Genomic DNA, 72089 nt, shown 5'->3' with positions numbered 1-72089 from the left:
CAAATTAATAAAATTGTACCGGTTTGAACCGGTGGGAATTTACTGTTAAAAAAAAAAAACAAAAAAAAAACCAGCCCTCTTATTTCTCCCTCTTTCCCCTCTTCTTTCTTTCTCTTTCCTTCTGATTGTTCTCTCTCTCTTCGCGCTCTCTATCTCTCTCTCCTAAACTGGATTCTCTCTCGTATCTCTCATCTCCGCCGTCCCGCCGTCCATTCCACCCTGCGGCGCCATCTCTATCTGTCCTTTATCCTAAACTGGATCGCTCTCCTTTTCTCCTTTTGATTTCACCATACACGGCAGCGCGTTTTCTTCACCGGCGGCGATGGTAACGGGTATATCTCTTCTCAAGTCCTCTGCTTCAGATCTTGGGTATTGGTATGTTTATACTTTCCTTTTTTTATTGTTAATTTGATTTATTTTTCAATTTCTAGGATTTTTGTTGTTTGTAAATGTTAGATTAATTTGCTTAGTGATGGAAATTTGGTTGCATGGATGTATAGGTTTGCATGATTGTATTGTGTACAATGTTGGAGGTGATTACTGTGCAAGATTTGGCTGCTCAGATTGATGTCAAATTGAAGCTCAAAACGATTTTTATCGAAGGAGTCCTTCACTGTTCGATCTGTTAAAATTAAAGCACTTAACCTGCTATTAGTGTCGATTCTCCCAATGGCCTTATCTCTCCAGTAAGTTTTTATATAATTTCTATTTATTTGTCCAGTTTAATTGATTAATTCATTGTGATATTTGAATTCATATTTGACAAGAATATCGCATTTAATGAATGATAGTTAAGTGTCTTTAATTAGAGGAATTGATGTTATTGTTTTGAATATAATGCATTGTTTTTTGCTACCAGATTTGTTACGAGATGAGTGATTTGTTACGAGTTTTGGATGGTTTGGTTGCATCATTGAACTAATTGGCACTTTATTTATAGCGTCCATTTGTGCTGCAATCTGTTGATTTACTTTTGGATGAACCAAAATCTAATGCTTGGAGAAAAACTAAAATTGTTTGTACGATTGGTCCTTCGACGAGTAGTCGTGAAATGATATGGAAACTAGCTGAGGAAGGAATGAATTGGTGTGATTAAATATGTCACATGGTGACCATGCTTCATATTAGAAAACCATTGATTTGGTTAGAGAATACAATGCTCACTTTGATGACAAGTTTATTTCTATAATTTTGGATACTAAGGCAATATACAATGCTCTTTATTTACTCATTAACCTGTTTCAATGCCAAATATTCGTTAGTTTTATTATTTATGCTCTTGTTTCTTGCCTGATTTTTGCTCTAATGAACTTCTGCTTTGAGGAATTCTAGCTGAACTCTTTTAATTTGAGACCTCTAGAGTTTGCATAATCTTCATGCTCTTCTATAATTTTCATGCTCTCTTTTTGCTTAGATATGAAAAAGTACTTGCATGGTTAGATCACTTATATGCTAGTGACCAGATTCAGTGAATTTGGTGTTGTTTTGCTGTCATATTTGCTTATAAACTTTTCATTTTTGTCATCTTTTTTTTTTTAATTTTTTTTTTGAGTTGTGCCTCAAAATTTTGTTATAACATTCATAGTTTCTGCATATTTCAAAAGATAGAAAGAAAGATGATTCTTGCAAAAATCTGTTTTTTTTTTTTTTTTTTTTTTAATGGAATACTAATAATAAGAAATTCAGAATAAAGAGGTCCTATTGGCTGTGGGAATTCATAAGGTTGGACAGTGAGATAAGGGTATGCATGTGTATGTCTAAAAGCCTTACACTTGACTTAGTTGGTAGTTTGAGATTACGTGTATCAGTATGTACCCCATGCACAATTTAGAGGGTGGATGTATTGGAGAGGTTTCGAATGATTCCTGTGATTGGAGAAGGGTTTGAGCCTGTTTATGTGTTGCTAACAGTGTGTATTGTTTTTGCTAACAATGTCAGGGAGATCACTCTCCTGCCTTGATCTCTGTCTCATCTAAGCAGAAACATAGTGGTACTAATTCTGTGTATATTTTGGGGTTTAATGCTGAGCGATAGTTGTTCAATAATGTCATTTAAAATTTGTTTGATGGCTTATGACCGAATTGAATTGTTGAATTCTAATGGTATATTGTCTTTTTAAGTCTAATACAAAGTACATTTTCGCCTTGATTTCTCCTTTCCGTAAAAATGATTATTTATGATTATAAGCAGACTTTCCGGCAGTGTACCAAACTAAGATTTTTATTATATTGAAATTTTAACATTTAGTTTTTAATAAAGCTCTCTGCTGTCTCAGGCTTGATCAGGGTGATTTCCTTGCTAATTAAGGGGTTCAAGCTGCGATTTTGACAAATTTGAAGATGCTAATGCAGGTGAACTCCGTAACGTAATGATTTCCTTGCTAATTAAGGGGTTAGTCTCATCTTCTTATTTGTGGACTTCAGAGCCTGTTTGTATCATATTGCTCATATCTAATTATATAGGCTCCCCACTATAGACTGTTTTTTATGGTAAGCTTCGAGACTTACAAAAAAATGAGTTCATATCTTTTTCTATTCTTTAGTTATGTGCTAACTTATATATATGCATAGCTTTGATATCAAGTTGTGGAAAGGCCAAAGGGTTATATTTGGTCTCAAATAACGTCTTTATCACTATATATCTCAGACATTCAGTATACTAGAACATGGAGTTCTGTTCCTTTAATTAAAATGTAGAGATAAAAGGGATAATGAAACTGATAAGTTTGGCAATAATGTTCTGAACAGATTCATTCATGCTCAACTATGGAGTAACAAAGGAAAGTATGCATTAGGTGTATCAATGAATTGAAACTTTGTGTCACATTCTTGAGTCCAGTCCGGAGTTTGACACTCATTTCTAAAATTATAAGCATTATAGCTTTAACATTGCTTTATGTACCTGAGTTTGACTAATTTGGTGTTAGACTTGTTTATGTCTCCCAAAGGTCCAGTTATGCATGTCTTTGAAACCATTGTATTTGATAGGTCAGGTGCTGTAATACCAGGGTAAAAGCTCTTTTATTTAATCTTTTCTGCTAACATTTACACTAAATGAGCTAGTGTGATAGCTGCAAATTTGTTGGACTAGCTGTAAGATGTCATGTTTTTTATGACCCAGTTGATAACATGCTTATTAGTCTACTGAATGCCATTGCATTTGTTTGCAATCAAACTATCAGGTGCACCTAATCAATGTTCCAGATCTTTCATCACAAAGCCCATTGACAATATCAGGAAGATACAGTGGGAAGTTTCCTGAAGTTTTCAAAGCAAGAGGCATTATTGCTGACATGACATGCTATGAGTTGGATCTAAATGTTTACAAGTCAAAGGCAATCCCTCTTGATAAAGTAAGATGTCATCCCTGTTTTATTTCTCTGGATTTTGAGTCTGTTGGAGGTTTTGCGTTGCCATTTTTTGTACATGTCATATGTGTCAATTAGCATTGTGGGATTGTTGGAACCTGGCTAACCATTAATGCAACTTAGATGATATATCTGTTTGATATTTCATTGAATACTGCTAACCATTAATGCACCTATATTCTTTTCACCTTACATTTGCTAAATTGAAACTAATTGTATTGACTTATAATCATATTGTTTCAGTTGAGGCTGTTTTTGTGATTGTGGACCGACACACAAGTCTTGAAAAAGAGATAGCTTATGTCTTGTTCAAAACAAGGGTATATGCCTTATTCTCTGTCTGTGAAACCACTACAGCTTCTGCCTCGCAAGGCTGCTACTGCTGCTCTGCAGCTACTGGCTCGCAAGGCTGCTGCCTCGCATCACAGCTGTTGCATGCTTCTATGCTCTTGCTGTTCTTCTGGTCTACACTACTGCTTCTATGCTCCTGCAGATGCTGCTGCTATGCTCTACGCCACTGCTGCCAATCTGCTCTACGCTACTGTTGTAATATTATTACAGTCGGTCTATTACAATATAAAACTATATTCTTTTTTTTTTTTTTTTTGAATTAAAATTGTAATGTTACAGCTTTATATTAATAAAAATTATAAGTTTATATATATGTAAGTGTTTATATATCAATATAAGTAAAAAAATGCAAAAATAAAAAATCATTTTTTTTTGGGGCATAAAGGGCACCAGTTCTGAACCGAACTGGTGCTATAAACTTTATTATTAGCACCGGTTCTGAACTGAACCGGTGCTAATAACTGTGTTATTTCCACCGGATGTGAACCAGTGGCAAAAACTCTCACTTTTTGGCATCCCTAACATGAACACCGGTTCAAAACCGGTGCTATTGGGGGGTTTTGAACTGGTGCTCTTTTACGTTTTTCTACTAGTGGAAGAAGGGCTTTTCTCTTTTGCATGATTAACCAATATATTCTCACTAGTGGTAGAATTAATGAGGGTCAAGCAATTATATTAACTATTTTGGAGCAGATTGAATCTGGAATAAATCCAATGCCATTAATTGTTGGAGAAACTATGCTTAGTCTTGATGAATTGAAGAGAAATCCAAAAGCACCTTTTCGGGGCTCTCCAATTTTATTACAAGTAGAAAAATAATATTTTTAATTACAGAAATAAAAAACATATTTTTGTATAGTAATATTAATTTATTTGCATTGAATTTTTACTGATGTGGCTAATGGAGAGACTAGAATTAATTAGTCCTCTTGACAATGTTGAAAAATATACTCCGAATTGCTTTGTGAGCCGAAACAAACGCTTCTCTAAGATGGGGCACCATTGATGGAATAAAAGGCTTTGTGTCACGGTCCGGGAGTTTGGACCCCGAAACGTGCGGCGCGCTCTAGCCTTTTGGCGGCAAGAACGCTAGCCTTGAGCGGAAGAGGGGCTTGTGAGCACAAAGCAACACAAGCGGGCAATAGAATCTCAGGAGGACTCACGTCTATCTGGGCGACGGAGTGCGGGTGGTCGGGGCTTGTGACGGCCGATACTTCAAAGCGGGCACAAGCGGGTCCGAACCACGAGTCCTTAGCGCATCAAGTTGGGTTGGAGGGGAGCTAATATGCAAGTAAGACACAATATCTATAAAGGTCTAACAACAAACAAGCATAAAAGCCAGGCAACACTTGGTAGAAGGTTTTAAGATTTCATTAATCATTCGCCCTCTAAAGAGCTTTAAATGACATACAAGGAGAATCCCTAGTGAACACTGATCTGACAGTAACACAATAATGGGACCTCAAGCTAAGAAAACAAACCTAAACTCTAGGAAAGCACTTAAATGGAATCTAATACATCAAAAGGAGTTGGATTCTAACACTTTGTCTCTTGCAATTTTGCTATCAAGTGGGTCATCCCTTGGTGGAAAATAGAGACGATGGTTGGTGTCAACAAGCAACCTTTCTGCCGTCTTCCAAGCTTAACCAAAATGACTTTTTATTATCCCTGTAGGGTAAAAAGACAGTACGGCCTACTTCAAACAATTCCTTCTGGGGATCTTCGGTCATCCCTATGAATTCCCTATTTCACAAGAAGTAGAGAAGTTTGATGCATATTGGAGCGCTAGACCTTTATGAGAAGTGATTACCCAAAAGGTTCCCCCTTCTTTGCCCAATGATGTAAAGATCTAGGTGGCTTCTTAAGAAACCTTCAAAGGACATGAAGAAAAATCAGAGTAAAACCAATGTGAAGAATCGTCTGGGTGACAAGGTGATTTGTTAAGGAACGCTTGCGTGAAAAGATTGAATTCAAAACACCTATGATGCCTAAGAAGAAAGACTCTACAAAGGATAAAGGGAAAAGAAAAGCTGACACTCCAGAGAAGAAGGTTTGGATAGAGAAGAAACATGGAGTCCTAGCTAAGGGAGAAACCATTTACTCTAAAATTGAATGTAGGTCCTATAAAGGATGCCTACTAGCTAAAGTCATGGACGATGAAGAGGATGCAGATAAAAATTGGAAAAGAGAAAAGAAAGAGAAGAAAGATTGAAGCATTGCTTAACTTCCAATTTATTAGACTTAGTTTTAAATTTAAAGTTAATGTGTTTTATTAAGCTCTTATTTAAATTCCATCAATAATGTAATTTTTTTTATTAATGAAGTTTCATCCTTTTAATTAAATCAACTTCTATAAATTTAACTTATTAAAGAAATAAAAACAGAAAATTTTATTTTCAAGAATTTTTTCGAGTACAAAAGTCGAAATTTTTCCGAAAAACACCGAAATTTACCCAGGTACTTCTAGAAAAGCGGCGCCGCCATTTCGAGGCTGTCACCGGCCATTGCCATCTGGCGTCCGGCGACATGTACTGTCGCCTTGCGCTGCAGTGTGTCGGTGGGCTACAAACTTCTTTTTGTGACGCTACTGTTCCGTTGAATTTCTGTCGATTTTCTTTTTATTTCTAGGATGCGAGGTTTGCGAGAATTAAAGTGGCCGCACCCGTAAAGGGTTGCCTACGTACCCTTTCTTAAGGAATCAGGCCAAACGTAGCTCTCTTGAGTATCCTACTCAAGTAATTATGGGTAGTATTTTTTAAGTTGGTCAAGATTTGTCATGTTTGAGAACTCATTGCCATCCATATCAGTTAGTTTTGCTGCACCTCTTGATAGGATTGTTTTGACAATATAGGGTCCGGACCAACTAGGCCTAAATTTGCCTCTTGGATCCAAAACATTTTTCCTTAATGCTTTTATCACCAAGTCTCCTACTTTGATGTTTCTTGTCTTGACCTTCTTATTAAAATGCCTATCCATACGAGTTTGATAGCATTGGGTATGATGTAGAGCTTCTAGTCGCTTTTCATCAAGTAGAATTAGCTCTTCATACCTTGTTCTAGTCCATTCGACTTCATCGAGTTTACTTTCGAATGCAATGCGTAGAGAGGGTATCTCTAGCTCTACAGGTTGTACGACATCCATTCCATAAACCAAGGAGAATGGCGTATTTCCTGTTGATGTGCGAATTGACGTGTGATAGCCCCAAAGTGCGATATGGAGTTTGTTAGGCCAATCCTTGTAATTCTCTGTCATTTTCTCGATAATAGTCTTTAGATTTTTATTAGCTGCCTCAACTACTCCATTTGCTTGAGGTCTATAAGGGGAAGAATGATGGTGTTGAATGCCATATTTTGTAATAACTCTTCACATTCAGCTTGAAAGTGAGTTTCATTGTCACTTATCATTTCATGTGGACCCCGTATCTACAAATGATATTTCTTTAGATAAAGAGTGCTACATGTTTTGCAGTGAGTTTAGCATATGATTGTGCTTCAACCCACTTTGTGAAGTAATCAATTGCTACTAGGATGTATTCGTGACCTCCTGTCTTAAGAGGGGTAATTTTGCCAATAATATCAATTCCCCATGTAGAGAATGGACATGGTGAAGTGTAGGTGTAAAGTAGAGATGGAGGAACATGTTGTAAATTAGCATAAATTTGGCATTTAGGGCATATTTTTACATATTTATGACAATCCTTATTCATGGTAGTCCAATAGTACCCTTCTCGCATTATCTTTTGGACTAGCATTTTTCCATTAACATGGGTTCCAAAAATGCCTTCGTGGACTATCCTCATAGCTCTTTGGGCATCCTTTTTTCCTACACATAAGAGAGCATGGCCCTTAGGTACCCTTTTATGTAACTCGTTGTCTATGAGTACGTATTGGGAAGCTAAGAGTCTTAATGCTCGTTTTGCTCTTTTGTCAGCATGAAGAGGATATTCTCCTTTGGTGACGTAATTAAGTATATCTGTATACCACGGTTCTTCTTCTTCCTCATCTTCATCTTAGACCACTTCATCATCATCTATGGCTTGAATATAAGTCGGTTTGTGCCTTTTTTCTATAGTTAGAGGCATTTGCTCGATTTCCGTAGGAATCCTAACCATTAAGGCTAGTCTTGCCAAAGCATCAGCAAATTGGTTTTCCTCTCTAGGTAGATAAGTGTATTCCACCTTTTCTAACTAATTAGTGAGAGTTTCCAGATAAGTCTGGTAAGGGGCTAGGCTTTCACTCCTTACTTTGCATCTTTTAGAAATCTGATTGATAATCAATGAAGAATCTCCGAATATTCGTAATTTCTTTACTCCCAATGCTAAAGTTGTTTCAAGGCCTACCACGCATGCTTCGTATTCAGCAGCGTTGCTGGTAACGTCGAAATCTAGATTTATGGAGATTGGAACGTGCTCTTCTTTAGGTGATACTAATAATACTCCAACGCCACATCCCTTTTGGTCTGAGGCTCCATCGAAGTATAAAGTCCAAGTATCATCTTCCGTGACCATCAAGACTTTGTCTGGAAATTCATTGTCATGTATTGGCGTTGAATCTTCTATTGGAAAATCGGTAAGAAATCCGAGACCACAGATCCTTTGATAGCCTTTTGAGGCATGAATCTCACATTGAACTGGGTTAAGTTGACTATCCACCTTGATATGCGCCGAGTGTAGACTTCTCAAATAGATACTTAAGTGGATCCATTCGGGAAACTACAAAGACTGTATTCACGAGCATGTAATGTCTTAGCTTGGTTGTGGCCCACACCAATGCGAGGCACAATTTTTCAAGCGGTGTGTAGCGTATTTCATACTCGAGCATCTTTTTGCTTAGATAGTAGATTGCATTTTCTTTACCTTCTACTTCTTGTGCAAACATAGCTCCCATTGTCTCTTCGGTGATTGTTAAGTACAACCTAAGAGGTATTCCTGGAAGTACTGGTGCTAATACGGAAGGATTTGCGAGATAGGCTTTGATCTTTTCAAAGGATTTTTGACACTCATCATCCCATATTACTGGTACATTCTTTTTGAGCTTCTTGAATATAGATTATCATATCGTTGTTAATTTCGATATGAACCTACTTATATATTACAACCGGCCAATAAACCCTCGAATTTGTTTCTCGGTTTTGGGCGGTGGCATTGACATGATCGCCTTGATCTTGGTTGGGTCTATCTCTATTGCTCTAGAGCTTATGACATATCCCAAGAGCTTGCTTGAGGTGACTCCAAAAGCACACTTTGATGGATTAAACCTCATGTTGTATTTTCTTAGCCTTTCGAAGAATTTTCTCAAAGCTATTTGATGTCCTGGGCAATCTTTTAACTTCACAAATCATGTCGTCCACATATACCCCAACCTCTTTGTGCATCATGTCATGGAGTAAGGCAGTCGCTGCTCGTTGGTAAGTAGCACCCGCGTTTTTCAACCCGAATGGCATTACTGTGTAACAGTCAGTACCCCATGGTGTTATGAATGTTGTTTTTCCATGTTTTCTTCTGCCATGAGAATTTGATTGTACCTCGCGTATCCATCCATAAACGAGAGAAGTGCATGATTTTCTGTATTATCTACCAAAATATCGATGTGTGGTAAAGGGAAGTCGTCCTTTGGACTTGCCTTATTTAAGTCTCGATAGTCGACATACATTCTTACCCTTCCATCCTTCTTTGGAACTGGGACCACGTTGGCTACCCATTCGGGGTATTTGGATACCCTGATAAAACCTAAAGTTATTTATTTTTGAACTTCTTCTTTTATTTTAAGAGCTACGTCGGGTTTCATTCGACGCAACTTTTGTTTTACAAGTTTCATTCCTGAAATTAGTGGTATAGTGTGTTGAGCTATTTCTCTATTAATACCTGGCATATCTTCATATGACCAACCAAATACATCAATGAATTCTTTAAGTAGGTTAACTAAATCGGTTCTTTCTTGTTCATTAAGTGTTATTCCGATTTTAACTTCTCTTTTAATGGTTGAATCATTTGATATATCAACCGTCTCAGTTTCCTTGATTATCGGTGTTTTCTTTTCAAGTGTTTCCATTGCTTTAATAATTTCTTAGTCATTTTCATTGTCAGTGAAGCAATGCTTGTCATCTTGAGTTAATGAAAAACACGAGGAGTAAGTAGAAGAAGACATATAATTGAACTCTGAAATCATTACATCAAAAAGGGAAATGTCCTCAGGGACTTGATTACTAACTATCCTAGGAGTAGAAATAGAAGAAGGAGGGGATGCTATTACTAAAGACTTGGACGACTCTACAGGAAAAGACTCTGACGACTCTTCAAACGTCGGTCCTTGCCCTGTCGTTATGGAGATTTTCCTTCCACTTGAAGTAGTCACCTTGAATGTCTTGAGCCACCCTTGTACTAATCCTTCTGCTGGGGTGATGAGCTTTGAAGGGTCAAAGTTCTAGCTTTGTAGGACCGTTTGGATGAGCGAGGAGTTATCCTCTATGTATCTCGGCTCATCTTTTTCTCGCCCAAATAGTAATCCCATGACGTTAAAGTCAAAGCATGGGGGTGCTTTCTCCTTATGAACAGGAGTTGGGATCTCATCTAGAAAGTAGTAATCTAAGAAGATCTCAAACCCCGGTTGCCTTATGCCGTTTACAACAAAAGGTTTGGGAAATTCATAGCATAGATAGCCCTCTCCTTCTTTTATGAATTGTCCATTGAGAGTAAGAGGATACTGATCCATTAGGATTGCTTTCTTTTGGATGCGAGCGTTCCTACGCGCCTTAGATCTTTCCTGGGCTTGCTTAAGATCTTCGCGAGTCGGTTCGAAACCAAGTCTGAAAGTATCTAATTTAGGGAGGCCAGGTAATTCCAGCTGTTTTGCTATTCCTTTCTTCTTTCCTAGAGTCATTCCAAGAAAGTGTCCTTATCTTTTGAGGATAGCATTTACTATCATATTGGAGTGGGGGTCGTGACAGAGAGGGGTCCTTTCATCCTCTTCGATTAAGGAGACATCTTCATTAAAGCCCCACAAGTCTTCGTCATCTTCATCGTGCTCCACATTAATAATTGGATTTTCAACAGCTTTAATCCTCATGGGTGAAGCATCAATTGTGATGGGGATTCCTCCAACTATGGCTTTTACCTGTTGGTGAAGAGATTAAGGGACGGCCTTGAGGTCATGGAGCCAAGGGCGTCCCAACAATAAGTTGAACGAAGCCTTAATATCTACCACTTTGAAGGTAGTGGCATGTTTTATTGCTCCCGCCGTTACATTCATAGTAATCTTACCAAGAGCTTGGCGACGAGTATTGTCATAAGCTCTTATTCCTTTTGTTGACGGGGTTAAGTCTTCATCCCTTACGCCTAACATCCTCGCAATTCTGAGTGGACAGACATTAATTGCCGATCCATTGTCTACAAGGGTCATTGGGACGTTCATTCTCTTGCAGACTACTGTGAGGTTTAATGCCTTGTAATGCTTGTCACCTTCTGGAGGTAAATCTTTATCAGAAAAGGTGATCGAGTTGATAGGACTAGGGAGATCACTCGTAAGGAAGTTATCCAACCCCTCAGGAGTGGTGTTAGAATCTATCCCTAGAGTTGATAGGACTAGGGAGATCACTCGAAAGGAAGTTATCCAACCCCTCAGGAGTGGTGTTAGAATCTATCCCTATCTTGTCCAAGGTATTCATCACTGCCAACCTATGTTCTCGAGACGTAGCTAGAAGTCGCCATACGTTCATCTCGACCTTGGTCTTTTTGAATTGCTTGACAATGTCATTGTCTTCTATGATAGGTACGGGAACTTGTTGCACAGTTAGAATAGGTTGTGTAGAGACGAGAGGTTGCATTCTCCCAGATCTTGTGAGGACGTCTATAGGTGAATCCTCTTCATCCCAGAAATCACCTACTGAGTAAGACACAAAAAGTGGAGGTTTTTCCATGTCTTTTAGGTAGACGTCTTCTTCATCGCTGTCCCAAACCCCATTGATGCTTATGTCTTCTTCTTGTGGGATTTGAACTAGCTCTTTATCATCAATCATCTTTTGAATTAAATCTTTAAATTTAAAACAGCTTTCAATAGTGTAGACACCCATTTGTGTCTCCCCAAAACCAAACCCGGTGATGAGTACCTTTCACGTCGAATCATAATCGAATGAAGCGAAAGTGTGGAAAGTCTAGTGTTGCGGAAAGTTTTAATTTCTTTTCTCTTCTCTCTGTTTTTCGAAAACTTATTTTAAGAAAACAGCCAATCCAGTTTGGTTGGTCCATGATATGGGTCCAATAGTAGTTTAGTTGGATGGGGCTTGACAAGAGCTTTTCAACGATATATTACAAGTCCAATTCCGATGAATATTGAGGAAGTTATGGCCAATTTACTAAACTGGGCCCGGTTTGAGCTTTATTTGCGGCCCAATGATCTATGGGAGGGCCTAATATGATTTATCATTCCTAATGCAATTAGGAATAGTTTTAGTCTTCTAGATTCTTCTAGAAGGTTCTTTTCATTCCTAATTCAATTAGCATTGATAAATTGACTTTTGTTGACTTTTCAGAGTTTTAATTAAAATCAAAGAGCATTTTTGAGGGAAAGATACGATTTTATCCTCCAGTACGGCAAATTTATCTAATTTTCGAAAACGTGTCAAAAACAGGCTTGGCGCCTGAATCCAGGCATTGGCGCCTGGAGCTAGGCCTGGCGCCTGGCGCTAGTGTTGGCGCCTGGCGCCAGTTAGCCAGCGTTGGCGCCAGCTCTGTTTTAGTTGCGCTAGGACTGTTCTGTTAATTTATCTTTTTGGCTGATTTTCTCTATAAATAACGTATTAAAAACTCCATTTTCATTCACCAATTCTCATCAACAATCAGTTTTAATTAATATTCACCTACAATCAGTTTTCATTCGCTAATTCTCATCAAGATTTCCTTAATCAATTCATCTTTCTTTCTTTCTCTCTTTCTAAACTTGCTTTCAAATACAAAATTCCGCATTTGCAATATCTAGAAACACCTTGCCATATTCGAAGTTGCCTTCGCCCTAGACGTGAAAAGGTTAATTTCTGAGGGTTTGGTCCCAAATCTCTCTTTCAATTATTTAATTTAATGTTTGTTTATTATTTTCCTTGAAGTTACTAACGCGTGTATTTTGTTATTAGAAAGAGGTACGAGGCATCAAAGTAAGTACTTTTAATGGTTTTCATTGATTTATTGATGTAGAAATCATGTTTATATTGTTATTATGATATTCCTAATATCATGTCTAGGGTAATTTTAATATTAAATATGATTGTTACGATGCCTCCTATGTTATTCCTAATATTTATGATTAATAGTATCATGTTAGGGCTAAATATTTGATTTTTATTGCTTAGTGACATGCTAGGGTTTGTTATTAATCTTGTTAGTATCATGCCTAGGATCTTGCTTTTATTATGCTTTAACATGATTTATGATTATTTTTATAATTGTTTTTATTATGATTATAATTTTATTGTCATGATTATTATTATAATTATTATTAATATGATGATTATTTTAATTATAATTGGTTATAATAATTGTTCATTATTATTTATTATGTTGCTTGATATTTATTATCTATTGCTTGATCACACCTTTTTTGCATGTTTAAAGGGAATTTGATACTTGTAATCACGCTTAATAAGATAATTAATAATCTTGTTTAAGGTTAATGTGATTATGATTTCAAGTGATCGCCAATAATAGTTTTATTTGTGCATTAATATTCAACCAACATAGATTAAACAGGTTTAGGGTTAATCCTATTGATTGCATGTTAGTCAGAAAGCGCACATGAATACGATTAGAATAAAGTAGAGGCCTATTATTAGGGCAGGTTCAATCTCTTTTAGGTTGGATTTGTACCTTCATCCCCGAACCCTTATTTGGTTCTAGACCTTATGGAGTTGACGATCTCTTGGATCGTTAAGGGGTGTAACCTTCACCCTGTGAACGGTTTACAAGTTCCTAAAACTTGTTGGTGACTCTTTTGCTCTATCTTCTTCCCTTTGGATGTCACCGTACTTTAGTGTATGATCACAGTGGGGTTCAAGCTAGGGTTAATGCTTGAAAATATTCCCTACAAATAGTATGTCCCCTTGATTGATAGTATTGACAATAGATACAGTCCGTCCTCTTTGGTCTCAGTTAGAGAGGTTTGACCTTACCATTCTCGGAGAGCATTTGGAACATTTTAGCATATGAAGTCCCAATTGGAGTATTGTGTTTATTACTCTTCTTGGGTCTGCCAATTACTTGTAGAGGAAATGTTTTCTTCTTCGTGGGTGGAATTTCATTATACTTTTTCTAAAGCTCTTCCCCTTGTTTCTTTGCAAATTCAAGAGCCTCACATAGTAAGTTTGTTCCTTCCCACATGGACCATATAAGCATTCGCACATCTTCCTTGCTTGCTGGTTCTGGAAAATCATCCACGACATCGAAAAAGATCTCCTCCTCTTCTTCGATAGCATGAAATTCCTCAATAAGTTTGATGAGGGACGAGGGATCATCATTATTTTCTTCATCAGAGATGGCCAAGGCATGGAAGAGATGTGCATTGTCGATGCTTGGCTTCTTACTGGAAGGGGCAATGGTAGTTTATTGTTATCAATTAAATCTTGGATATCTTCTTTAAGCTTCCAACAATTCTCAGTGAGATGGCCCCTACCTTGATGATATTTAAAGTGTGCATTGGGGTTCCAATTAGCTGTCCTCTTTTCGACTGGTGGGTCCCCAAATGGTCTAATAGGAGTTATAAGACCTTTTGCATTCAGTCGATCGAATGCGGTGTCATAACTCATACCAATAGGAGTAAAGTTTCTCCTAAATGGTTTCTTTTTTCCTTGGCTTTTCATAGCAAGGACTTCACTCAAATTAAAGGTGCTAACATTGTTTGAGTGGGTGGTTTTGGAAGAAGAATGATTGTCGTTCTTCTTGCCTTTTCAGCCACTGTTGGAGTTGTTATTAGTAGCTTTTAGTTTAGCAAGGTCGTCCTCAATGTTAGTCCCAATATCATAGACGACCTTGAAGGTGTGTAGAATGTTCTGATATTTCAGATGCTTGGAATACTTTTCTTGAAGGTTCTTAATGAACAACCTCACAGATTCTTTTTCGATTGGTACTTCAATATCCTAGCAGAGGTTTCTCTCCATTTATTGAAGAAAAAAGTGAAACCTTCATTCTCTTTCTGTTTCAGTATTTCAAGTTCCCTATAATCAGTTTCAACTTGAATATTGCACTTGTACCTATCAATGAAAGCGTTTACTATTGTCTCCCAAGTAGAGGTTTTCTCTTTGTCAAGGGAGAAAAACCATTGTTGGCAAACAGTTTCAAGAGATATGGAAAATAGAGACGGAAATACTTTCTTATCAATACCCTTAATACTCATTATTGTTTTAAAAGCTCTTAAATGAAAATAAGGGTTGTCAGTTGCCTTGAATTTTGGGATGTCGTTGGCATTGAACTTCTGCGGAAGAAGCTCCTTGTCCACCGAGACCCCTTGTGAGCTAATGCCCTAAACTTGTAGTCACTAGATAGCTTGCTCAAGCTTTCTTGCATAAGATCCATTTGTTGTTGCTTCACAGGGTCATTAATTTGAAGGGTTACAGCCTTCAACACTTCAGTTATGTCAGTCACTTGATTCCTAAGTTCATTGACTTCTTCCTGAGTTTCCATTATCTTCTTAGCTTTCCTTTTTCGAGCGATTGGTTTGTCAAAAAATTTTACTTGAATGAAAAGGTTGTCTTTTATTAAACTCCCTTCCTTTCTTGACCACACGCTGTAAATTAAAACATTTATTTTAATGACTTGACTCAAATTGACTTTGACTTTACGGGTTTATAAAGAAAAGGAAAAAAAAAAAAAAGCAAAAATAGGGTGTATATTTTAGGGAATCAAGTATATGGTTCAAACAAGTGGTTTAATTGAAGGATTAATATCCGACTTACCCATTTAAAAAATGACGGAAAAAAATGACACGTGCATACAAGACTTAACCTTTTTAAAAAAATGACGGAAAACACCCGCATACAAGACTCTCTTAGACATGGTCAAAGTGAACATACATATTAGTGTGTGCTTTATATGTGAGTGCAAGTGACATGCTTTGACTCTTGCGTAAGACCATAGGACTTAGTGTCTAGACTCAATTAAGGACTTAACGAAGGTACCAAAATAATCGAATTGATTAGCAAACTATTTAATTAGACTCATAGTGATGACTCGAGCAAAATACCGAACTGTCGTCAAGGCAAAAGGACTATCGCCGCACTCTGTAGTGCAGCGCCAGACGACAGAGCTGTCGCCAGGCGTTGCACAACAAAATGTGGCGCTGCAGTCCAAATCGTGGCGCCATTGCTGGAGCGTTAATCTGGGACTGCTTTCGGTATTATTACTCTACGGGACACGTTTAAAGTCGTACTAAGTCAATTCCGATTAAATTATTAGACTTTAATTACTCAAATTAATTATTTAATTTATTAATTAATTAATTAGACAAAGTCCTTTTAGTCATTAATCAGTTTATTTATTCTTAAACACAAGTCAAACAAACGATTAGGAAAAACACTTAGAGTATGCACAACAAATAATGCACAATTAGGCAAGTATGCACAATATGATGCAATGAGTTCGCAACCTAACCATGGCTTTAATTCTCTAAAGTTCGGGATATGGGTTAGTCAAAGAGGGTCCATGGTTAATTGTTCGGATGCACCGCGCGGAAGCCTTACCTTTTGAAGGGTTGGCGCGAGTGGATGGGACACCGCGAGTTAAAAACTCGCTTCCATGGTTTGGTGAATTCAACATTATCGTATGTACCCTTTGTTGCACAGAGCGTTTAATCAGGTAGATGGAGCATGAATTCCCAGAGGGTTATGTCCATATGTACAACACATATGGGTTTCAGAAAAGTGAGAAAAACTCAATCAGGAAGTAGGATCGAGCAAACAATGCTAAAAACTGGTCAAAATTAGAATCATAGTTCTAGCTCGGTATTGGAAGAACTTGGGGCCAGCGAATAGAGGTCGTCGCCGCAATTTGGTTCTGTCGCCTGGCGACAGAGTCAAATCATCGGCGACAGACTCTATTTTCTGGACGCCAGTTCCTACATGCCTCAGCAGCTTTCTACGCTCGATAAAATTTTCCAGTTTCGCGCAACATTATTTCAATCCTAGTTGTGAAAGATATTCCTCAAATTCCCTACGTGTAAAAATCCTATGTTTAACTCATTACGGATGGTCTTTCCAATGAGATTTTTTTTATGCATATGACAATAATGTTAATCAAAATTACGCACATGAAATACTTAGAACTTTTCGAGTCTCATCCACTCATTCTAAATCAATGCCGAAATAAATTTCAGGAATTAAAATAGAAATCCTCCCCAGTGGAGTCGCCAAAAACTGTGGGGAATATTTAAAGCATTACCCCAACTTGAACCCCATTGTGATCATACACTAAAATACGGTAGCATCCAAAGGGAAGGAAGCTAAAACAAAAGAGTCGCCAACAAGTTTTAGGAACTTGTAAACCGTTCACAGGGTGAAGGTTTCACCCCCTTAACGATCCAGGAGATCGTTAACTCCAATAGGTCTGGAACCATGACTGGAAGTTCGAGGATGAAGGTACAAATCCAACCTAAAAGAGATTGAACCTGCCCTAATAATAGGCCTCTACTTTATTCTTCTCGTATTCATGTGCGCTTTCTGACTAACATGCAATCAATAGGATTAACCGACCCTAAACATGTTTAATCTATGTTGGTTGCATATTAATGCACAAATAAAACTATTATTGGCGATCACTTGAATTATAATCAAATTAACCCTAAACAAGATTATTAATTATCTTATTAAGCATGATTACAAGTACCAATTCCCTTTAAACATGCATAAAAGGTGTGATCAAGCAATAACAATAAATAAGCATCAAGCAACATCATAATCATCATAATAATAATCATTAATGATAACAATTATAATCATAATCATGTTAAAGCATAATAATAGCAAGATCTTGGCATGATACTAACAAGATAAATAAAAACCCTAGCATGTCACTAAACATTAAAGATCAAAACTTTAGCCCTAACATGATACTAACATGAATATTTAGGAAGAGAATAGGAAGCATCGCAGGAATCACAATTGTCATATTTGATATTAGAAATTTTAGTTGTTACCCTAATCATGATACTAGGAAGATAAAAACACCCTAACATAACACTAGGAATCATAATAACAACCTAGACATGATTTCTATATCATAATAACAATGCAAACAATTAAAGTAGTTACTTGGATGCCTCGTACCTCTTTCTAATAACAAATTACACGCGTTAGTAACTTCAAGTAAAATAAAACAAACAATTAAATTAAATAATTGAAATAGAGATTTGTGACCAAACCCTCATAAATTAAAACCTTTCACGTCTAGGGCGAAGGCAACTTCGAACTTGGCTAGGTGTGTCTAGATCTTGTGAATGCGAAATTTTGTGTGCAAAAGGCTAGTTTAGAAGAAAGAGAGAGAATAACAAGATATTCTTGATGAGAGTTGGTGAGAAGAGAACTAGAGAGTTGTTGATGATTGAAAACAAAGGTTTTAGGAGGCTATTTATAGAGAAAATCAGCCGGATACGATAGAAAACGAATCAGAGTTTCGAAAAGAATAAAACACGACTATAGTGCCAAACACGCGCCAGACGCCAGGTCTGTTGCCACGCGGCAGAGCTGTTGTATGGCGCTAGAAATAATTTTCCACCCGTTTTCTTATTTTGATAAAATTTAAGCGTACGAGACGGTAAAATCGTATTTTCCTCAAAAACACTTCTTTTATTCTGATTAAAACTCTTAAAAGTCAATTTATCAATGCTAATTAAATTAGGATTCAAAAGAACCTTATAAAATATTCCAGAAGACTATAATCAATCCTAATCGCATTAGGAATGATAAATCATAATAGGCCCTCCTCTAGATCATTGGGCCGCATACAAATATCAAACCGGGCCTAGTTCAGCAATTTGGCCATAACTTCCTCATTATTCATCAAAATTGGGCTTATAATATATTGTTGGAAAGCTATTTTCAAACCCGACCCAACTACACTATTATTGGACCCTTTCCATGGACCAAACCAAACTGGATTGGTTGTTTTCTTAAAATAGGTTTTCAAAAACAGAGAGAAAAAAAAGAAATAAAACTAACAGCAACACTAGACTTTCCACACTTTCACTTCATTTGATTATGATTCGACGTGAAAGGTACTCATCACTAGGTTTGGTTTTGGGGAGACACAAATGGGTGTCTACAACTGACGAGCCATGGCAATGTATGCAAATGGCTTTTCAGCTGAACGAAGGCTTCTTCATCCTCCTCTGTGAACTCGAACATTTTTTTCTTCTTGATCGTTTGAAAAAAGTATCGGCACTTCCCCGGATCTTGACAAGAATCAGCCGAGGGCGGCTAAATAGCCCGTCAACCTTCGCACTTCCTTAATTGTCCTCGGCGACTTCATGTCCAAGACGACTTGACTTTTCTAAGGGTTGGCCTCAATTCCTCGATGGTTAATAAAAAAACCGAGAAATTTGCCGGACTAAACACCAAAGACAATTTCTTTGGATTTATCATCATCTTATGACGCGTGAGTTCAGTAAACGTTTCTCGAAGATCCTTTAAATGGTTGGCCAACTCCTTTGACTTAGCAATCATGTCATTAATGTATGCCTCCATATTCAGGCTGACCTGATCTTTGAAAACAGTATTCACAAGTCTCTGAAAGGTAGCAGGGGCGTTTTTGAGGCCGAATGGCATAACTTTATTACTATAAGCCCCTGCTCGGTCACAAATGCGGTTTTCTCTTGGTCTTCTTTCCATAATGGGATCTGGTGGAATCTGGAGTATGCTTCCATAAAACTTATGAGAGCAATCTTAGGCAAGGGAAAGCTATCCTTCGGACATCCCTTGTTGAGATCAGTATAGTCCACGCACATCCTCCAAGTTCCATTCGGCTTTTTCACCAACACAACATTGGCTACCCAGTCTGGATAGTAGCAATGCCGAATGAAACCAGTGTCCCGCAGCTTTTTTTACTTCAGCTGCGGCCGCCTAATTACTTTCCTCCACATGATTCCGCTTTTTCTATCGGACGGGCTTAATAAGTGGATTTACAGCAAGCTTGTGCACGGCCAAGTCTAGGCTGATACCTGGCATTTCACTTACTTCAAAGGCAAATACATCCTTGAATTCTCTTTATAAGATGATTAAGTCATCTCCAAGCAAACCCGCAGCTATAGTGCCGACCTTGTCTGTCTGATCTGGTTTATCGGGGTCCAACACTACATCCTAATGATCGCCGGCCGGCTAGGGTCTCAATTTTTCTTGCCGACCGACGGTCATTAACTGCTATGCCTAGTCGACCATGGTCTGCTTACGCTTTTGGCCGACATGGTATGCTTGGAGTGGGGGTTCTTCCCCTTTTGGCTCGAACAACTTTCCCTATCCGTGGGTTGTTGGCTTCACAATCAGCTAATTATAATCTTTTTCCACTTTCTGACTTCGTAATTGAACCAATCTTCCCGTCCGACCTCTCGAACTTTAATAAAATCATATGAGGGACGATCACAGCTTTTGCAGCATTCAGGGTGGGACGACCGAGTATGAAATTGTAGCCAGTTAACTCTTTTACCACCAAGAAACAAGTGACCAAATCCTTTCCTTCCCCTTTCTGTCCAAATCGGACGGGCAAGTCTATCTGTCCGACTAGGTGAATGATGTTTCCCCCAAATCCCAATAAGGGGTGAGTGATGTCTTTGAGAGCATTTTCTGGGAACTTCAGATTTTTTTAGTGCGGCTAAACTGATAATATCGGACGAGCTGCCCGTATCTATTAGAATCCGGCCGACCTTTAGATTGTCTATCTTCATGATGAACACCATGGGATCGTTATGCAAGACCTTGACCTCCCCTCGGCCAGCCTCACTGACCGTCACCTCTGGGAAGGGTTCAACTTTGACCCCTTCGACATGCATCACTTTGCTGAACTTCCAAGCATTCTGCTTGATACCCTTCATGGTAGGGCTGCCTGCGGTAAAGCCGACTGATATCACGGCGACCAAACCAGAATTAGTATTGTTTCAATCATCTTCCTTTTCAGTTTGCTTTTGCATTTTCTTCTCAGAGTTGTTGTCTATCTAAGTGTAGGTAAACTTTGAATTCAAAACATATGAGTTCAGCATGCCCCTCTCGGCCAGCTTATCCAACAATCGCTTCAAATTGATGCTATCGTTCGTGTCATGTCCCACGTCCTTGTGGTAATGACAATACTTGTTCTTGTTGCGATACTAAGCCGAGCCTCTCATCGGCTAGGGCTTCTCCAACTCAAACTTATCCTTAATTTCCATCAAGATTTAGTAACAGTTTTTGGTGAACTCGTACCGTGGCTCGTATGCCTTAACCTTCTTTGATTTTGGCTGTTGATCATCCGCCACCCAGACTTCTTTTTGCTTGTTTCCTTCCTTTTTCTTCCCGGTCGAGTCTTGCTGAGAAGATGGCTTCTTCTCAGCTCCCTTGGCCGGCTGTTCTACCTTGGTGAGCGAACAAAATCAGCTGCTTCTATATAGGCCTCGGTTTCCCGCACAACGCCTATGTATGTCCAAACCTTTTTTTTTACCAGATCAAACTTAAAACCATTATGCCTTAATCCCCGGAGACATTCTGAGTATGCCATTTCATCCGGAAGATTCTTAATCTGGGATTTTTCTTGGTTAAATCTCTAGACGTACGAACGCAAGCCCTCATTCTTTCCTTGGACAATTGTAGCCAAGTTAAGACTGGTCTTTCTTGGGGGAATGTTGAATGAAATGTTTCCAAAAAACAACATACTTAGAGTAGTGAAGCAATTGATGCACCCAGCTGGCAGGCTGTTGAATCAGTCCTCCGCCACGCCCTTGAGGGTGGACGGGAAGCACCTACACCAAGTGGTATCATCAACACATTGCACGTACATCAGGTTTATGTATGAAATGACGTGCTCCTCTAGGTTACTTGAGCCATCATAGGCACCCACGAGTACACTCTTTCCCTTTACAAGCTGAGGAGAGCTAAGAATCTCTTGAGAGAACGGAGGCGGCTTGTCTCCAAGATTAAGCAGACGCATTTTCCAATCAATGGTTTAAGGTTGTTCGGCCGGTCCGCCCAGGTATGGCACTTGGTCGAACGGCTGGCCGAACTGTCCATACTGTTGGAGGACATTAGGATTGTGCGGCAGAAAAGTATTAAAATTCCGAGGAATCTGATATTATACTGGTTGAATTGGTTGAACTGGAATGGGAGTTAGAGTACGAGCACGTTTGGCTCCTGCTGATCCTGGCCGTGTTGGTATGTTGGGAAAGAGAGTGATTGAAGAGTTCATCCGGCATTGCGGGAGTAGAAACGTGTCCGACTGAGCGGCCCGTTCCCGCCACTTGTGCCAGATGTACTCCCTGGCATCCCTCCAGCGTCAAGATGGCTCAGGATCCTCCCTTTGAGGTTGTCTTGTTTGTCACCTAGCCGACTGCGTTCTCTCAAGGGGTATTCCTAGCATCTTTAGCGTTTGTTGCCTTACTCTAATTTCTTCTTTGAGTGCCATCCTCCACCCTTCTGGACGGTTGTCTGGAGGTGGACGTCCTCTTTTCTTCCAACTCCTTTCGAAGCTTATTCAGAGCGACCTTTAGGGAGGCAGTAGTAACTGGTAGATCCTCAACCTCATGGAATGTGGCGATCAGAAGATCATTACAATTGATTGTTTTGGCTATATTCTCTATAAGGTTGTCCTGACCAGGGCAAGGGCCAGGGCCGGCATTAGGTGTGTGACCGTCTATTGCCATTACGAACGAGTATCCCCACGACGGCCAAATGTTTAACTTGCGGTAGTAATTGACAATTTTTCCAATTTTTTAACTAGAAAATGACATGTGTCACTTTTGATCTCTTTTTTTAGTACCTGTATATAGTTATTAATTTTAATTAATGAAATATTTTTGCTATTCAAAAAAAGTATATAGTTATTAATTGATAGGTTATTGATTGATGATTTTTCCAGTAATAATTTCGAATTAAAGTGAATCATTATTTTACTGATTTTCCAGCTTAGAGAAACTTTTCCAGAAAAAGAAGAAAGAAGCAAAGGACATCCTTCTTCCTTCCCTACTATTTGACCCTAAAAATGAAGATCAAAGTCAGAGAAAAGGATTTGGGCCATATTCAAACTTTCCTACAAATTCAATTCAATCACTAACTAGGTAAATAATCGTTGTCTTCAATTCTTTCATTGTTGTAACTTTTTCAAGTTTTCTTTTGATTTTTATTTATTTAGTTTTAGATTGGAAAACTCAAATTAATTTTTTAGATTTGGGGATTTTAGTTGAATCCACTGAAATCCCATTTGATACGCTACTGTAAATTTGAAGAAATTTTGTCAATATTTTGTGTTTGTTGAATTTGTGGTTATGAGGAAGAATGTGAATCCTCATTCAAGCAGGTTTTTTAGTGATAAGAAATGGATTATACCATTTTTCGCGAGTTTACTCGTATCGATTACTCTATTATTAGCTAGTATATTTGGAATGTATTCGCCGAATATTGATGAGGATGTATCACGATTTGATGGTATGGAAGTTGGTAAGAAGTCTGAGGAGTGGACTGATTATTTTGTTGAAGATAATATAAGGAGATCATTAGCATTGAGTGGGAATTCAAAAAATGAACCACCTCGATTCGCTTATCTTATATCCGGTACTAAAGGTGATAGTCAGAGAATCATGAGAGTATTGCAAGCTGTTTACCATCCGCGAAATCAGTATATTTTGCATATGGATTTTGAAGCTCCACCTAGGGAAAGATTAGATTTGACAATGTCTGTTAAAAGTGATCCTACATTCCATCAAGTGGAGAATGTTCGAGTGATGGATAAATCAAATTTGGTGACGTATAAAGGACCAACAATGATTGCTTGCACTCTGCAAGCTATAGCCATTTTGCTAAGGGGAAGTTTGTACTGGGATTGGTTTATTAACCTCAGCGCCTCAGATTATCCTCTAATGACGCAAGATGGTTAGTTCCACAAACTTTGCCGTTACAGTTTTCTTATGGTCTTTACTCTGCAATGTCGTTTAAGAAGGCTTTATGCTCTTTTCTCATTTCTTGTTTTGTGACCCATGTGTTATTTCTCTTCACAACGTGTGACATGTTTTATACGGTTTGAATTTTAGCTTTGTTAGATGTAAAAGCTCATTGATGCGATTAATCTGAAGGAAGAAGGTGAATTGGCTTACTGTAGAGCCTCATAGTGGTTGATCTGATGTTATTTTAATTATTATTATTTTTTTTTTCACTTGAATTGGGAGAAGAAAACCATAAGAAAAGTTGATGGATCTATACCTTGTTGATCTTTCATGTTTCTGGCTTTGTGAATGGGCTGTATATAAGTTGTTTATCGATACCAAATTGTGGCAATGAGTCAGTTTCGTTAACACAACCATCTTTCAAGAATTGTGCCTAGCCAAATGAAGTATACTTGCACCTTCATGGCCTCAATTAGTTATTAGTATAACTTAGCTCCTCTAGCATGTTGAGTTTGAATACTGACAAGTGTATAGGATTAAAACCTATTATATATTGGAAAATCATTATAGATATATGTAATTTGTTAAATAAATTAGGCTTTAGGCTAGTTTATGACTATTTTGAATAATCACTTTTGGTTCATGTAGCCGACCCCACTATGGGATTAAGGCTTTGATTGATTAATTGAATATAAAACAAATAACAATAGAAAGTAGAACTTTTGTTATGGGATGGAGGGTACATATTGATAGGTATCTCAAGGAGTCAAGGATGTCTAGTATAAATGAGCAGGCATTTCCTTTAAATCGTCATGTGTAGAAATAGCAATGATCTGTAAGGTCTATGATGCCATCACCTTTATTCTATTATTGTCAGATCTTAGCGCTTACTGCATAAAAGTCCTAAAAAAAATGCTTGGTGTTGTATAAATCTCATGGTAGTCTTGTGAGAAACTGAGGAATGGAAAACCCAAAAATACCATCACTGCTACCTTACAGGCCTTTTGGTTCCTAAAAAAGCCTTTACTTTATCCTATTCTATTGTTTTGTAGCCATTGGTAGGATTTATAATTTTATGCATTCTCTTTACATGGATTATTGATCTCAATCTAGATGTTAGAATATAAGTTAGCTATTTCGAATGTTATCTACTATCAATCCCAGCTTGATTATTTATATAAAAATATATGTAAAATTTAACTAATGCACAATTTTATATGGGATTACAGTGTAGTAGTTGATCTTCGGTTCAGGGATAGGCTGTGTGTTAGGGGACCTTCCAGTGTTGCCAACAATAGAGTTTTGACTGGTTATTATTAGTAGTTAGAAGTGGGGAAAATTTATACAATATGCTTGTATAATTTGATCACATCTTACTTAATGCTCCATAAAAGTGACGTCTGTCATGGTGTATTTGTTTAGGATCTTGCTTACAGCTTACCCAGGCTCTATTCAAACTGTTGCTTTTATCCTACAAGATTATTAGTAAAAGTAAACTTTGAAGAAAGAACATAGCATGGATGTAAATCTGCCTTCCATACCACAAATCCTGATCGTTTTTACAAATGTCTAGTATAGTACTTTTTCTTTCAGTTATGCTCTAGCTCATGTGTTGTCTGGCTTAATGAATATTCCTAATATATGCCTACAAGTTTCAGGAAGTAATGTGTTGCGAGGTTTAGGATATTTATTTCAGCTTTGGTACTTGTCAGTTAGTATCGGGTCTTTACTCTAAATTTTATCTTGTCTGGAACGTCAATCATTCGATTAATTCCTTCATCTATTTTCCTCTGTGTTTCGAGAGTTAATGATATGGTGGTGACCCTGGCTCTACTATTCTTGCATTTATTACAGCTGTATGCTTGATAATATAGACACCTAATATGCTTGATAATTTGGATTATTTGTTTTTCATATTAACCTTATCTGCTAAATTTACAGTTTTCAACACAAAGCGTATAATGTCATCTTATTTTTCGTCACACAGATATGCTTCATGTTTTCTCCAACTTGTCACGGAATCTGAACTTTATTGAGCATATGCAGATGGTAAATGGGTGGAAACTGTGAGTATGCTTCTACTGCAGACCTAAATTAGAAACTAATCTTTACTTGTATCCTAATTCATTTTGCTTCTACAGGAGCCAGAGGGCGAGGCCTATTGTTGTAGATCCTGGCCTCTACTTGTCCAAAAAGTCTGATCTTCTTATGACTACCCAACGCCGATCACTTCCTACTGCTTTTAAGTTATTTACTGGTATGTCTAATCAGATTTCTGCATTTTCTTTATACTTTTGCTTCATGTGTACACTTTGTAAACTGTTTTTCAGCTTTTTAACTTAGAAGGACCTTTTGAGATCAGAATCATGGATAATGACTGTTCTGAAACTGCATCTAGATTGCTAGATAATGTTGTGACTATATGCACATATCTCAAAGGATGATATGTATTAAAATACTTATAGTTAGAACTTAGTTATAGTAAAGCTGATCTGGACTGGATCACCCATACGAAATAGCTTGAAACCACGCTTGTTTACCAGTCTATCATGTGAAGCAAATTATTACCGGAAACCCGTAGCAAAACAGATGGAACGGAATTGATCAAGACATAGCTAGATGTGATTCCTACCCATGTTTTAAATTATTATATATTGCTTTGAACATATTTTGATGCAAATAAAAAACAATATGTGAACCAAATCCAATAACGCCCCAAGCATAGGAGGCTTAAAAATCTTTGACTGAATTAAGCCCGCACACTAATCTGACTATATATATTACTCCCTCCGTTTTTTTATCGGCTAGAGATGAGATTGCGCGGAGTCTTAGATGGTTTAATAAAATTAGCTTATGGTCCCGTGCAATGCACGATTAAAAAAAATGTATTTCAACAATTTTTTATAAATTGTTTGCTCTTATAAATGATATGACAAAGGTCAATATTCATTAAAAAAATGCTTCGTACTACATAGTAAACTTTAGGTTGTACATACCCATATGATATATAGAGTATAAAAAATTAATGCATTTCTTTTTTAATAATAATATTTTGCTTAAATTTTCTATATATATATATATATAGGTAAAGTTGGAAAATATTATACAAGTAGTGAATTAAAAATTTTCTAAGATAGTTTGAAAAAAAAAAGTAAATAAAAAATTGGCAGGAATTTATTTAATCAAATGTTGCCACGTGTCATTTTTTATTTGCCTTTAGTATATAGTTATTGATAAGATGTTAGTAGGGTAGATAAGGTTATTATTTTATTGAAAAGTAAAGTAGTGTGAGAGGGAGTAGGGACCTTTGAAAGAGTGATAAATGATAAAGTAAAAAAGAGTGGGGACATTAGTGGGTAAAGATATTAAATTGTAAGAGATTTCCAAAAATAGAACTCTAGTTTATAAAAAAAAAATGGACGAAATAGTAACTCTAGCTTATTAAAAAAAAAAACCGAGGGAGTATGTAATAAATTTGCAGCTTTTTCCGCTAACAACGCACTTAGTAATTTCCAATCAAGCCGGCACAAATTTTGCATCGGTAAAAATTCATACTTTTTGCCCAAAGAGTGTAATAAAATATTATCACAAAATGCAAAACAAATCCTAAATCCACTAGAAAAGTGAAAAACAAATTGTAACTCGATTAGGTTCCATACTATTAATTAATAAAGTAAACTTACTAAACATAGGGAAAAGCATGAAAATCGAAACAAGCACATGTAAAAACATGATAGCCAAAAGCTAAGCTAAATTCAAATTAAGTAGAGGAGAGTGTTTAAAACTATATGACAGAGGGCTTATTTATATAAATGGAGATTCCTAAGCATAGTCAAGATCATGGGTGACATTTCATAGTATCAATCGACCCCAAATAGTCATTCAAATTTTACCATGGATTTGTATTGAAAGGATGCCCTCACTTCCACTCTTTTTGGAGTGTTGTTTCCTTGGTGAATAGGAGTGATATTAATTACTGAACGCAATATGGCACTACAACCACTTAGATCAAAGCCAAAGAAGCTATAAAAACTACCACAAGAAAACTGCCAACAAAAATGATACACGAAAAGTCCTCCAAGCATCCTAAACCTAGGCATCATAGTGTACAACCATCTTTGAACCCATTCTTTTGACCACCATCATTAAACTTATGATTGGAAGGGACATAACCATTGTGTTTGATGAAAAATCAATGGAAAAAGAAGGCTGTCATTTGACACTCCAATCTTTACTAAGCTGTGGAATAGCGTCATGGATATTCCTAATGTGAACCTAGAAAAAGAGTAGACGATTCAAGCTTAATAATCTGACTACATTGCTTGGTCAACTTTAGAAGCTTCATATATCTGGGAGGAATTAGCAATATAGCTCAAATTTTTTATATAGAATAAGTGGTTCCTCATCACATATTGGAGGTGAAAAGGAATAGTTCATCATCAATAACTGACTTCTGCCTATATCAATATGCAATGCACCCTTACCCTTCACCCGTGACAGTGGTGTATCAAAGAAGACACAAACGAGGGCAGCAACTTACCAACAACAAAAGCAAGACAGAAGCACAGCAGGGGAGGGGAGTGAACCGTTGAGGAGCAGCAAAAAACAGAGGAGACAAACATCTTTAACATTTGGTTGTATTAGACAGAAATAGTAAAATGCCAAACTAGTAGTACTTGTATTAATTAAGGCTTGATTGCCATTTTTATGTTTGTGGTAGGAGTATAAATAGGAGAAGCATAGGAAGTAAAGGGTATCCAGAAAATTGTATTAGAACTTGGAGAGTCATGGCCTAAAGCCATGTTTATCATTCGAAGCCCTTGAGCTAATCAATCACAAAGTCCGTCCTTCTACTTGATCTTGTTAAATACACGTATTCCGTTGCAATTGGTATCAGAGCAGGCATGCCGCCGACACCTCTGACCGTGACGCCGGAGCGGGTGGCGGCGCTCGAAGAAAGAATGGAAGAAATCGTTGACAAACTCGGGGAGGGTGAAAATTCCCTGCAACAAGCGTTGCTGAAAAGACAGGATGAGTCCATTGATAAGGTGAGACAATCAATGGAGGGTAAAATGGATCGTTTTAGGCAGGACATCACCCAACAACTATCCATGACGACGAGCAGACATGACAGGGCACTGGACGAGATCCGCAACGCTCTCAAGGCGTTGGGAAAGCAGCCCACCCAACCCTTTGCGGGTAACGAAGAAGTGGAGCAACCAGTGAATCGCAGCGGCTTCAACGACTCACCACCACTAAACCGTGGGTTCAACGAAACACCCCTCGGAGCAGGAGCCTTCAATGGTTTTCGGTTAGGGAATTGGGAACCCGGAGCTGGGGGTCAGTACCACCAGCACGAAGAGAACCACGAGAGACGAGGAAGTTGGAAATTTAGGAAACTTGATATGCCGATCTTCGATGGGTCCGATCCAGACGGATGGATACTGCGAAGTGAATAGTACTTTCAGTTCTACCATCTCACGGAGGTGGAGAAGTTACAAGCCGCGGTGGTAGCTATGGACGGGGATGCCCTGAAGTGGTACCAATGGGAAAGCCGGCGCCGACCACTTGGTGGTTGGGATGACTTGAAAGGGCGCGTGTTAATTCAGTTCAGGCCGGTGAACGCTGGAACGTTGCACGAGCAATGGTTGGCATTGCACCAAACCACCACCGTCGTCGAGTATAGGAGGGTGTTCATAGAGAAGGCGTCACCATTGATGGACGTGCCTGAAAGCTTAATGAAAGGCCAGTTCATAAACGGCCTTAAGGAAGATATAAGGATGGAGATCCGATTACTTAACCCGTTAACCCTTGGAGACGCCATGGATCTAGCGATTCGGGTTGAAGAAAGGAACCGGGTCAACAGTGCCAGGAAGGCGGGTGGAGCTTTCACCAAACCCGGACCTTACTCGTATTTTAATCGGAGCCCCACTTCAACCCTATTAGGAGTTGGACCAGCCCAACCAAACACAACCAATACCCAAACACACAACTCAACCCAATTCCCATACAGCCCAATTCGTAACCCCCCTCAAAGCGGCCCACCTCACACAACCCAAACACCACAGTCGTCTGTAGCCTCAGCAAGTAGCCCAGTTCGTTCGTTTCAGACCCGTAACACCACCACCACCCGATTCAACGGTGACGTACGGCGGCTGACGGAGAGAGAAATCGCCGACAAGAAGGCGCGTGGCCTGTGTTTCCGGTGCGACGGTCGATGGACCGGCCCCACCCATGTTTGCTCCGCTAAGGGTTTAAGCGTATTGTTGGTGGAGGATGATGAATCTGACGAAGCAGGGGAGCTGGTGGCGTTAGAAGCGCCGGAGGAGGAGGCGGAGGAAATTCCGACTTCCGTCTCCATAAATTCGATTGTGGGTCTCACAAATCCGAAGACTATGAAGCTGACCAGGGTGATTAAGGGGACTCCGGTGATCGTCATGATTGATCCCGGAGCCACACATAACTTTATTTCCGTGGGAACGGTGGAAAAGTTGGGAATTCCGGTCACCGGCACAAACTCATTTGGTGTGTCGTTAGGCAATGGAGCGGCGGTTAAGGGTCGAGGAACTTGCCAAGGGGTTCACGTGAAGCTTGGAGAAGGATTCGAAGTGGAGGAGGATTTTCTACCCCTTCAATTGGGCAACTCTGATTTGATCATGGGTGTGCAGTGGCTAGAGAAATTAGGGGAGGTGGTGACGAACTGGAAACTCCAGCGAATGAGCTTTAAGGTCGACGGCAGAGAGGTGGTCCTTCATGGGGATCCGAGTCTGGCTCGTACAGGAATCACTTTGTAAGCTATGTTGAGGACGTTGAAGAAGGAGAGTGGGGGTCTGTTAGTGGAAATGAACAATATAGAGGAAGGAGGAAAGGAGCAGAATGTGGATCAAGCACCCGCATTTTTGAGAACAGTGTTGGACGAATACCAAGGAGTGTTTGTTGAGCCCAATGGGCTGCCCCCAAGCCGTGGACATGAACACTCAATCATTCTCAAGGAAGGAAGCGATCCCGTAAGTGTTCGGCCGTATAGGTATCCTCCATTTCAGAAAAACGAGATTGAAAAGCTCATCGGGGAAATGCTTGCGGCGGGAATCATTAAACCTTCGACTAGCCCTTTTTCGAGCCCCGTTCTTTTGGTCAAGAAGAAAGACGGATCATGGAGGTTTTGTGTGGACTATCGGGCCTTAAACAAGGAGACCGTGCCCGATAAATATCCGATACCGGTGATCGATGAATTGCTTGATGAATTGCATGGGGCTCGGATATTTTCGAAGTTGGACCTCAAGTGAGACCGGAAGACACCCATAAGACCGCTTTCCGCACTCATGAGGGACACTACGAATTCCTTGTCATGCCCTTCGGTCTTACTAATGCACCGACTACCTTCCAATCCTCGATGAATGATGTCTGTCGGCCCTTCCTACGTAAGTTTGTACTTGTCTTTTTTGATGATATATTAGTTTATAGTAGTAATGATCAAGATCATGTGATGCATCTCAAATTAGTGCTTGCTTACTCTTAAGAAACATGTCTTGTTTGCTAACTATAAAAAATGCGAGTTTGGCAAAAATAAGGTGGCATATTTGGGCCACATTATTTCCAGTGAGGGGGTAGCAGTTGACCAAGAGAAGGTGGGCTCTATGCTAAAGTGGCCCATTCCTAAATCCTTGAAGGATTTAAGAGGCTTCTTAGGCCTCAAAGGGTACTACCGAAAGTTTATCCGTCAGTATGCTCATCTCGCACGGCCACTCACGGAGCAGCTCAAAAAGGATAATTTCGGGTGGTCGGAGGCAGCAGACATTTCATTACGGGCTCTCAAAGAAGCTATGGTCACGGCTCCGGTTCTCACGATGCCGGATTTCACTAAAACATTCATTGTGGAGTCCGATGCGTCGGGTTTTGGGTTGGGAGCAGTTTTGATGCAAGAAGGGAAACCCGTAGCATTTTTCAGCAAGGTTTTGGGACCTAGAGGGCAAGGTAAGTCAATCTACGAGAAGGAACTCATGGCCGTTTGCTTGGCGGTGGAAAAATGGAAGCATTATTTATTGGGGAGGCGTTTTGTGATTAGGAGTGACCAACAAAGCCTCAAGTACATAACCCAACAAAGGGAAATCGGAATGGAGTATCAAAAATGGGTTCGGAAATTAATTGGGTTCGATTTCGAATTGCAATATAAACCCAGGGTGGCCAATAGGGTGGCGGACGCCTTATCGCGACGGGGGAAGGACGAAGAGTATGGAGAGCTTGGAGCGTTGATCACCACGCAAAGGGTCAACTGGGAGGTGTTGAGGGCTGAGATCGCAGGAGACAAGGAAATCCAAGGGCTGAAAACAGAGGTAGAGAAGGGAAATGGAGCCCGAGGCTATATAGTAGAGAACGACCGACTGCTATACAAGGGTCGTGTAGTGCTGCCGCGTGGTTCTAGCTTGAAGCAAGCTCTTTTTCAGCTTTATCACGACTCTCCCGAAGGTGGTCACACGGGTGAAACCAAGACTTATTTAAAAATTGGGGCTTATTGGTTTTGGGCTGGTTTGAGAAAAGAGGTGGCTGCATATGTGAGGAGTTGAGCAATCTGTCAGCGAAACAAGCAATCACAGCAAACACCGGCGGGGTTGCTCCAACCCTTACCGATTCCGGAGAGAATTTGGGAGGATATAAGTATGGATTTCATCGAGGGCTTGCCCAAATCGAAGGGAATTGATACGATCCTAGTGGTAGTGGATAGGTTATCCAAGTACGCTCATTTTATTGGGCTCAAACACCCATTCACGGCGTACAAGGTGGTAGAGATTTTTGTTAAGGAGATAGTGAGGCTACACGGAGTTCCAGCGAGCATTGTCTCAGACCGAGATCAAATTTTTCTTAGCATATTCTGGCGTGAATTATTTCGGATGCAGGGGACCGATCTTAAGAAGAGCACTTCATACCATCCTCAAACGGATGGGCAATCCGAGGTGGTCAACAAGAGGTTGGAAACGTATCTCCGCTGCTTCGCGGGTGAACAACCCAAGTCGTGGGCTTCATGGCTGCCTTGGGCCGAGTATTCTTATAACACCACTCCTCAATCTTCCACGCAATTCACTCCCTTCATGGCGGTTTATGGTAGAGCCCCCCCTAAACTACTCAAGGCTGAAGGAGGACACACGGCTGTTGGGACCGTAGATGAGTTATTGCGAGAAAGGGATTTGGTGCTTGATGAATTAAAGAGTAATTTGTTACGGTCACAACACATCATGAAGAAACATGCGGATTTGAAACGAAGGGATGAAGAGTTTCAAGTCGGAGATTTTGTGTTCCTTAAGTTACAGCCTTATCGACAGAAATCGTTAGCAAAAAGACCGTTTGAGAAGTTGGCGGCTCGCTTTTATGGGCCCTATGAGGTGGTGCAACGCGTGGGGAAGGTGGCCTATAAACTTAATTTACCTGATCATTGCCGCATCCACCCAGTTTTCCATGTGTCTCAACTGAAACGCGCCATTGGGGATGTTCCTAATTCTCCCACGATACCTCAGCAACTTACTCCGGAGTTGGAGCTTGTGGTTGAGCCCGAGGATGTGCTGGAGGTGCGACAGAAGAAAGGGGCCAGTGGTAGGCTGGAGGTGTTAATCAAATGGCTGGGAGTTCCGGGTTTTGAGTCTACTTGGGAGGATGCCGAGACGATCAAGGAGCGATTTCCCACTTTCCACCTTGAGGACAAGGTGGCACTTTTGGGGGGCGGTATTGCAATGCACCCTTACCCTTCACCCGTGACAGTGGTGTATCAAAGAAGACACAAACGAGGGCAGCAACTTACCAACAGCAAAAGCAAGACAGAAGCAGAGCAGGGGAGGGGAGGGGAGTGAACCGTTGAGGAGCAGCAAAAAACAGAGGAGACAAACAGCTTTAACATTTGGTTGTATTAGACGGAAATAGTAAAATGCCAAACTAGTAGTACTTGTATTAATTAAGGCTTGATTGCCATTTTATGTTTGTGGTAGGAGTATAAATAGGAGAAGCATAGGAAGTAAAGGGTATCCAGAAAATTGTATTAGAACTTTGGAGAGTCATGGCCTAAAGCCATGTTTATCATTCGAAGCCCTTGAGCTAATCAATCACAAAGTCCGTCCTTCTACTTGATCTTGTTAAATACACGTATTCCGTTGCACAATATCTCTTCCTTTTCATCCCAAGAGATCTTTCCATCTAGCTTTGATCTCTCAAATATCTTTTAGGGTCATCACATGATACATTCAAATTTTTTAGGACATTCAGTCATCAGGTGACTGTACCCCTTGACTGTATATCCTATCTGCTCTTATATCTTATTTGGCCTGCCCTTCCTTGAAAAACTCCAAATTTTCAGTGTGCTCTTACCTTGTATGTGACTTATACAGCTAGTCAAGGCTCAAGAATTTTCCCAATGTACTCTTTTGTATCTTGTTACCTCTCCTTGGCTTCGTTAGGTTTTATTTTGGAGGCTAGAGAGTTAAGGGGTAATGTATAGGTGTGGAAACATGTTTATGAAAGAAAGCTTTATCTGAAATAACTGGACAGTGAAAAGCTGAAGAATTATGAATTTATTTGGAAGTCTGAATCAATGTTCATGACTGAGAATTCAATCAAAAACCTGTGTTTAAATCTGATGTGATTGAGTTATTTCAATGACTCAAATGCTTCATGTCCTATTATGAGAGTATGGGAGACTTGTGAGCCCCTTTGGAGAAAATTTGGAAAAGTGGATTGGGTTGTCATATCTCATATATGTTTGGTTTATCATATATATTGGTAAAAGTCAGAAATTGAAAATACCTGAACCAAACTTAAATAAATCAATGCTCCTTAATGGTTTATTGAATCAATTGCTATTGTTTAGGGTCAAAATAAGTGAAAAATGAAGTTAGTGTTTAACTGAAATAAACTGCAATCTGATTTTGCCCAACCTGTATGCTTCATCATTTTATACACATAATCAGAGACATGTCTTTGGTTTCCCTTCAACCCTTTCGCATCTCATTGTATATCATTTTATTTATCTATCTACTGATATGAGCTGTGGTGGTAGTTGGCTCAATGGAATTGCCTGATTGACTGTTTGATCTTTTGAGCAAAGTTTCTTAGGTAGCTGTTTCATGGGAACAAAGTAGGGGGGGGGGGGGGGTGAAAAAAAGCAATTGACTGTTTTCACTTTCTTACTCGTTGCAGGTTCAGCCTGGGTAGTTGTGACTCGATCTTTTGTGGAATATTGTATATGGGGATGGGACAATTTCCCTAGAACAGTTTTAATGTATTTCACTAATTTTATGTCTTCTCCTGAAAGTTATTTTCATACTGTAATTTGTAACAATGAGGATTTCCGTAGTACGGCAATAGGTCATGATCTTCATTATATTGCATGGGACAATCCACCAAAACAACACCCTCGCATTTTGTCCATGAAGGACTTTGATAAGATGGTAAAAAGCGGTGCACTATTTGCCCGCAAATTTGCTAGAAATGACCCTGTTTTGGACAAGATTGATAAAGAGCTTTTAGGTCGCGCAAACAGATTTCCCCCTGGTGCATGGTGTGTTGGAAACTCTTCTGGCGGGGCTGACCCCTGCTCATTGCGGGGTAACTATTCTGATTTTAAGCCAGGCCCTGGTGCTGCAAGGCTTCAGGAGCTTATGAACACATTAACGTCTGATGAATTTCAGAGTAAGCAATGTTCTTCAAAGTAATGAAGGCATTCTCTGTAAAGTTTTTGTAATTTGTATCATATACATTCCAGAAGAATTCTGGTTGAGTTAGCAACAAAGGTATACAAGATCATCTTTTTTCTTGGAATAGCTTTGTCAGTTTTTTACTTTACTTTTTAGCAGTTTTTTGTCATCAACGGTTTTCTCAAAGAGAAATCCCTTTTAAGTTTTATGTTTTATAATAAACTAATGATCTTTATTGCTTGTTTTTTAAGTAAGACTAAGTTAGGTTCCGTGCCATGCATGGTAATTTGAAATAACTGCTTTCCAAATTATCACTATATCAAATATGACTTTCGTACTACATTAGAACATTTGATTTGATTTAGAACACCTAAGGAAAGGTTTAGAATATCAGATTTATAAATTAGAACACACGAGTAAAAATTTAGAACATAAAAAATATTCTTACATAAGAAAAATTCTCACGAGAGCCTCTCTCTCTCTCTCTCTCTCTCTCTCTCTCTCTCTATATATATATATATATATATATATATATATATATATATATTCTTGTTGAAAGAATTCGTATGCTATATTCATATCAATTGAATGCTAAAGAACAACAATAAAATTAGTTGGAGAAAATAACATTATGAATAATCAACTTGTGTCTTTTTTGGCAAGTATTATTGAAGTATATTCATAAATTATTCAAATAAATAACAAAAGTATCATTTGTTGATTTGATATTTGTATTTCATTGTCTAAGTTTGTAGCTTTTATTACATAATTAAGAATAAATCTTGTTGTAATTAACGTACATAGTACATAAAATGTGTTTCCTAAAAAAAAACTCAATTTGTCATAAATTATATATGAGTTTTTTTTTTTTTTTTTTTTTTTTTTTTTTTTTTTTTTTTGTTGTTGTAGTTGTCAATATGTTGTTTTATGGAAACATTAAATCTTGGAAAATTTTATTCAATAATCCGACATTTGAGTGGTCTCTCTTTTTTTTTTATTTTTTTTTTAATTTTTATTAATCTGACCTTTTGATTATTCCACAATAATCCAAGCTTTATAAGGTCTTTAGGTATTTTTTTTTATTTCCAATTTTTTTAACTAAAAAAAATGAATATCAGCCTTCCTTCCCCTATTGACACCGATAACCCCCATGAACGACCACTTCCTTCCCGTTCGCCCTGACCCCCCTTTTCCAGCCACTCTCTCCCCTTTCTCCCTGACCTCCCTTTTTCGGCCATTCCCTACTCTATTCCCCTTCCCCTCTATTTCACTTGCCGCTCCGGCCAGCCCTCCCCCAGCCACGCCACACCCTACAAAAACAAAAATTCCAAATTAATACTAAGAATTTTAAATCAAAACCCATGGAGTATAAATTAAAACTTAGAATTTCAAATCCCATAGTAAGATCGATTGATTTTTTGCTGAAAACATAGAGTTCTTGAGGAAGTTTCATTCTTGATCTTGCAAATCCCTAATCAAATTGGTTGGGGGGGGGGGGTAAATTCTAGGGTTTTGAAGATCTAAGATTTCTTGCAAATGGATGGAAATTGAAACAGAGAAAGATAGAAAGAAAGAAAGAAGGATCTGCGGGGAGAGAGAATTTGGGAAAAAATCGGTAGTGGGATGGGGGTTCGCGATAGTTGCGGTGATGGGTTAGGGTTTATGGGTTCAAGGGTCTTGTTTCAGGGTTTGGGTGTCGTGTTTCAGGTGGTGGCTGGTTGGTTGGCGTTTTTGGGTTTGTGGGTCGGGTTTTTGGGTTCGGGTGTCGTGTTTCTAGGTTTTGACTTGGGTGGTGGCTAGTGGGGTGGCTTGCTGGTGTAGGTGGAGGTGTTGAGCGGAAGTCTGGTCGGAAATTGGAGCCTTTCATGGATGTGTGGAAGGGAGGAAGAAGATGAAGAGGAAATGGAAATAAAGGGAATAAAAGTTCTTTTTTTAAAAAAAAAATAACTTTTTTTAATTTTAAAAATATTTTTAGACAAATTAAAATGTGACTTATTACTGTAGGTTAAGTGATATCTTGACCTAATAAAATAGAACACCCCCAAAACTATGATTATTGTAAAATAATTTTAAGGTTGGATTAATAAAAAAAAATAAAAAATCGCTCAAAGATTGGATTATTAGAATCAAATTTTCCTTAACTCTTCTATTATACTTTTTATGTAATTAGTACCTTAAATATGTAAAAGATTTGTTTTTTAAATTGATTTTTTTTTCCAAAAAGAAAAAAAAGGACACACCATAAGATGACATGTGTCATTACTGGTGTGTCTTTTAGTATATATATAATTATTGATGATTGATGTCCAATTCTAAGCCGATGAGGTCATGTTTTATGGCAGAGTTTATTTCCTTAACGCGACGGAGGTTGTTTCCTTGTTCGTTGCAAATGCTCTATAGTAACTTTTTTCTTGAGGGTATGGGCGGCTTGGGTCTTCGAAGCGTGTCCTTGTTAAACTCGGCTTTATTGGCAAAACAATGTTGGCGTATCCATCAGCACCCCCAGCTTTTAGTTTCGAGAGATCTACGGTCCAAGTATCCTTTCCTTGGTTCGCTTCGCCCTGGGGGCGTTTCCAGGTCATAGTGGGGATGTCGGGGTCTCTTGGAGGGTATGTCTGCTTTATCTACTGGGTTAGCTTGGAAAGTAGGTTCTGGGTCTAAGGTTCGTATTTTGGAGGATAATTGGGTTCCAGGTGGCCTAATTACCTTCAAGGCTTCGCTTGGTTAGTCGTCCTTGCCGACTCATGTTTCTTCTATTATTAATCCACGTTCTAACGCACGGGATACATCCTCGGTTCACTGGCTGTTTGATTCCTCTTCTGCGCAGAGGATCCTTTCCTTGGAACGACCTTCCAGTGTTATGGATGATTTTGTCTACTGGAAATTTACAAAGGATGGGAATTTTTCCACTAAGACTGCGTACGCCTCGCTGGTCCGTCAATCTATAGTTTCTGTGGGTAGCGCTCCAGCTCCTGATATTTGGTGGAAGCAGTTTTGAGGAATTCGCTTGCTCCCCAAGTTTAAAACTTTTGTCTGGAAGTTGTTGCATGATGCTTTGCCTCTCACAAACCATCTTTATCAGAGGGGGATACCTATTTCTCCTGTCTGTGTTTTTTGTCATTACAATTGCGAGTCTAATTCCCACTTGTTTAGGGATTCCGAGTTTGTCTCCGATCTTTTGGTGAATGGTCCCCTGCTCCTTTCTCGGGCTTCGATGCAGGACAAACCTTTTAAACCTTGGTTCACTGATATGGTTGCAAACTTCAGAAAAGTCAAGAATTGGCCTAGTTTATCCTATTTTATTTCCTTCATGTGGGCTATTTGGATCTCGCGTAATCATAAGGTCTTTTGTCATGCTGTGACTTCCCCTTCTATGATTTTGCACCTTGCCGCAGAATGGGTCTCTCGGGGGGAGGAGGCATTGGCCCTCTCCGAGTTTGCAGCCTCGCCAGTCGCTCCTGTTTGGTTTCTTCTTTGTCTCTTATGATAGGATGGATTCGGGGGCATGATTCTCAGGTTCTGGATTGTTGCCTTTTACTTGATGGTGCCTGGAACTGTAATGATTATACTGTGGGGGCAGGTTAGGTCTTTCGAGATCTTCAGTCGGAACAAGTGTTGGGGGGCGGCTTAAGGGCCACTAGAGCGGCCTCAGCCTTGCAGGCCGAACTTCAAGCTTGCTTGTGGGCGTTTAGGGCGGCCAGACGTAAAATTTTTGTTCATTTGCACGTCTACACGGATTGCGCTCAGGTGGTTTCCCTCCTAACGAGGAAATATGTGGATGATATCTCTTGTGTTTGGCTTCTTGGTGCTATCAAGAATGAGATAAGTCATCTTTCAGCTTGTAGGATTCCGAAAGTTCCGCGGTGCTGGGTTTTACCGGCTCATTGGCTTGTGGGTCAAGCCCGTCATCGTGCTTCTTTTTCTTGGACTTTTTTATTAGTTTTTTTGATTAGTTCTTTTTGTCAAAAAAAAAAAAACTTTTTTCTTAATCCTTCTAGCTTTCGATTTCTTTTAGCTCCAAAATGATATTGCCCTACCTTCCATTAAACTAGCGTTATGTGCATGCAATATGTTTTAAAGCAAGTAAGATAACATTGTATTAAGAAAATCATATTTATATCATAAAATATAGTATAATATTTTTTAAACAAATAGGATGATAATTTTAGTCCTAGAAAAATGCTAAGGAGTGGCAGTTAGACTTAGACACGTCGAAAATGAAAAATAATACAAGTAAAATAAAGGGCAGCTATAACGAACACTCGTAGACTGGTGGTGTTTTGGGGTTTTTTGTGTCTCTCGGGAGAGTTATAGCTCAAGACTGGATTCCGCAAGGTCGTCTGTACCTGCAAAGCAAACGGAGCACCGAATGGTCGGTGATCCGCCTCCGAAGATTAAGTTAGTACGGTATTCAATTCGGAGTAAAACCTACGGAAATAAAGTTATCTGATTGGATTCCAAGCTCAGGTGTTGTCTGTTTCTTGAGAACGATAGCTCTGTAATTAATGTCGATGTGACGTTCCGTCATAAATGAGGGAAATATCCCTATTTATAGGGTCTTTTGGGGAAGTGTGCCTTCCCTAGGGTTTGATGACCTAGGGATTAGGGCACGTCGTTTTGCGCCTCCTCAAAGTTTGGGCCTTTGAAGGCCGCCATTTCAGAAATGATATCTGAGTGACACGAGTCGCACATTCTGAGAGGCCATTTAGGCGTCTCCCAAGGCGATACATGTCGCTCTCTCAATGGTCCACTTGGGATCAATAAATACCCCAAATCAGAGGCTGTATCTGCCTCACACGTGTCACCATCTGGAAGGTCCAAGCTGGCACCCCTTCCAGTGACACATGTCAGACTCTGGTTAGGCCACTTAGCCGGGTATAAAATACCCAAAACATTTTCCCCTCACAGGGGTCATGTGCTTGGCACATGACGCTTGTGACAGGTGTCAAGCTGTGAATGGTTGATTTTTTAATCATTAACCATGGGTGAATCTAAGGATTTTACCCTAGATTCTTTTACCCTTTCTATAAATAGCGGATTGACCACCCTTCATTTTTTCACACTTTGTGAATCTTTGAGAGAATCCAGAGCTTCTGACTTCTGAACTGTTGACTCGTTCCTTTCAAGCATCCGACAGCCGTCCGCTAGTCTGTCTGTAAACAAACGTCCAAGCTTCTTCAACCGTCTCCCATTACTTTCTAAAGGTAACCGCTTGTTTCCTTCTCTCTTTTTTATTTTCTTCTCTTTTTTTTGTTTTTCGAAAATGGTTTCCCAAATGCACACGACACGACATAGGATAGTGACCAGCCAGTCACCGGGGACGGCTAAGTCTAGAACTAGCGGTGCCGCATGCTTGCTCGTGGACCCTTCTTAACGAACTTCCCCGAATCCGACCGTTTCTATGTCTGTGCAGGACACCATGGCCAGAACCAAAATAACGGCCAGACAGTATAACTCAGATGGTTCTTTCTACCATTCGGACGGGTCCACAGTATATTGAGACAGCTCCATTAGGGCGCCTTCCAATCAGCTTCGAGATCATCCTCCAAGCCCTTCTTCTGACCCCCCCTCCAACTCCTACTTATTACCACTCCTAAACCTCAAGTGGTACCCCCAGCGATTCTATTTTATGGGCGGCTGAAAATCCGTCGGCACCCTGGCCTTCTGGACAGGCGCCAGAGGAGGGGCTGAGGGAGGACCCTGCTGGCACCAGCCGACAGTCCCTCAGCTCTGGCGAGAGCTCTGATGACGACTCGGCCTCGTCATCTTCTGTTAGTGCCTCCGATAACTCGGAGGAGGCACGAGCTAAAATAAGCACGGCAAGGGAGTCCTTGTCCGTGGAAAGGGGTGAGGACTGGGTCGAGCCGCATGATTCTCACCGCCGGGAGCGTGCTCCCTATTATCATCACATTCCCGAGGGCAGGTGGGACACAATGAAAGCTGACCTGCCCAAGTTCAGATTTAAGCATGTCATGGGGCATAGCTTTCTTCTCTCTGTGTCGGATGCCGTATATACGGTCACCTAGCCAAACTTGGCCAGCTACCATGATAAATGTTTTGGTTTCTATGAGGCAACCATTCAGGCGGGTCTACGCTTCCCTCTCCATCCGGCAGTGGAGAGAATTCTTGATGGATACCAACTGGGTATCTGGCAACTGGTCCCGAACTCCTGGATTAACATAATCGGGTATGTTGCCACATGTGAAATGCTGGAGGTGGATCCCAACTTTGAGGCGTTCGCCCACATGCACTACTTAAGCTGAGTATCGAAAGCAGGCGGCGAAGGCTGGTACACCTTGACCACCTACTTGGGGTACATGATGGCAATTGGGAAGGAGTCCAAGTGGAAGGACTGGAGGACTAAGTTTTACATTGTCCATTACCCTGACCGCCGCCTGAACGATAAATATAACAGGTGGAATAATGATCCACCCCTCCTGGCTGGAAAGAAAGCCCTGCCGCCTCTCCCTAGGCGAGCCAAGGAAGAGATCTTTGACAAAGGTCTGTTCCAGTTGTTCGTCCGGACAAACAAACAAACGGGGGAGAAATAAGTTACCCCCCAAAGTTACATTCCCTGTTATGAATGGCTTTCGGATGGGGTGTACTTGGCCGCCTGCGGGCTGAGTACAGAGATGCCGAGAGGTAGTCGGCCGTTTGAAATTTTGTAATGCCTTAGCTATTTTCAAAGTTTGCTTGCAGATTTCTCACTCATGTTTCTTTGTGCAGACAAAGCTATGGAGAAGCTCTCAGCCTCCAAGAAGTCGGCTGCAGCCTCTGTAGCAATGTACCGTTCGAACGTTCTCAAACAGACGAAAAAATAACAAAAAGCAGGCGGAACTCCCAAGGTAAAAGTCCACCTTACTTGACTTTGTCAAGATTTCTTATCAGTCCGCAAGGTTTCTGAATATTATATATTGATGTAGGGTGGTTCCACTAAGCCTTCCCCCTCCGAACCATCCGACTCTAAAGTGCAGAAACTTGGGGTTGGAGATGTGGGCGCCTTTAGCAAGAAGAGGAAACATATCGCCCATAAGCCAAAGAAAGGAGCTGACGGCTCCCGTCTCAAAGCTGATAGGGGGATCAGCAAGTCGAATGCCCAACGGGTATCGAAGAGTGGCAAGCCACTCAACTCTGCTGTCGGTTCAGAAAGAGACGGGAAGAAGCCCGTCACGGAGGATGAGGAGCAGCTGGATGGTGAGGCTACTTCCCCTTGATATTTTTGCAAAGATGTAGACCATTTAGCCTTTCATTAACTTGTATTTTTGACCTCTGCAGCTCCTGCTCAGAGGCTGACTGTCGTTTAGATGGCTAAGGATATGCTACAGGCACTCGACCTAGAGGACAACGCGTTTGTCCAAGGAGTCGGCACCCTGAACTTGGATGGCATCTTGGGGATCCTCTGCGAGGTAGCGACTTGGTAAAATTTTTTACAAGTTATAGTTATATCCACCTGATGCTAACCATTTTCCCCTTTAACCGGATGCAAGCCATGCTGCGCGTTCAAGGGCTTAAGAAGCCGATCCTGGAGAAGTCCAAAGAGGTAACGGCTGCTAATGCCAGGGCCGCCTCCGCTTTAGATAGAGCTCTATTTGAACTTGCTCAAAATGAGTTATTGACACTTGATATGATGTATTCCCAGGCTGATGCAAACCTGCAGGTGAAAAACACTTAGAGGCGGCTCGGATGAGGATCAACGAGCGCCGGGTGCTGACTTTGATACTTGGAAATCCAAGTTTGATCAAGCCAATAGTGATTTCTATGCCCAACTTCTTCAGCGGGCGGAGGATGAGGCAGCCAAGGCCGCTGCTGAGGCATCGGCTCTCCAGAGAGTCCTCTGGGGATGAGCAGGAGGATGAGGAGGAGGAAGAAGACGATGAGCAGCCGACTGGTCGGAATAAAGAGGCGGCTGCCAACAATAAGAACCTCTCCCCTACTACTTAAGGTTTTATATTTCTTTTTCTGCGGCCGAATGGCCAAGTATTCTGCTTTTCTGGCCTACGTGCCGAGTAATCATGTGTCTTTACCGACCAAGGGGTCGGGTAATTTAACAATTTTTGGCTCTGTCAGCTAACAATCACAGTCGTCTATTTTGACGGCTGTTTTATTTAATTGAGCAACATCCGGTCGTTTGACCGGCTTTATTCATGTTGGTGTTTATGCTTTAAAAATTTTCAAAGCTTTCAATTTTTATGCATAGAATTTTTGGCTAAGTATTTTAACCTGTATAGTATACGAATGTTCTTGCCCCTGGCCGGATGTCGTTTGGTTTCAGTTGCATGGATTGATTGACTTAGAAATTTTTATACTTTAAAGAGTATGTATGGTTTCTGAGTCAATCAATCACTATGGTGATTTCCCCGAACCAAGCGACAGACGGCCATATAGAGCAGATAGTTTCTTAAATGCATCCAGCCAAAGGCCTCGAGTAGTATGGAAAAATTGCTAAGTTTTTTAACTTAACATTTTAATTAAAAACGAATTGGTCCGCCTGCCTTGCCCCATAACAAGGACAGGCAGTAAGGTAGCCTCTAATCCTGAAATAGTAGCCATCATCCGTCTGTACTAGAACAGCCGAAAAACTCGGTGCTTTTTAGATTTCAAGTTAGATTAAATCAAATGACTGCGAGCGCTGCCTTAGCGCATTCGGTAGGGCCGCTTGTTGTATTCGTAGAGCAACGTGCCGCCCAAAATGGGAGATGCTTCTCCTCGACGAATTCTCCCGAATGGATGTCGCCGGTTGTCTGACTCATGTTGGAGCAGACAGTCGTACTCATGTTGGAGCAGATGGTGTTTTAAATAATGTCCATCCGGCCATTGGCCTCGTTTAAAGAATTAAATAGCCACTAAGTCATTGACTTAGCTTTAAATAAAGAATGGTTAGCTGCTAAGGTATTACCTTAGCTTAAGGATAGAATTTAGGACGAATGTTTCGGTGCAGTCGGGTCCTTTCTTGGGCGTCTTCTGTTGGGGCAGACAGTCCCGAAATTATATTAAGTTTAAGAGTGTGCTTAGCCGTCTCCACATTGTGCAGGCGGTAGCTCGTAGAATCTCGACGTTGGCCGTCTGCATATTGTGCAGGCGATACTCCAACGTCATCATTAGTAAAAGAAATTTAGTCCGCCTGTACGTTGTACAGGCGGTACCATAGAGGGTAAGTAGGACCTGCCAGCACATAGTGCAGGCAACGTCCTTCATTTCTGTGAGCATGGTCCTTCTGCACTTTGTGCAATTGGTGCTTAAAATAAAGAAAATAAAGACAAGTATGAAATAAAGGCAAAATTTCATTAACAAGTCAAAAACTTTACAAAATTTCAGAAGTAATACTTCTTCAGGTTATCTACATTCCAAATTATGGGTAGCCCCCTGCCGTCTTGTGGTTTCCAGGCGGTAGGTTCCTCTTACTTCTTCATAGATTTGCTAGGGGTCTTCCCAATTTGGGGTTAACTTCCCTTGTTTATTCGCCCTACCGACTGCCTCCATTTTTCGTAACACAAAGTCCCCTACTTTTAGAGGGCGCTTGTGTACTCTTTTGTTGTAAGCTCGAGTCATTCTCAGACGGTAGATCTCATGGCGCAAGACAACATTTCCCTTGCGCTTTGGGAGTGATTCCAATGTCAGGTGCATGGCCTCCCAATTTGCCTCTTCATCATATAGCATAATACGAAGAGTCGGTTCATAGTGTTCAATAGGCAAGACAACTTCTGCCCCATACACCATGAGTAATGGTGTTTCTCCAGTCGTCCCTTTTGATGTTGTTCTGATGGCCCATAGGATGTGTGGTAATTCATCCGCCCATAGGCCGCCAGCTCTCTCAATTTTCTTTTTTATGCCGTCTGAGATTGACTTGTTGAAGGCTTCAACTTGGCCGTTTGCTAGGGGTCGGCCGACTGATGCAAAATAATTGGAGATCCATTGATCTCCCAACCAAGTCTTCAGGTGAGGGGTCTTAAACTGAGGACCATTGTCAAAAACCATAGACATAGGCACCCCGAAACGGGTGATGATATTCTTCTAGATGAAGGAAATGACGTCCTTTGTCTTGATGTATTTGACCGCCTTTGCCTCTACCCATTTGGCAAAGTAATCCACAACCACTAAGATGTAATGTCCGTCGCCTGGAGCAGTCGTATATGGGCCCAGAATGTCCATACCCCATTTAGAAAACGGCACAGGACTGTGGATGGCCATCAGGTCAGTGGCCGGACGATGGATCAGCTTGCCAAATTTTTGACACTTGTCACATTTTTTAACCATCTTTATAGCACCCGACTCCAGGATAGGCCAAAATTAATGCCCCCTGGCCCTGACAGCTAAGGATATGTCGCCTACATGAGAGGCACATTATCCGACATGCAATTCTTCGAGGATTTCTTGCCCCTTTTCTGGGGTCACACACTTCAAAAGAGGCTTCATGAAACCTACTTCGAAGAGATCTCCTTGCCTTATCTCAAAGCTTGCAGCCCATTTCTTCAGCACGACCGCCTCCTGAGGTGATACTCGGAGGGTGCCGTATGTTAGGTATGTCTGGATGCCGTCCATCCAAGTAGAGCTTCGGTCAAGCACTCCAATGGGGTCTTCATAAGATATACTTCTTTTTTCTATGACCTCCCAGACTGACTAAGGCGTTTCACAGGAGGCGGATGAGGCCAGCTTGGACATAGCATCTGCCTGATTGTTTTTTTTTTATCTGGGCACTTTGCTTAAATTGAAGTCTTCAAGTGTCCCAGCTTCAGCCTTTACCACCTGCAAGTATTTGATCATAACCGGATGGGTGGCCTCATAGAAACCATTGTACTGGCTTATGACCAATTGTGAGTTAGAGCAGGCGTCAATTCTTGTTGCCCCTGCCACCTTGCACATCCGGATGCCGGCTAGCAGGGCTTCATACTCGGCCTCATTGTTTGAGGTCTGGAACTTAAATTTTAGTGCATATTCATATTTGTCCCCCTCAGGAGACTGACAAATTACGCCTGCACCATAGCCGTTCATCTTGGAGCTTCCGGCCACATACACTTTCCAAACCTGATTGATATGGTCCGGCTTAGCCGGCCTTGTCATTTTAATAATAAAGTTAGTGTATGCTTGCCCCTTTATTGCCTTCCTTGATTCGAAAGTGATTCTCAGTCTATGTAACTCAATGATCCATTTGAGCATTCGACCAGAAGACTCCAGGGTTGTCATTGGCTGCTTGATCGGTTGGTCAGTGTAGACCGTGACCGGATGTGCCAAGAAGTAAGGTTTCAACTTCTTGACAGCCATGTAAAGGGCGAGACCAAATTTTTCAACCATGGGGTACCGAAGCTCTGCGTTTCTAAGAACGTGGCTAATGAAGTAGACCGGGAGCTGGATGCTGTCTCTTTCAGCTATTAGGACAGCACTGAGGGCATGATCTGAAACAACCAGATACATATAGAGCACCTCTTTTGGCAAGGAACTGACCAACCTTGGCAAAGAGTGTAGATGCGTTTTCAGCTTTTGGAAGGCAGCTTCAGCATCATCCCCCCATTCAAATCTAGTTTTCTTCTTGATCGCCTGGAAGAAATAGAGGCACTTGTTGCCTGACCGACTGAGAAATCTTCCCAAAGCTGCCAGACAACTGGTTAATTTTTGGACTTCCTTCACAGAACGGGGCAACAACATGTTGATTACCGCCTGTATTTTTCCAAGGTTGGCCTCTATCCCCCTTTGGTCAATTAAGAATCCGAGAAACTTCCTAGACTCAACACCAAAGACACACTTTTTTAGATTAAGCATGACCTTGTGCCGCTTGAGTGTGGCGAATGTTTCCCAGAGGTCAGATAGGTGATCCGCCTGCTGTTTGGATTTGACTATCATATCGTCAATGTACGCTTCGACATTCCTCCCAATTTGATTAATGAAGACTGTATTAATCATGCGTTGGAAAGTAGAAGGCGTATTCTTCAAACCAAACGACATCACATTATAACAGAATAACCCCTGATCAGTGACGAATGCCGTCTTTTCTTAATCCTTTTTCCACATGGGAATCTGATGAAAGCCTGAATAGGCGTCCATAAAGCTCATCAAGGCATGTCCGGCTATAGAGTCGACCAGACTGTTGATCTTTGGAAGTAGATAACTATACTTCGTACATGCTCTGTTTAAGTCAGTGTAATCTACACATATGCGCCAGGTACCATTCGGCTTCTTTACAAGCATAACATTTGCAACCCATTCAGGGAAGTTACATGGTCGAATGAACCCAGCGTCTAACAACTTTTTAACTCCGGCGGCTGTCGCCTGACTTCTTTCCTTGCCATGGTTTCTTTTCTTTTTCCAAATGGGCTTCTTTTTTGGAACCACAACGAGTTTGTGGAAAGCAAGATCCGGGCTGATGCCTGGCATCTCTTCCACTTCAAAGGCAAAAATGTCTTTGAGTTCTTTCAGCAGTTGGTGCAAGCTTGCGCCTAACTTAGCAAAAGCAGTCGTCCCCACCTTAACAGTTCGCTCTGGGCGACTATCGTCCAGAGGAATATCAATGTGCTCAGTAGCCAGCTAGGGACGGAGGTCGTCTGACCGCTCCCCGGTCAGTGATTACTATTGCTTTTCTTTTTTGACCACCACCAGTGGATTAGGATTTTGTTTCTTAACGGCTGGAGGGACCGGATGGTCATCCTTGATTTCATCAAAGGTCTATTGGCTCTTTGCCATGACCGACTGCAGCAGCCGCGGGCTTGACGTTCGAGAGATAGCATTCTTGAGCCGTCTTCTGATCCTCGTTTAGGGAGCCAACAGTCCCATCATCCTTCTCATACTTGACAAGCATGAGAGCAGGAATGATGATTGCCTTGCACTCGTTAAGAGTGGGTCGGCCAAGGATGAGATTGTAGGCAGTCAGCTCCTCGACCACCAGGTATCGGATGGTCATGTGCCGACCGCTACCTTTTTCCCTAGTCGGATGGGAAAATCAATGCGTCCGACTGGATGCATAACTCCTCTCCCAAAACCCACAAGGGGGTGGGAGACATCCATCATACTATCCGGCCTGTATTTTAGGTTGGATAAACATTCGTATCTAATGATGTCTGAGGAGCTTCCCGTGTCAATTAAGATGCGACCAACCAATTGGTTGTCCACTTTGCATTCTATGACCACAAGGTCATCATGCGGCCGACAGACTTTGCCTTTATCCTTTTCCTTTTCGGTGATGATGACTTCAGGGAAGGCAGATGTGCTGGCCGCCTTTCCCTCATCAACAGAGTGGACCATCTTTCTCAGATGGTCCTTATTGCCCCGGATGGTTGGACCACCACCGGCTAATCCGCCTGCTATCGTATAAACTGGTTCCTCATCCGTTTCAGAGCTGATAGCAGGCTGGGGAGTCTTTTTTCTCGACTTCCAAAGATTCGATTTTGAAGCCACTTTGGACTTCACATAGGATTTTAGCGCTCCTTTGTCGGCCAGACGGTCAAGCACCCGCTTGAGGCTGAAGCAGTCGTTGGTGTCATGGCCGACATCCTCATGGTAGTGAGAGTGTTTATTTTTGTTCCGATTTTCTACGGAACCTTTCATAGGAGTCGGCTTCTCAAGAGTTAGCCGATCCCTAATCTCCATGAGGATGGAGTAGCTGTCCTTGTGGAACTCGTACCTTGGAACGTAAGGCTTCCACTCTTTCTTTATCTTCTGGGCCGGCTGATCGGAGTTATCAACTGGCCAGATATGATTTTTCTTTTTGTTCTCTTCTGGTTTTAGAGACGGCTGAGAAGGCCAAATCTCTTTCTGTCGGTTAGACTTCTTAGAGTTCGACTGCTTATTTGAGGAGCAGAGCTCGGTCACCTATATATAAGTGTCCGCCTCCATAAGGGCTCCTTGTAGGGTGAAGATTTTCTTGGGGCCGAGTTTGAACTTGAAAGTCTACCCGTCCTTCAGACCTTTGAAAAATTCTATAAAAGCCACTTCGTTAGACAATCCTTGGATCTGGATTCTAACCCGATTGAACCGCCTAACGTATGATCGCAGCCTTTCTCTATCTCCCTGCTGCACATGGCCTAGATCAAGGCTCGTTTTCTTTGCAGGGATGTTCATAGAGAAGTTAGAACCAAACAAGAACACAAGCGTCTTGAAGCTGTTTATGCATCCAGCTGGCAAATTGCCAAACCACTGCTAAGCTATGCCCTTCAGGGTGGCTGGGAAGCATCGACACCAGGCGGCATCATCCAACCCCTGTAAGTACATGAGGTGAGTGTATGCCAAGAGGTGGTCTTCAGGGTTGGAGGTACCATCGTAGGTTCCAACAATGACATTTTTAACCTTGGCCGGTTGTTCGGCCTCGGCTATTTCCCTGGAGAATGCAGAGGGCTGCTCCCCAAGGTTTTGTAGCCGAAGCTGCCAGTCCAAAGGCTGATAGTTATATGCCGCCTGTCCTCCAAAGAAAGCAAGCTGGATGTAAGGCAAAGTGGGCGGTCTATATGGTGGCTGTGCCACATACTACGCCGAATTGATTAGGTGAGGCCCCGACTGTATGAGAGGGCCGCTTGAGCAAGTCCCCGGAACTGAAGGGGAATTCCTTACCGAGGTGTTTTGAAAACTGTTGCGATAAGTCGACGTTGAAGCCGACTCCGACAGCTACTGATTCCTTAGCTGGTCGATGTACTGACGAGCATCAGGAAATGATTTTCGCTACCATCCGTCTGTACATGCCGGATGGCCTTTCTTGTCACTGTTTCAGGGAAATGATGTCTCGACAGATCAAACTGAGGCCGAGCCTTCTTCTTTGGAGCAGGGTGAGGAGTCGGTTGTCGATCCCGAACCGACTTCTGCTGTCCAGATTTGGCAGGCCTTGTGGCCGACTGCTCCTTTATAGGGGCAGTCGTCCGCTTGTTGATTAGTCCCTTAATTTCACCCTTAAGGCTACTCATGAACTGCATGAGCTCGTCATGGGTGACTGGGGCTGATCCTGCCTCATGGGAGGCATTAGTCGGATGCCCTATGGGCTTACTTGAGGGTCTAGGGGGCCTACTAGTACCCGCCTGGTTAGCATGCGCTCCCGCCTGTCTTTCTGACAGAGGCGCTTAGAGACGAGTGACCCGTTTGGGGACACATAGGTTTCGACATCTGCGTCGTCACCTGAGTCATGGTGCGTCTGAACCTGTATTTCTTCTAGAGGCCGAACGGTCTCTAGAGGCGGCACAAAATTTTCTTGGGAAGCCATCTTAAAGGTAGTCTCCCCACAGACAGCGCCAAATGTTTTGGGGTTTTTTGTGTCTCTTGGGAGAGTTACAGCTCAATACTGAATTCCGCAAGGTCGCCTGTACCTGCCAAGCAAACGGAGCATCGAATGGTCGGTGGTCCACCTCCGAAGATTAAGTTAGTACGGTATTCGGAGTAAAATGTGCGAAAATAAAGTTATCTGCTTGGATTTCAAGCTCAGGTGCTATCTGTTTCTTGAGAACGACAGCTCTGTAATTAATGTCGATGTGACGTCCCATCATAAATGAGGGAAATATCCCTATTTATAGGGTCTTTTGGGGAAGTGTGCCCTCCTTAGGGTTTAATGACCTAGGGATTAGGGCACGCCGTTTTGCGGCGCCTCAAATTTTTGGCCTTTGAAGGCCGCCATTTCAGAATTAATATCTGAGTGACATGTGTCGCACATCCTGAGAGGCCATTTGGGCATCTCCTAGGGAAACACATGTCGCTCTCTTATTAGTCTACTTAGGATCATTAAATACCCCAAATCAGGGTTTGTATCTGCCTGACACGTGTCACCATCTAGAAGGTCCAAGCTGGCACCCCTTCTAGTGACACATGTCAGACTCTGGTTGGGCCACTTGACCGGGTATAAAATACCCAAAACAGGTGGTAAGCAAGAGGCAAGGTTCTCAACATCTAGCAACTAGAGACGAAAATGGCTCTAGCTGGAGGTATCCTTGTAATTTCACCAATTATTTAAAAATAAAGGCAAATGAGAGAGGGTCACGTGGGTGTAACGGTAAACGGAGTAAGAGGAATGAGGTGAAAAGGAGAGGAAGAGAAGGTTTTCCGTAGAAAAGGAGCTGAACAAGGCTAATGGAGGAGTAGAATAGAGGAGTAAGGAATATGATTGATGGAGATTGGCCGGCAATGGAGGAGGAGAATGTTCGCGTCAAGCATCAACTAGATCTTGTAAGTCGTTGGCATTTCCTTCAATTAGAATTTATACTTTGGAATTTTTAGTTGCTCCCACATCAGCAAAAGTGTAAGTGAATGTGAATGTGCCTCGATTAGATGACCAGTACTGGGTGATATGAGTATTGGGTAGTTGGTAAATGCTATTTATTTGAGTGAATCTGTGTTGCATTGTTTTGTTGGTAATTTCTTTCTCATTACAATGAGTGTGCTGAATTTTGTCTTAATAAATTGACTGTGTTGCTTCATTTGATAAATGCTGGTTTAAAATTGAAAGTCTGGATTATCTCCTTTGGAGAGAGATGGAAAATTGATAACCGATTGACATTGCTCCAGTATGTAATTGTTGTTGGTAAAGTTTGGTAGTTTGTTGGTAATTTTTTTTATTTTACAAATGATATAGTATACTAATATGTTATTTTGGTATTTTTTTCAAGATAATTGTTGGTTAGGAAAGGATTGAATTAGGTACTTGTAAATGTAATGTATGTAGAACATTGATTTAGTTGAAAAATTACATTTGGAAAATGATGTTGGTTGTTGTTTTGATGATGACGAGTTGCGTGACAATGATGTTGAGGTTGACGAGGTGTTGGTTGAAGATGGTGATGATGAGGATGAATGTATGATCACTGGTTTTATTGAAGGTGGTGAAGAGGATGACTGTATGATTACTGGTGGTACTCATTTAGGGGAAAATGTTGTGGATGGGGATGATGGTGGTTGTCCTACTATGAAAGTGGATGCACCTGCAGTTGGAATGGTGTTTTCCACTTGGGATGAACTGTATAGTTACTATAGGAGTACAGGAAAAAGGAAGTATTTGGTGTGGTGTGCTAGTGGCAGGTTGCCTAAAAAGGATGGGTCATCATCAAAAAAAATGTCGGCAACTATGTGTTTAAGTGTGAGGCCTATGGCACAACAAAGTATAAGAGTGTAGTAAATGGCGAGAGGGTGGCTGTGAGTCACGACCCTTTGGTCAAAAGAAAGTCTAAGAAGTGTGAGTGTCCTATTGTTTTGTATGGGTCAATGAATGAGTTTGGTGAACGGAAGGTGGTTAATGTAAATAACAGTCATAACCACAAAGTGGAACCCTAGGACTCAAATCACATTACAATGTACAAAAAAGACAAAATAAACAAGGAAGTGGAGAAGAGACTTGAAAATGATTATGGGGCCGGATCCTCTATTCCTATTATTTACTATAATCTCGCACACCAGAGGAATGGATATGAAAATGTGGGGTTTTAAAAAAAAGACATGTATAATATTGTGAATAGGAAGATACGGCTGAAGTTGAAAGACGGAGATGCGATGGCTATGCTTGATTGTTTCCATAAAATTACATCACCAAAATTTTTACCATATGCATCGGGTGGACGAGATAGGGAGTTTGAAGTATGTTATGTGGGTTGATGCGCGTAGTAGAGTTGTGTATCAAGATTTTGGTGATGTGGTTTGTTTTGATTCAACCTACATGGCCGATAAATATCACATGCCCTTTTCTAATTTTGTAGGCGTTAACTATCACGGTCAAAGTGTGCTATAAGGTTGTGCACTGGTGTCTCATGAGGATGCGGAGACATTTGAGGCAAGCTTGGTAATTTGTCCAAATATGAAGATTTAAAGGAGGACCTTAAGAATTTTATATACAATAGTTTGACTGCAGAGGATTTTGAGGCATCTTGGATGGGTGTCATAGAGAAGTACAATCTGGCCGAGAAAGACTGTTATCCATGGATGGAAGGTTAGTTCTGTATGTAATTTTGATGTGTTCACTTTCAGCTCTGATGATGATTACTTACAATGGAACTATTTACCTTTTGGGAAAACTTGTTATCCGGTTTTAACGAGCAGGAGATGTGGATCCCGGTTTATCTATGTAGACACCCAAATGTGTCTCCCCAAAACAAAACCCATTGATGAATACCTTTCATGTCATTTGATTATCGAACAAAGCGAAAGTGTGAAAAGTCTAGTGATGAGGATGTTTTTATTAAAATATCTCTTCTTTCTGTTTTTGAAAATATTTCTTTTCTTACCCTATTTATAAAAAAGATTTGAAAGAAATACGAAACTCTACCCAAAACTGACACCCTTCCTCTATTTTGGCCATATATTTTTATTTAAAATAGATTTTAATCTGATTCTTATTGGGTTGGAAAGTATACTTCAAAAGCTTTCCAAGGACTTATTATATGACTTATTTGGACTTCTGGATTAAAAGATATGATAAAATGAAATCCGCAAAAAAAAAAACTGTCCCAGCGCCAAACGACAAGTCTGTTTCTTGGCGCTGCTACCTGTCGTCTGGCAACGAGCTTGTCGTCTGGCGCTGACTCCTGTCGTTGGCGACATGAGGTATTTTATTCCGAATAGGACTTGATTTGATTCCATGCTATTTTTTCTATAAATAGGGGTCCTATCTCCTCGTCTTTAATTATTCACAACAATCATTTCTCTCTTTCTCTCTAAAAGCTAGAAGCTTTCCTTCTTTCTCTATTATTTTTCAAAACCTTCCCATTTTAAAAAATTCCACATACATTAGCTCTAGACACATTTATCCAAGTTCGAAGTTGCCTTCGCCCTTGATGTGAAAGGTTTGATATTTCTGAGGGTTTGGTGCCAAATCCCTATTTCAATTATTTAATTTAATTATTTTGATTTATTATTTTCCTTAAAGATACTAACGCGTGTATTTTGTTATTAGAAAGAGGTACGAGACATCGAAGTAAGTAATTTAATTGTTTCATTGATCTTTTGATATAGAAATCATGCTTAGATTATTTTGTTGATTCCTAGTATCATGTTAGGATGTTTTATTGCTTCCCAGTATCTTGTTTAGGGTAATAACTAAGATTTTTAATATGTTTCTATGATGTTTTTTTTTATTTCTTTCTTAATATCATGTTAGGGCTAAAACTTTGATCTTTAATGTTTAGTGACATGCTAGGGTTTGTTATTAATCATGTTAATATCATGCCTATATCTTGTAATTAATATTATATTCTATTGAAATTATGTTTATGCATATGATGATGATAATTGTTGTGTCGAATTATATGTTTCACGTAATTTGTTAATTTACGAATTGTTTATGTAATTTGTTAATTTACGAATTATTTAACGTAATTTGTTAATTTACGAATTGTTTTCATAATTTGTTAATTTTCGAATTATTGAATGTAATTTATTAATTAACAAATAATTTACATATAATTTATGATTATTGTTTTTAGGATTTATGTTGGTTGATATATATTTATTATTATTCCTTGATCACACCTTTTATGCATGTTTAAAAGGAATTTGCACTTGTAATCACGCTTTATAAGATAATTAATAATCTTATTTAGGCTAATATGATTATAATTCAAGTGATCGCCAATAATAGATTTATTTGTGCATTAATATTCAACCAACATAGATTAAACAGGTTTAGGGTAAATCTATTGATTGTATGTTAGTCAAAAAGCGCACATGGATACGAGAAGAATAAAGTAAAAAATTCACCATATACCCCTGAATTTTTTGTTTATTCACCATATACCCATGAAGTTTATAAAATTCGTCATATACCCTCAGGTTTTCACAAAAATACATCATATACCCTTGATTACTAATGATTGTTATTTTTGTCAATTATTAAAGTTACTTATGACCAAAAACTACCCTTAATACATTCCTCCACCTCTGAAATCACCCACATTTCCTTTTCTCACCTTCAAAACCACGCCAAATTTCTTTTTTTCATTCTCAAAATTCATTATAAGGATATGATTATTGAGATTTGGAGTGGTTTCAGGGATTGGACAAAGAAGATGAGTGGTTTCAAGGATGAAAGGAGAGAGATAAGGTGATGTAGATGCTTAATTAATCAAATTCCACTCATTTTGTTGTCATCAGGGGTATATGGTGAATTTTTGTAACAACTCAGGGGTATATGGTGAATTTGACAATTTTCATGGGTTTATGGTGAATAAATAAAAAACTCAGGGCTATGTGGTGAAAAAACCGCTATTATTAGGACAAGTTCAATATCTTTTAAAGTTGGATTTGTACCTTCATTTTCGAACTTACACTTATGGTTCCTAACCTATTAGAGTTAACGATCTCCTAGGTCGTTAAGGGGTGTAACCTTCACCATGTGAACGGTTTACAAGTTCCTAAAACTTGTTGGCGACTCTTTTACTCTAGCTTCCTTCCCTTTAGACGCCACCATGCTTAAGTGTATGATCATAGTGGGGCTCAAGTGTGGAAAGATTTGAAATATTCACTACAATCTAAAACATGTTTTTTGGGCTGGACTGCAAACAACCCAGAGAGTGGAAAGCATGAACAACTTTTTTATGGATATGTGAAGAGGAGCACGCGACTGTTCTAATTTGCTCCCAGATATTGCAAGGATATGGAGAGCATATCGAAAGATGAGCACGCGACTGATGCAAACAGCAGACGGTTTGTTTGCCCTTTAATGACTGAATAAGGTGTGGAGCGTTCGTTCTAGAAAGTGTACATGGACGCAAAGTTTATGGAAGTGCAGCTTTAATGTGAGCGTCTGATTTATTTGACTACTCTGTCCAGAAGGAACATATCATAGAGTTTTGTTGAACATGTGATTTAGGACCGAGTATGGATTTGGTCTAACTTCAAAAAGAAAGAGGTTCCTGTTCGAGATAAAAAAAACACACTGTGGTGGTTAAATTCTGCTTGGAAACGTCGTTTGCAGTGTATGATTGTAAGCACTTTGAATGCCATGGGATACCTTGTAGCCACATTGTGAAGGTGTTGGATCTGGATTATGTGAAAGAGGTGCTGTACACACCCAAATATGTCTCCCCAAAACCAAACCCAGTGATGAATACCTTTCATGTCATTGATTGTTAAACAAAGAGAAAGTGTGAAAAGTCTAGTGATGAGAATGTTTTTATTAAAATATCTCTTCTTTCTGTTTTTTTGAAAATATTTCTTTTCTTACCCTATTTATGAAAAACCTGCTCTATTTTATGAAAATAGCCAGTCCAGTTCAGTTTGGTCCATGACAAGGTTCCAATAATAGTGTTGTTAGATTGGGCTCAAAAAGAGCTTTCCAACGATATATTATAGGCCCGATTCCGATGAATTATGAGGAAGTTATGGCCAAAATACTAAATTGGGCCCGATTTGGTTCTTATATGCGGCTCAATGATCTAGAGGAGGACCTATTATTAATTTTCATTCCTTAAGCTATTAGGATTGATTATAGTATTCTAGAAGGTTCTCTTAAATCCTAATAGCATTAGGATTGATAATTATGTTTTATGAGTTTAACTTGGAATAAAAGAAGTGTTTTATGTGAAAATACGATTTTACACTTTAAACACGGATTTTACGACTTAGTTTTATCGAGAAGTGGATTTCACGTACATAACGTGTATTTTCCCACGCACCGCCTGGCGACAAGCTCTGTCGTTGGCGACAGATGGCAGTTTTATTCCGTGTTGAACTCGAAGTATTTTTTTTATCTTTTTCGGACTATTTTCTTATAAATAGGGTCTCTGGACTCCATTTTCAATCATCAATTATCAACTAGAATTCTTCTCTCTCTCTAAGCTATAGCTTATTCTATCTCTCCCTCTTTCTAGCCTAGCCTTTTACAAACACAATTCCTCATACATTGACACTAGACACACCTAGCCAAGTTCGAAGTTGCCTTCGCCCTAGACGTGAAAGGTTTTATATTTCTGAGGGTTTGGTCCCAAATCTCTATTTCAATTATTTAATAAAATTCTTTATTTTATATTTTCCTTGAAGTTACTAACGTGTGTATTTTTTTATTAGAAAGAGGTACGAGGCATCCAAGTAAGTAATTTAATTACTTTATTGATCTTTTGATATGGAAATCGTGTTTTTATCGTTATTTTGATTCCTAGTATCATGTTAGGGTGTTTTGATCTTCCTAGTATCATGTTTAGGGTAATAACTAAAATTTATAATATCAAGTATGATTGTTATGATGCTTCCTATTTCTTTCCTAATAGCATGTTAGGGTTAAAGCTTTGATTTTTATTGCTTTGTGACATGTTAGGATTTGTTATTAATCTTGTTAGTATCATGCCTAGGATCTTGTTATTAATATTATGCTTTATTATGATTGTGTTAATTATGTTTATTATGATTGTTATTATTATGATTATTATTATGTTGCTTGATTATATTTATTGTTATTTCTTGATCACCTTTTATACATGTTTAAAGGGAATTTTTACTTGTAATTACGCTTAGTAAGATAATTAATAATCTTGTTTAGGGTTAATATGATTATAATTCAAGTGATCGCCAATATTAGTTTTATTTGTGCATTAATATTCAACCAACATAGATTAAACAGGTTTAGGGTAAACCTAATGATTGTATGTTATTCAGAAAGCGCACATGAATACAAGAAGAATAAAGTAGAGGCCTATTTATTAGGGCAGGTTCTTTCTCTTTTAGATTGAATTTGTACCTTCATCCCCGAACACCAGTCATGGTTCCAAACCTATTGGAGTTAACAATCTCCTATATCGTTAAGGGGTGTAACCTTCACCTTGTGAACGGTTTACAAGTTCCTAAAACTTGTTGGCGACTATTTTGCTCTAGCTTCTTTCACTTTGGGCGCCACCATGCTTAAGTTTGGGGTAATGCTTGAAATATTCCCTACAGGTGCCTAAAGAACTTGTTTTTGACAGGTGGCATAAAGATATTATTCGGAAGCATACAATTGTAAAGGTTGCTTACCATGATTCCTCTAAAACAGAAGAGGTGCAGCGGTATGATAAGGCAATGGTTGCTTTGGAACTTGTTGTACTTAGAACCACTATGTCCAAAGAGTTGATTGAGGTCCTGATGGAACAAATTCGGTTAATGGCAATGCGGCTTGATGAGAAGGAAGGCCAGGTAGGAGTGGAGTCTATGGTGGGGGGGGCAATATCATTAAGCAAACGGAACACCAGAATGAACTGCCACACACCCCTTGCTCTGTTAATAAGGAAGGGGGGCAGCAATTGACACACGCACCCCTGTGACCCCATCAACCCCATTTCACACCCTAACATCAACTCATGTTCAAACCCCAACCCCAACCCGAACAGGAATTTCCACTATCGTCACTCCCTTAGTTAAAGACCTGGTCAGTCGAGCAAGGAAGAAGGCACCCAGTAAAAACCAAGAGGTAAAGAAGAAGTCAGCCAACAAGAAGAAGAACCTAAGTAAAGGAAAGGGGAAGGGGAAAAGGAGGGAAAGTTCAATATCAAGCAGTGATGAATCCAACGGCAGCAGCAATAAGAAGAAGTTAGCCAAGAAAAAGAAGAGGAAGAACCCCATCAAGAAGAAGGGAAAAAGGAAAGATAGTTCAAGCTCATCCAGCAGTGATGAATCTGACTGTAGCGCAAACATTCAAAGAAAAGGAATCCCACATTATAATTTGTTCCATATGGTAATATTTATTATATTGTTGGAATTTTTTATTTGGGGTTTGGTGTTAATACAGGCCTCATTAATTTATTCTGTATTGTTGGTATTTTTTGTTGTTGTTTGGTCCTCATTAATTTATGTTGTATTGGTTAGCATTATTTTCTTGTTGTTCGGTCCTCATTAATTTATAGTGGTATTAATTTGTTATTTGAAACAAAATAATCCTAATGTAGCAGCAACAACACAGGCATTGCAGTGGGGTGGATTAACAAGCTTATTATAGGGTAATAAATTGATCTAGAATTCGATGATCTATGCTCAACAACAATTCTTTGTTTAGCAGTAGAATCAACAACAATTGTGTAGGCAACAAAACCAACATAACATCTTTAGTCAACAACATAGCCAACAACAGCTATTTGGCCATCAACAAGACAACTTCCAGCAGGTGGTAGGCAATCAACAACGGGTCTGTGTTGGAGTAACTGGGGGCCCAGGAGATATGTTTATGGGTCCCAACCAACTCATTCCTAGGGCTCGTGGTAATTGTAACCAAAGTATTTTTGCACCCCCGACGTTGAACATGGTATATTTCTATAATTGAGTTTTTGATTTTAAACAAACTGCGGTTCTTTCGTGTTTGTTGTGTTCATGTTCATGGTGTGTGTTGTTTTTTTTACAGGGAAGTGTAAGTGATGTTCAAGGACCCTATAACAATGGTCAAGCCCCCCCCCCCCAATAAATTATTCATCTATGGGAGGAATTCAAATGTCGAACACAGCCACACTCCAATATTTTACAAATAACTTTAGTAGATGAACAAAAAAGTGTGTTATTTAATTGCAGTTTAATAATGTAAAATGTATGTTAGTTAATGAGTAAATAAAAAGTTATACAACTGTTCCATGATAATAGGATAATGATCATATACAACTAACCATTAAATAAATTAGTAGTTTTCCTCGTCAAAGTTCAAAATACATCAAAACAGCAAAGATCATATTCAAACGGATCAGTTTCCTCTTCAAACAATCTGGTGTTCTCAGACAATTATTCTAATGGGTCGTACCGACTATCTTCTTCTTCTTCCAATTCTTGCATAATCTCCCTTGCATCATCTTTCTCTTCGATTTCATCACGAACTCACGGAGCCGCCCGTTGGCATACACCCTCAAGGGAGGCTGCCTTGCTAACGCGTCCAAACTCTTAACCATGGTACCCTTTTGACACCCAAAGCTTGACCAATAGTTGAACATAGATCTTGACTCTAGGTTGCGAACTTTTTTTTACATCATCGTGCTTAAATGCTATGTGGTTGTTTGGTGCTAACCTTCATGTGTTTGCTCTTTTGTTTAACCCATGACCGAGGGTTTTTATTCTCACATAGTAATTAGTACGGATCTAAAATCGATTAAAATCTAGAAAAATCACAAAATTGACCTGGAACTGCACACCGTGTCACGGCATGTTCTGCCGTGACACGGGACTGTCTACCGTTTGACGGTAGACTGCACCGTGTCGCGACAGTCTGCACCGTGACACGGTGCCCAGGAAACTGTCCTATCAGTCTGTTTTTCGTTTTTTGTGCAAATGTTGTGTCCAGTTTTGTGTCGTGTCTAGCTATACGGTCAAAACACGCGTCTATAACCTCACTTAATCACTCACATATCGTGTTCACACACTTTTTTCTTTAAGTCGTGCACTACTTTTTTTGACCGTATTTTAGGAAAGTCTTATTTTTGTGCCGTTTTTTTTCGGAGTAAGTCGGATGGTATCCTCCCATATGTTTTTTTTTTAAAAAAATAATAAAGCAGAATTTCAAAACTATAGATTTTTTTAATAAAAAAAAATAAAAAATTTCCTTTTTTTTCTTTTTAATCCGGATAGGTTAAGGTTAAGTTTGGTCATTAAAGGTGTGTTTGTTTCGGTGTCACAGCACTTGGTCAAGAAGCAGGGGTAGATTGTTACGGTTCGAGTCCATACCTCAACAACCTCTTATACCAAAGAGGCGTACAAGGAAACCACCTTAATCATCTCCACAAGATCCATCTCCAGTCTACTTTCAACCAATGGCCACTAAGGAAGACATCAAGAACCTCAACAGGACAATTGAAAGATTGTCTGACATGATGCAAACACTCACCACTAGAGTCAGCACTGTAGAACAAGACAATCAAAACAATGTCACTACTACTGCAATGGACAAGATTAAGGAACAGATGAGCACGATTTCTGAAGAGTTCACTTATGTGGAACAGCCTGTCACCTCTTCGTCCATTAGAGACAAGCTTCCTGAGAAGTTTGCCACTGCTGACATTCCCAAATTCAAGCCTGTTGATAATCCGCTTTTCCATTTGAAGGCTTTTTCTGCAACTATGATTCTTAAGGGAGTAGATGTGACATCTTCCCTACGGTGTTCCCTCTTTCCTTGAGCATACCTGTCAACAGTGGTTCTATTCTTTGGAATCCAAACCTGTTGCGACCTGGGAGGATGTTGCTGAAAGCTTTATGAATCGTTACAAGTGTAACATCCAGGCCAAGACTTCTAAACGTGAACTCTCCATTCTCAAACAAAAAGAGAATGAAGGCTTCACCACTTACTTAAGCAGGTGGAGGGAAACAGCTGCGCTCCTAGTGGATCCCCCCAAGGAGAAAAAAATGGTTCGCTTGTTCATTGCCAATCTGACTCATAAGTACAAGCAACACTTGAAGTTTCTGCCTCTGAGTACCTTTGAAGTTGTATACGATATTGGAATCAATATCGAGGATGAGCTAATGAAGTCTGTTGGTAGCAACAATAACAACAACACTTGGAAAAACAAGAAGACCGACACTCCTTCTTCTTCGTCTTCTAAGCCCAATAATGCTACCAACAATATCAACATCAATGATGTGCTGGCCCTCAACGCTCCTCCTCAAAGATTCCAAAGGCAAAGGAGGGTTTACACGCCTTTGGGAATGACTTACGATGCTGCTTATGACCGTTTGCATGGTCAGGGACTGATTTTGCCAATCGGACCATTTCCAGAACCTCGACCTGAGAATAGGACCACTAGTTATGACCCCAATGCTTATTGCAAGTTTCATCAAGGCAAGGGTCATAATACTGAGAAGTGTTGGAGGCTAAAGGATGCAATCCAAGACCTGATCGATGCTAATCAACTTCCTGTCCCTCCAGGGGGCAAGAAGCCAAACATTCAAACAGGTCCTCTTTCTAATGCTTTAGCTATCATGGGAGATGAAGTCTCCTTTGATCCGTCAATACTCATTCAACCTGTGAATGAACCTCTGCCGGAAGTTGTATTTATCTCAAGTACTGAAGAAGTGAATGGAATTTGGGATAGTGATGATGAAGATGTCTATCTCAAGGATATAGCCTGTTCATCTCTTGGAACCAGTGAAGACGTTTGGGGGGACTTTGAGGTCAAGGTTCTCACCAGAAGTGGACAGTTGCAACAACCTAATCCACCTCCACCTCCACTACAATCACGTCCGATAGTTGATCCCATCGACCCTGTGAACAACGATGTGGTCAGACAACTGCAAAAGACCAAGGTGGAGATGAATATATGGAAGCTTTTGGCCACTTCCCACGAACATCGAAAGGCTGTGATGAATGCTCTGGTGAATATAGGAGTTGATGATGACATGACTCCTCAAGGACTGGTCAACTTTCTCACTACTGAGTTGCCAAGTACTAGCAATCTGATTTCGTTTTCTGATAAGGATCTGCCCCCAGAAGGGGACCAACATAATAAGGCCTTACACCTCACTGTGGTGTGTAGGCAGATGAATGTTCCTATGAGCCTGGTTGATAATGGCTCTGCAATAAATGTGTGCCCACTCCGTACTGCAAAGAAGTTGAGCATAAAGAATGAAGAATTGACTCCCTCCACTCAAGGGATTCGCGGCTTATGATAATACTCGCCGTCAAGCCGTGGGTACTATCATACTGAATATAACTACTGGGGCCATTGAACATCGCACCAAATTTCAAGTGGTAGACATTAAGGCCTCTTTTAATCTGTTGTTAGGACGCCCTTGGCTTCATGAGCTAAAGGCGATTCCATCATTGCTGCACCAGAAAGTGAAAGTCATAGTTGGAGGGGTTCCGATTACTATTGGTGCTTCTCCTATGCGCATTCAAGTTATTGATACTCCTATCGTCCATGTTGAACATGACGAAGAAGATGAAGATCTTTGGGGGTTTTCACTTGATGATGTTCTCGTGATTAAAGAAGAGGAAAAGTGTCATCTCGACTTCGATCCCTATTCAAACACCAATATCAATGCCATTCTGAAGAAGCAAGGTCGTTTCCCTGGAATGACCCTTGGACTCAAGAAGAAAATGGCTCAATCTTGGGGCCATCCTGGTGCACTCAAGAAAGATACTTTTGGCTTGGGATTCAAGCCAACAAAAGAAGATCTTAAACAAGCTTTACTGAAGATGAAGGCTCGCAATAATGCTCGAATCACAAAGATGGAAATGGCCATGGATCCATATCCGTTCACCCTCAATGGCCAGTACATCAAAGAAGGGGAAGACTTCCCACGCTATGAATTCCTTGAGCCATTCGTCCACGATGGGATCCGTGAACCAGGATTAGAGATGTTCCTCGATTGTGAATTTGTTAATGAAGATGAAGAGCTCTTCACAACCGAGAAGCCAGCTAGCCTGAACTCTGATGATCTAGGAATCAACCTCCTTTTTGGAATGCAGAAGAATGAGTCCAAGCCGGTCCGCAATGATAACTCCGAGCTAGTTCAAGCTGTCATAGAAAACAAGGATTTTGACCCCTCTGAGTTAATCGTCCAAGCTGACAACATTTCAAGGGGATGGCGCAAGACATTTTGGATCACTACGCCAAGTGGAGAGAAGTTGGAAATAACCGCTGGCGAGGGTCCTATGTTTGATGAGTCTGAGTTGTCTGGGTCCGAGGCCGAGTCTGAGTCTAAGTTTGTAGACGAATCCTTAGAGTCTGAGGCCGACCCTCTTTCTGCTATAGAGTTTAACCCTGAGTCTCTTGTTGAGTCCTCTCTTTCTAGTCCTAATAATTACGGCGAGGTCGCAGCCGACCTTGCCCCTCTTGATGTATTAGCCAATGAATTCAATAAAATGAGTACCTTTGCTTACGATGCGTGTCATTCCCCTAGCCTTGATCAATATTGCTTTGCTAATGATAAAAATGACAAAGAAATAATAAAAGCAATGGAAGAACACGAAAATAAAATAGCAGTTATCAAAGATACAGAAACAGTTAACATTTATAATGATACGACTGTTAAAGAAGTAAAAATTGGATTAACACTAAGTCAAGATGAACGCAAAGAGCTAATTAACTTGCTTAGTGAATTTGTTGACGTATTTGCTTGGTCATACCAAGATATGCCAGGAATTGACAGGGATATAGCTCAGCATACGATACCACTCATTCCAGGTATGAAGCCTGTCAAACAAAAGCTGCGCCGAATGAAACCCGATGTGGCTCTCAAAATCAAGGAAGAAATCAGGAAGCAGTTGGCCGCAGGTTTCATCAGAGTATCCAAATATCCAGAATGGATAGTAAATGTGGTTCCACTTCCAAAGAAGGATGGAAGGGTCAGAATGTGTGTTGATTATAGAGATCTCAATAAAGCAAGCCCAAAAGATGGGTTCCCTCTACCTCACATTGATATTCTGGTCGATAACACAGCAAACCATGCACTCCTATCATTCATGGATGGTTACGCTGGATATAATCAGGTATTAATGGTCGAAGAAGACATGGAGAAAACCACATTCATCACGCAATGGGGTACATATTGCTATACAGTAATGCCATTCGGGTTGAAAAACGCGGGTGCCACCTACCAAAGAGCAGCTACAGCATTGTTACATGACATGATGCATAAAGAGGTGGAGGTCTATGTCGATGATATGATCGTTAAGTCTAAAGGTCGCCCAGGCCATATTATTGCACTTCACAAATTCTTTGAAAGACTCCGCAAGTACAACATGAGATTAAATCCAGCAAAAAGTGCATTCGGAGTCACTTCAGACAAATTACTTGGATACGTGATCAGTTCTCGAGGGATTGAAATAGATCCTACAAAAGTAAAGGCGATCATGGCCATGCCACCACCCAAAAATGAGAAGGAGATTCGAGGTTTCATTGGAAGGTTGCAGTATATAAGTAGGTTCATATCAAAGCTCACAGCAATATGTGAACCTATATTCAAGAAGCTCAAGAAAAATGTCCCAGTCACATGGGATGACGATTGCCAAAAGGCTTTCGACAAAATAAAAGAGTATTTGGAAAACCCACCCGTGCTAGCGCCAGCAATACCTGACTTTCCTCTTCGACTCTACCTTACGGTCACAAGAGAAACAATGGGGGCAATGCTAGCACAAGAGATCGAAAGCAAGGAGAATGCAATCTATTACTCGAGCAAGAAACTTCAAGGATATGAGACGCGATACACACCGCTTGAGAAGTTGTGTCTAGCACTTGTATGGGCCGCACAGAAACTAAGACATTACATGCTCACTCATACAGTACATGTCGTGTCCAAGATGGATCCTCTCAAATACTTGTTCGAAAAAGCAACACTCAATGGAAGATTATCAAGGTGGATAGTCAATCTTGCTCAGTTTGACTTGAGATTTGTGCCACAAAAAGCCATCAAAGGTTCTGCGGTTTCTGACTTCTTAGTAGACTTTCCGCTAGAAGAAGCTGAAAAAGAAGAAGATGAGTACGATTTCCCTGACGAAGATTTACTCATTACTGAAGATGATAGTTGGACACTCTATTTCGATGGAGCTTCAAACCAAAAGGGATGTGGTGTAGGAGTCTTGCTCGTATCACCCAATGAAGAGCACATCCCAATTTCCATGAAGCTCGACTTTGATGTCACCAACAATGCCGCAGAATATGAAGCATGCTGTATTTGGCTTCGACCTGTTCTCGATTCAGCTTCCCAGGAAATGCTTCTATTCTTATGCAAGACTGCTTCCTCTGCTCTGATCTTGGCTCAACAAATCCGGCCGTGGAACTTGCTTTCATGAGGTAAGGAGCGGCTACGTCAATGTCCCTGTGGAAGCTAGAACTCTAAGGAAGATTTTTTCTCGACAGAGAAGAGGGGACATGCTCTATGCTTAGCCTACCTCGTAATAAGAACCCTAAAAAACAAATAAGGGAAACGGATAACTTTCTTTACGCTAATAGCTAATATAGAGAGGCGCAAAGGACAGATATGCCAATTTTGCAGAAGAAGAAAGTTTCATTGCCTCTATCCATGAATTTGAAATAAGCTAATAAGCTCTTTCTCGATTCGCCGCATTTATATCTCTTACTATCAAAAAGAAGACTAGCTTTCCGGTATCTTCACTAAATCGATTCAAGAGCGACTCCCAGACAAATAAAAAGATTTCATCTTTCTATCCGATATTAATACATTGAATTCGAGATGCAAATTGAATAGGAATGAACCCATAGAGTGGTGAACAAATTCATAGCTGCCGCTTTCTTTCATTTCATAAGGGAATCCAATTTCCCAACCCAAGTAGATTTTATTTAGAACATCTTGCTAGTACGCAAGAAGAACAGAACAGACAAGTACGAGTGTGTGTCGACTTCAGAGACCTAAATGCAGCTTGCCCTAAAGATGACTTCCCATTACCAATAAGCGAACTCATAATTGACGGCAACAGTGCCTTTTGAAGCCATATCATTCATGGACGTTGCTAAGATCCTTCCATTTAGCAGCACCTTAGGATGGCATAGCCTTAAAGTTAAGGGCGAGGTTCAAACGAGGAAAGGCCCACGGTGGATACCTAGGAACCCAGAGACGAGGAAGAGCGTAGGACGAAATGCTTCGGGGAGTTGAAAATAAGCGGAGATCCGTTTCATATTGAATCACAGCCATTTTCCCTCTTTCTTGGGAAGAGAGGATAACACTCCGGGGGAAAAGCCTGAGCCTTTGATGAGAAAGAAGCCAATGTTGTAATTCTTGAGGATGATTCTTTGAAGCAATAGTTCCATAAGAAAGTGCATGAGACTCTTTGACTTTCAAGCTCCGAAGAAGGGTGAAACTGACCCCATTTCGTCTTGTTTACCTTCCTTCCTTTTTGACTGGTGGGACGAAGTCGCATTGATTGAATCGGTGAGACTAGTGAGCTATGCACGGAAAAAGCCTAGTGACGTGGTGGGACACATGCTGCTCAAATTGCTCAATAAGTAAAGTAGGCTTTTTACAGCTTCTTCTTTGGTTAATCTATGACATCGTCGGCTTGGCTTGGTCATCTGTCTCTTGATCGTTTGAGTACTTTAGTTCGTGGCGGTGCCCTAGGTAGTGTTCCTGTGTCGGAGTTGTCTCCATGTATGGCCTGTAAACTGGGAAAACTTTTGGCCTTACCTTACTTCCACTTCTTTATGTGTGATAGGCTTCGTCGCAGCCTATGCTGTGATGGAGAGATCGAAAGCATTAGGGTCGTGGCGTGAATGTGCAATTCCCTTTCTTTCACCGACATCAGGCCTATTATAGCACCAGCTCTTCGTTTTTCTATGCCTCTTTTAGACTAATGATGTTCCCACGGTTCGTCGATTACCTGATTTTCACACTTGCGAGTTTTTTTTGCTAGACTTCTAATCGCATCAGTCAGGAAATGGAGTCGTCTTCAAACTCTTTAGTGCTTGTGAAAAAGCCATCGACCTTCGCACACTTAGTTATCCAACCCTATCACTTTCGGTTACAAAACCACTCGTCCTTTTTCTTTAGAGAGCCTCCACCCTATTCAGAAAGTCTACTTAGCCCAGTGAATCGAATCCCCGAGCTCCCTCTCTAGCCTACATTCTCTACCCACGGAGCGGTAAGAGATTCAGACTGTGAACCTTACGATTTTCTGAGCAGTTGGACAACACTTAAAAGGGCCTAAAGAGAAAGAAAGAATCCCTTGAATAGGCTATTCGGCTTGAAGACAAGACTCGTAGCGTCGTTGCCTAAACCTTTCGTATTGTATTCTCCAGCGCAAAGTAGTAACAAGGGATTGAGTCATGAGCGGCTAAGAGGCTCCACCTATTTTTGATCAAATCCCGCAGCACCCGTAATAGCAGCAGTTTGGCCTCTTTCTGGTGAAGCAGTGCCCGCGTTTATGAGTAGGTGTCCAGTTGTTTTATGAGTTGTTGCTGTCAGGGGAAAAGATGCCCCATAGGTTTGTACCTGAACTATTGGATATTTCGCTCCTAGGGTTTATGAAGAAAGGCTTCTGGGAATAGAATCAAGAGAGAGAAGTGCCTTATAAGAAGGCTTGAAACTGGAGCGAAGCAACTCGACTAAACATAGGTTAGCTTCCTTAGAAGATTCAACTAGCGCTTAGAGTTCGGTGCGAGGATCAACTCCGTACCCTTCCTTCAGATATTTACTGCTTTGCACGAGCTGAGACAGTGTAGATAGATCCGGATAAGGCAAAGACCACATTCCTACTGCTATAACTAAGACTGGAAATTCCCTAAAATAAAAACATACTTTTTGTTGCATCGATCGATTGGCTTAGAAGTTGGAACCTTCTTTTCTCAACTCAAATGCTTCGAGTTTAAGTTAGTGTTCATTGCTTACTAGTAAATAGATATTCTAAGTTTCTCCTAAGTGGGATAGAAGGAAGATAATAGCGGATTTCCCACAAAATGAATTCTACCAAACCATTCTCCTTTGAATTAGACTGCTCGCGACCTATGTCAATCAAAGGAATGAATGGTTGACAGGCGATGGATAAAAAGAAGTGGAAGAAAGATGTGAGATTACCACTTCGATTAAAGAGTAAGGTACTTTCTACTTGAACTTCTAAGGGAATGCTAATTTGCTTAAGGGGGGTTCTTACTTCCTTCTACTTTCAGGGCCTATCCGAAAGAGAATCCATTCTTGGTCGTGAATATCTGAATGAATAGGACGAACCACCCCGTGGATATCTTTGCTTCGGAACAAAACAATGAAAATTAGGCTCGGTCAACTTAACTTGTTCGCTGTTCAAGAATTATCAGTTGGAGTTTCCGAATCAGGTTGGGTATTCTGGGATAAGTGCCATATAAAGAGTATTCTCACTCTAAGTCAGTAAGTAACTGTCTACTTATAATGAACTATAGGTAGCACTTTTTCTTTGGAACAGGGATCTCGAATCAATCAATTCCTGGGTTCTTGTCTTAAAGACTTTTTTTGTTTCACTATTGCATGCTTTGTATTTGGTTTAGTACTATCTAACTATAGTTAGTAAGAATACGACTCCATCCTGTGAATTGGAATAAAGCTTTTTCTGAAAAGTATGGAATGATCAGAGATGCTGAGCCCTATCCTCTGTTCACCGCGAATAGGATTGGTTCAATTAGCAATGTTCCTGCTAAAAGCTACTCGAAACCTGCTTGGAGGGGGTGTTCACACCCACATCTCTCTTTAATCAAAGTTTAGCACATATGCTGAGTATAGAGACAGAAGTTTAGGATTTGTTCCTATAAACTACCACATGTAGTAAGCTATCGATTGACTCATAGCATAAGAGTAGGATTTATTCTCTTCATTTGCGGCGAAGAAAGTGAATGACTAGAAGAATTACAACATCGGGGGCAGAGCAATGTCTATGGTCGGGATAAACTTCGTTAAAACGGAGGAATAAAGATGGACAGTAAGGATCGCTTATTTTGCTTAGTGAAGGTGGAGGCTGACATGGTATATGCGTGACTTCTAGGGAATTGGTTCGGTGTCTCAGGGGTTGTTCCCATTTTTTTATTTGGCTAGAGAGGGGCCAAAGTAAGACAGTGAAAGAGTGTAACTTCAGTTTTCACGTACTGAGAGGCAAGCCCTTGTATCATGGTTCGTTTTTGGCTTGCTTCAATGATAAGGGGAAGGGGAGAGGTGAGGAGGGCCCCCTTCAAGCAGACTACTTTACTAGCTTGAATTCGGGGTTAGAAACAGTTGTCGCCTTGGGAATTAAGAAACTCATAATCTATGGTGATTCTTCACTAATCATTAACCAAATCTCCAAGAGATGGAAAGTGAGTAGTGAAAGTCTCGCTATGTATCAAGCTCATTTAGAAACTCTCACGGAGCAACTAGATGAAGTGGAATATACGTATTTGCCAAGAGAAGAAAACCAATTCGCCGACGCACTAGCTAAATTAGCATCAATGGTGCGAATTCCAACTGATACAATCAGGATGCCATTGACCATAGAAAGAAGATATGAGCTGGCTTATGTTCACGCACTCGACGATGAACAAGAACCACAAGAAGAAGATAAAGAGCCATGGTATACAGATATCCTTAATTATGTGACAAGAGGAGAATATCCTCCTAATACTGATAAAAGGGCACGCCGTGCTTTGAGGCTCCCGGCCTCACAGTATTTGCTCATCAGGGGAGAACTCCACAAGAGAACTATAATGGGAAGAAATCTCTTATGCATAGCCAAGAGAGAAGCACATAAAACCATGGAAAATCTTCATGCCGGTATATGTGGAACACACATGAATGCAAAAATGTTAGTCCAAAAGATTCAACGACAAGGTTACTATTGGACTACTATGGAGAGAGATTGTCACGAATACGTCAAGAAATGTATGAAGTGTCAAGTCTACGCAAATTTACAGCATGTTCCACCTTCGCTTCTCTACACATATACTTCTCCATGGCCTTTCTCCACTTGGGACATCGACATCATTGGAAAAATAACACCACCAGGACAAGGGGGGCATGAATTTATTCTCGTAGGAATCGACTATTTCACCAAATGGGTCAAAGCAGCCTCATATGCTAAGCTGACAGCAAAACATGTAGCTCAATTCATTGAGAGAAATATCATATGCCGTTACGGGGTACCACATGAGATGATCAGTGACAATGGAACACATTTCCAAGCCGAATGCGCGGAATTATTACAAAAATATCATATCAAGCATCACTGATCATCACCTTACAGACCACAAACTCATGGTGCAGTCGAATCAGCCAACAAAAATGTGAACACTTTCATCGAAAAGATGACAGAAAATTACAAGGATTGGCCAAGTAAGCTACATTTCGCCCTTTGGGGTTATCGAACCTCTGTTCGTACATCAACGGGGGCTACCCCTTTCTCTTTGGTCTATGGAGTTGAAGCTGTACAACCAATCGAACTCGAAATCCCTTCTCTTCGAATCGCATTGGAAAGCCAACTAGATGAAGTCGACTGGATTAGAGCAAGATATGATGAACTGGTCTTACTTGATGAAAAAAAGGGAAATTGCCGCGACACGGGACATTCCACCGTGTCACGGTACTGTTCACCGTGACACGGTGGCCCTGAGAAAAAAAAATGTCGTGACGCGGGAATTTGTAACGTGTCACGGGATTTTTTCACCGTGACACGGTGGAATTTCAGGTTTTCTGTTTTTTTTAGTGGCGCATTCGTTGCGAATTCATTGTTCGAGCTTTTTTTTATTTTCGTTCTTCCATTGCGTCCAACTCCTTGACTCGGATAAATAAATAATAAATAAAAGTCATTGTAATTTTTATTTTTAAGGCTGAAATAAATGTGCTATTATTATTAAAATAATTGCGACTACAAGTATTGGCATCATATGCCTTATTTTAAATAAAAAATATAAATCATAAAAAGCAAAGCACTATTGATCTAATCTCTCTTCTCTTTAGGAATATCCTTCTCTTGGTCAATTAGGTCGGCCTTCACCATTAATGTGTCTTTCGTAGCCCGAATCGTCACACCCCTAGTCGAACTTTCACCCCTTTCATCTTTCTTGAATTTTTTCGGTTGTTTCTCCCTATAGACCATCTTTTCTTTACCCTTCCCTTTCACATAATTATTCTTTCTTGGAATTATAGGAGTCTTAAACTCAATCCCTTGTGTTCTCGGACCTAGACGATCTTTAGGAGGGGCCTTCTTATTTCCAAGACGACTCTTCACATCAGACTTGCGTGATCCAAATCGTTCTCTCCTACTTCTAGGGTTCAAACCATGCCTTGTATGCACTAGATAAAAGAGGAGGAGCTTGGTCACTTGCAGAAGCAGTCCACAAAGATCTTCCA

General features: G+C 40.3%; 1 protein-coding gene and 1 long non-coding RNA gene across 3 annotated transcripts; both read left to right on the top strand.

The window, feature by feature from the left end:
* Positions 1-109: 109 nt before the first annotated feature.
* LOC110683591 lies at positions 110-3995 on the top strand. Of its 2 annotated transcripts, none has more exons than XR_002503633.1 (5): positions 110-375; positions 501-686; positions 2276-2351; positions 3182-3352; positions 3611-3995. It is a non-coding gene; the product is annotated as an uncharacterized LOC110683591 (long non-coding RNA). The 2 variants fall into 2 exon arrangements; XR_002503631.1 differs by having other exon boundaries at positions 2276-2391.
* An 18808-nt stretch (positions 3996-22803) lies between these two features.
* On the top strand, positions 22804-35603 carry LOC110683580 (beta-glucuronosyltransferase GlcAT14A-like). The gene is made up of 4 exons (XM_021859985.1): positions 22804-23791; positions 25790-25868; positions 25944-26059; positions 34981-35603. The coding sequence occupies exons 1-4, from the start codon at positions 23188-23190 to the stop codon at positions 35493-35495; spliced, it is 1314 nt and encodes a 437-aa protein (XP_021715677.1). The 5' UTR covers positions 22804-23187; the 3' UTR covers positions 35496-35603.
* Positions 35604-72089: the final 36486 nt, after the last annotated feature.

The sequence above is a fragment of the Chenopodium quinoa genome, unplaced genomic scaffold (genome assembly GCF_001683475.1).
Source record: "Chenopodium quinoa cultivar QQ74 unplaced genomic scaffold, ASM168347v1, whole genome shotgun sequence".
Taxonomy (NCBI): domain Eukaryota; kingdom Viridiplantae; phylum Streptophyta; class Magnoliopsida; order Caryophyllales; family Amaranthaceae; genus Chenopodium; species Chenopodium quinoa.
The sequence above is the reverse complement of the archived record's forward strand: the minus strand, read 5'-3'. Positions and strand labels throughout refer to the sequence as shown.

Coding starts and splice junctions, on each gene's coding strand:
- LOC110683580 (XM_021859985.1), top strand. CDS start 23,188: ATGAGGAAGAATGTGAATCCTCATTCAAGCAGGTTTTTTAGTGATAAG. Junction 23,792..25,789: donor TCCTCTAATGACGCAAGATG/GTTAGTTCCACA, acceptor TTCGTCACACAG/ATATGCTTCATGTTTTCTCC. Junction 25,869..25,943: donor ATGGTAAATGGGTGGAAACT/GTGAGTATGCTT, acceptor TTGCTTCTACAG/GAGCCAGAGGGCGAGGCCTA.